We start from the raw sequence: 70,645 nt of genomic DNA, 5'->3' as shown, positions 1-70,645 counted from the left end.
TGTGATCTCTCTCTGTCAAATAAATAATAAAAAATAAAATAAATAAAATAAAAAAAAATAAAAAACACACACAGGGGCACGAGCCTGCTTCTCCCTCTCCTACTCCCCCTGCTTGTGTTCCCTCTCTTGCTCTCTTGCTGTCAATTTTTTTTTTAAAGCACACATTAATATATACATTCTTCACGCCTTTGTGCTAATCAACACATCGATGGACTTACACCCATGTCGTGGTTAAATATAATATTTGTGTTGAATTCTACCACCAATTTTTCAGCTTTCAGAGCAGCTACAGGTTTTAATAGCCTGCAAAGTGCTAAGTAAGCACTGTGCTTGTTGCATAGAAGGCACCTCAGATGTGGTCGGTATTTTCATGAGCAAGTGACTTCAACTTTCTATGCCTCAATTTCATCATCCATAAAATGGAGGTAATAAGAGTCCTTACTTCGTACAATTATTGTGAGAACCATATGAGTTAATACAGATAGGGCTTTTTGAACCATAACAACCATAAATGTGCTTTTTTAAAAAAAAATTGTTATTGGAGCACGTGGCTAGCTCAGTTGGAAGAACATGGGACTCTTGATCTCAGGGTCCTGAATTCGAGCCCCACATTGGACATAGTGATTACTTACATAAAAACTTAAAATAAAAACAAAACACACAGGGGCTTCTGGGTGGCTCAGTGGGTTAAGACTCTGCCTTCAGCTAAGGTCATGGTCTCAGGGTCCTGGGATCCAGCCCCATGTTGGGCTCCCTGTTCCACGGGGAGCCTGCTTCTCCCTCACCCACTCCCCCTGCTTGTGTTCCCTCTCTCACTCTCTGCCAAATGAATAAATAAAATCTTTTTTAAAAAATACATGGTTATTAATAATGAATTCATGCTGCTCTGCTCCCCTAGCTGTCTCAGCTCTTGGCAGGTGTGGAGAGGAACACTCCCGCTGTCCCCTCAGCACCACAGAACCCTGTCCCTTGGGCTCCCTGCTGCTTAAGGCCTGCCCAGTTCATCACTGGATCTGCAACCAGCACCTAGTATGATGACCCCCATTTCACAGTCAAGGAAACTGAGGCTGTGCAGGGTAAGGCTGTTTTCCTGAAAGCCGCAATTGGTCGGTGGCGGTGTTGCAACTAAACCCTCACTCTGCACGGACCCCCACCCCACCCCCATTCTGTGTGTGCTATGCTAAGGAGTTTGAGCCTCAGTCAACTCCCAGTCTGATTGGAATAATAATAATAGTAATGCCTACTTCCGGGAGTGACTGCAGGGATCCCCAGAGCCGGTGTATGTGAAAGAACCCTATTGTAAAGTACTCCAGTCTTAATTGTGGTGTCCTCAGAGGCCACGTTCATGTGCAAAGTGGGTTCCTCACCTTTCGTTTTCACCAGAAACACCCAGACCTCTCTACCCTAGTCCACCCACAGAAAATTTTTTTATGCCCTCCCTTTTTTTTCTTTTATGCCTTTTAAACCTAAAAATGGGCCATTGAAAGATCTGCTTTAAATATACCTGCCTAGACAAGTCTGGCCAGGTATTATTTGTTAGTTATTGTTAAATAACATGTTATCAGCAGCCATAAAGAGAATAACCATGTGGGGTGCCTGGGTGGCTCAGTGGGTTAAGGCTCTGCCTTTGGCTCAGGTCATGATCTCAGGGTCCTGGGATGGAGCCCCACATCGGGCTATGTGCTCAGCGGGGAGCCTGCTTCCTCCTCTCTCTGCCTCCCTCTCTGCCTACTTGTGATTTCTGTCTGTCAAACAAATAAATAAAATCTTTTAAGAAGAGAGAGAGAGAAAATAACCATGTGCCGAGGATAACCGCTCGGTTGAGTGTTTTACACGTATTATGTACTGATTCTTGGAGCAGCTTTATGAAGTAGAAAGGAGGTTAGCTCCATTTTACACAGGGGGAAACTGAGACCCAGAGAGGAAGAGTGAGTATTCGAAGTCATACTGTCAGGAAGTGTGCTGGGAGCTGGGATTAAATTCTAAGCTGTGGTCTTAACCGCACTTCTACCCTATAAAAGGTTTAGCATGGTTCCTAGGAGAAGGCACTGGTGAGCAGGCAGGTGAATCCTGAGGCTCCCTGAGCGCCCTTTGCTGGCTGCACAGTCCCACTGACTTACTTTTGCCTGGGGAGGTGAGTGTGCCCCTTCCCTCTGAGCCAGGAAGCTCTATCCTGAGGCTTTGCTCCTGGCCCCTTCTATCTACTCCTCCTTTCTCCCCTTCGAAATAGATAAATGCCCTGGGGGTGAGCGTGGAAGTTAGGATAGTAAGTGGGGGTACCCTTCTCCTTGTCCTGCACCTCTCTCTCTCCATCCCCTACAGCAATTCTTTCCCTGCTGCTGTCAGTGAAGGGAATGCCTTGGCGGAGGGGCATGTGGATATTTACTGAAGTATGGAACTACCTGCGAGGTGCTATGGTAAGGACTGGGGACAAAGCAGACAACAAAAACGGACTCAATCCTGAGGCTGCCCTCCTGGAGCTTACAACTGAGTAGGGAAACAGACACGAATTAATTAAATTTATCTCATGAACAATTATGAGATTACAATTACATTAAATGCTAAGAAGACAAGGATAGGGTAAGTAAGAGGAAATGTTTTAGGTCATGCGGCTGAGGAATCTTATCTGAGAAAGAGCTCTGAGGGAAAGCAGGCTACTGGGTGAAGGGAAATGTGTTTTGGGCAATGGGAATAAAGTTCTGGAACACAGAGAACTGAGAGGAGCCCCTTGTGGCTGGAGCATGCAGGGTGAAGAAGGCAGGGGCCAGATCATGAAACCTTAAGAAATGAAGTCGTTGGAGGTTTTTCAGCAGACAGGTTAGTAATGTGATCGGATAGAAATAAAGCATTTTGCATAGTGTCTAGCACAATGGTAGCTGATAGAAGGCAAAAAGCCCTCCCTTCATTTGGAATAGTCTTGTATCTATAGGCACAGATAAAGTTTCTTTATCTCTAGATAACATTTTATCCCAATTTCTAGAGACATCAAGTGAATCAATGCTTAAGTTATCTATTATCATTATTTTTTATCATTTTTTAAAAGATTTTATTTATTTGACAGAAAGAGACACAGCCAGCAAGAGAGGGAATATAAGCAGGGGGAGTGGGAGAAGAAGAATGAGCAGGGAGTGTGATGCAGGACTGGATCCCAGGACCCTGGGATCATGACCTGAGCCTAAGGCAGACACTTAATAACTGAGCCACCCAGGCGCCCCTATTATCATTAGTATTCATAGTGATAATAATCTTACTCCTAATTTGCTTCCCCTGAATTGCCTAAGGAGATAATTTTTAAGACTTATTTATTTGAGAGAGAGAGAGAGTGGGTGCGTTCACGGGTGTGGAGAGGGGCAGGGGAGAGGGAGAAGCAGACTCCCCACTGAGCGGAGAGCTGGACACAGGGCTATATCTCAGAACCCTGAGATCATGACCAGAGCTGAAATCAAGAGTCAGAGGTTTAACCAGCTGAGCCACCCAGGTGCCCTGGAGATCATTTTTAAAGGAAGAAGACGTGGTTGAGAAAACACAGCCTTGGAGCACGTGGGTGGCTCAGTCAGAAGAACATGGGACTCTTTTTTTTTTTTTAAGATTTTATTTATTTATTTGATAGAGATCACAAGCAGAAAGGGGGGAAGCGGACTTCCCGCTGAGCAGAGAGCCTGATGTGGGGCTCCATCCCAGGACCCTGAAATCACAACCTGAGCTGAAGGCAGAGGCTTAACCCACTGAGCCACCCAGGCGCCCCAGAACATGGGACTCTTGATCTCAGAGTTTTGACTTTGAATTCCACATTGGGTGTAGAGATTACATAAATAAACAAACAAATTCTATAAAAAGAGAAAAGGAAAGAACACAGCACTACCGCCCACTGCCCTCAGAGTGGCCCTTGTGAGAAGAGCCTTCACTGCAAAGTAGTCTGTGATCTCTCTTTGGCTTCTGACTTGGGCCCCGGGTCTAAACTATGGATTGCTTTCCTCATCCTGAGCCTTAAACAGACAGCATCAGCATGTCCTACTCTTGAATATCCCTCCATATCTATATATATATATTTTTTAAATTTTATTTATTTGACAGATCACAAGCAGGCAGAGAGGCAGGCAGAGAGAGAGGAGGAAGCAGGCTCCCCGCTGAGCAGAGAGCCCAGATGCGGGGCTCGATCCCAGGACCCTGGGATCATGACCTGAGTTGAAGGCAGAGGCTTTAACCCACCGAGCCACCCAGGCGCCCCTATATATATATTTTTTTTTTACGTTTTTTATCTATTTAAGTCATCTCTCCACCCCAACATGAGGCCCGAACTCTTGACCCCGAGATCAAGAGTCACACACTCTTCTGATGGTGAGCCAGCCGGTGCCCCTCCTCCCTATCTTGTGACGATTGTGCAGTGAGATATTCATCCACACTTGATGGGTTTCTACTTTTTTGGAAGTTCTTTGAATAAGGCTTGCATCAGTCGCTTGCCACCTCGGAGAACAGCCTCGCCCGTCTGAGCTTTACTTTCTCCAGATGTGATCTGGTGAGTGTGCAAAGGGATGCCACATGCCCTCATTTGTCCTCATGCACATTGGCACGGACTGGAGTCTAGAGATCTCCCTGAAGAAACATCAACTGGGACAGTGGTGGTGACAGCAACCAGCAACCAGCAACCAGCAACCAGGACGTGTTCACCTTTTAAACATTCTAGGCCCCAGCGTCCGTTCTGGTTCCATCTTCGGGGCCTCCAGGAAAACTCCTGCCCACCTCTCAAGTTCCAGGGTGCCCCCCCGAAGTTCTCATCTGTCATGTGCAGGCAGATTACCTAAAGGATCTTAGGTGACAGAGTCATAGTCCCCTACTCCAGTACCCTCCAGCCCTCTTGAAACCTTCACACAGGTTACTCTCAGTGCCCAAACCCAAAGTCCTGGAGGTAGAGTGGAGGTCACATTATGTTCATGTGTGTAACATTTAGTCCTTTGCTTGGTTGACCCACGTGGACAAAATGTCCATGTCAACATGCATGACTCTGCCATTCTTTGTAACTGCTGCGTAGAATCTTATAGTATGAATGGGCTGTAATTTATTGCACAGTTGATCTTGTTAGTAGACAATTCATTGGTTTACAGGTTTTCCCATTACAGTCCTGGTTACCAAGAACATTCCTCTACATTCCTCCTCATATGTATATACATTCCTAATTTTTACAATTAACGGTCAATTGTATGAGACAACTACATAATAATTTATTAGTTACTTGTATAATTTTCTAACATTTTATTGTGGAAAATATTCTAACATTCAGCCAAGTTGAATGAATTTAGGAGGAACCCCCCTACCTACCACCCAGATTTTGCTGTTAACATTTTTTACATCCATCCATCTGTCCATCCATCTGATCTTTTGAAGCATTTCAAAGGAAATTGCAGACATCACTACACTTCCCTCTGAACATTTCAACATGCTTATCGTGAACTAGAGTTTAATATTTGTTTGTACTTTTCGGTCTTCGAGGTAAAATTTACTACATAAAAGACACAAATCTTAAGTGTGCATTTGCTGAACATTCATAGGCACATACACCAAGTGTGCTCATGTATCCAAACTCCCATCAAGATATAGAACATTGGGGTGCCAGGACGGCTCAGTTGGTTAAAGGTCTGCCCTTGGCTCAAGTCATGATACCAGGGTCATGGGATTGAGGCCCATGTTGAGCTCCCTGCTCAACAGGGTGTCTGCTTCTCCCTCTCCCTCTGCCCACTCCCTCCTCCTGTTTGTGCTCTCTCTATCTCAAACAAGTCTTAAAAAAAAAAAAAGGTATAGAACATCATCATCACCCTGGAAAGTTCTTTTGTCCCTTCCAGGCAATCTCTGCCCCAACTACTACAGAAATAATTAGTGTTCTAATTTTTTCCACCACTGACTGCCTGTTGTAGAACTTTATGTTTTTTAATGGGGGGGGGCACACTCCCCACGTACACATTTTTTTCTGCCTTCTTTTATTTTAATGGGAGAGAAAAAAAAACTCACTTCCTCTCCAGTGCCTAAAGGGATTTTTTTTTTTTAAGATTTTATTTTTTTGACAGAGGCAGCAAGAGAGGGAACACAAGCAGGGGGAGTGGGAGAAGGAGAAGCAGGCTTCCCTCTAGGCAGGGAGCCTGATGCGGGGCTCAATCCCAGGATTGAGGACCAGGACCCCAGGACCCCGGGATCATGACCTGAGCCAAAGGCAGAAGCTCAATGACTGAGCCACCCAAGTGCCCCAAGGGATGTATTTCTTTCTGATCAGGTAAATTCTAATCCTCCTTTGAGTTCCAATAAGCAATTAACTTCTCATTCCCTGGGACACATATATTTAGGCTCTGAGCTACCTGAGTTCAGGGACCACATTTATCCCCACAGTAGGTGCTCAATAAACGTTTGTTCCCTTGAAACCCTGGCTTATTATCTATCTTTCTCTCACTTTCAGACAAACTATAAAACATTGGTAAGCCTTCCTTTATTTTTGGAAGCTTAGGTGTGACTCCTGAGGGAGGTAGGATGGTAAAGGGAAGGTCAACAGTCCGATATCATTCTTCCATCAGCCCGCTGAGTGACCCTGTGCAAATATTTTCCCCAGTCTGGGCACTGGCTTCCAGCACTATCAAATGAGGATGATGGTACAGTGTGGAACCGGGCCAAAACCCCTGGTGTCCTTTTCACTCCCTTCTCTCATGCAAGATCTATCAGCACATCTGACAGTTTTTCCTAACTCTGATCCTAAATCTGACCCTTACCACCCTTTGGTTGCTGGTGCCAGTGCAAGCTACTGTCCTTACTCCACTAGACTCTTGAACCAACTCTCCTGACAGGGCTCCCAGCTTCCAATCTTGCCCACTCCTGTCTCCTCTTCCAGAGTAGACTGGTCTTTGTTCAAAGCCCTTCCATGGTTCCCCATCTCACTCAGGGCAAAAGCCAAAGTCCTTCCAATGACCTTGACCCAATCCCACCTTCTACTGTTTCAGCTCTCACCACCGTGACCTCTGCTTGTCCTTGAACATGCCAAGCACATTCTGACCTTGGTCTCTGTGGTTCCTTTCCCCTCTACCTGGAATTCTTCCCCCCAGTCATTCTCATGGCTCCTTTCTTCACTTCCTTCCGGTCTTTGTTCAGAAGACACTTTATATTAGAGATTCCTTTCCTCACCCTCCTCCTCCAGCACTCCCCATCTTCACTTACCATCATCCAATGTGCTTTGTATTTACTCATTTATTCCTCCTGCCTGACTAGAATGTAAGCTCCATGGACAGCTCACCTATGTTTTGACTGCTGCTGTATTTTGTTCACTGTCCACCTACAATAGGGTCTAGCTCATAACAGGTGCTCAGTAAATATTTGTTGGTGAGTCAGGGAACATAGGCTTGGGACTTAGCTCTAGCGATGATCCTTTCTAAGGCTTGGATTCCTCCCTTTAAAAAAGCTCCCAATTTTTTCCTTCCTTCCTAAAAATTTAACTTTTCCTGTGAAATGGTTAAATGGTACAGGAAACACATGATATAGAGAGCTGCCTGGCTGACAGTACAGAGGCCCTGTGGGTTAGGGCACTCAGCCCTGACACCTGAGTGACCGGCCACAAGGTTCCCTGCCCTTTAGTACCTGCCTCAGAAGTTTCCTGAAGGTTACACAACAGCCAAGTGGAAAGTGCTTCACACAGTGTTTTATACAGTAATAGTAACTGTTGTTGAGGGACTGGAGAAGGATTCTACTTCCTGGATTTGCTCTGGATCTGGACTCTGCCTCTTTTGTTTTGGGATAAACAGACCTGTCCTTATCTCCTCTGGGCAGTCCCTCTCCCACCAGGCTTCAGGAAGTCCTTAGATACAGCCTGCAGATAACCCTGCCTGCAGGCTGGGCTTGGGAAAGTGGTTGCTCAGTCATGCTGACCAGGGGAGTAGTGAGAAAAGGTAGGGTAAAGAGCCGAGACCCCACGGCTTCCCCTTGATTATTATGTTGATGCCCATGGCCAGTCAGAGGTGGACGACTTAGTCTGCCTAACTTCCATTCACCTTTCAGGTCTACCCACAGCTGGCTTACCCCCACCAGACGCTTGCCCCACACTGAACCTGCTCACCACCTCCCCCTCCTTCCTAGCTTGGTACTGCCCTTCAGCGACTCTTCCAATCCAGAGTGTCTGCCCGTTAGATTGTGAGCTGCATGGGGGCAGAGCTGTAATCTGTCTTGTTCACCGCTGTGGCCTCAGCACGTAGCACAGAGTCTGGCGTCTAAAAAGCGGTTAAAGAGTATGGATGGCGGGAGGACTGAATGGACTTTTCCACCTTGTAGATAAGCGAAGTGGTGTAGAAGAGAAAGTTCCCTTGGCAGACCCTCCCAGGTTACACCCAGGTCGCATCTCAGCACCCTGTGGCGATTTGCATGGCCCTCCTAAAGCCCGGCTAGGCCCGGCATTCATTTTATAATTGTCCTGAGGAGAAAAACAAAACAGACAATAGAGATCCGAGGCCTCATTTTCTCAGGCAAAGAGATTCCTACCTTGAATTTGAAATAAGGGGTGAGATTTCCCCAAAGGTGGAGGCATTATGGCCCCCACCCTCAAAACTGGGAACGGCCCAAAGGGCCCTTTAAAAAACAAATTTCTAGAGGAGGCAGTTTAAAAGTCCTTTGGAGCTTAGACCGAGAATCTTAGAAAGGTTTAAGTCTACCCTAGGAATTCCACTTCCAGAATTTGTCAAAGAAAAATCTTGAGATTGAGGGAGATTTTTGAGCACCTAAGCAATGTATGACTCCCATACAAAAATCAGAAAATTGGGATTCTCCTAGGAGTCCAACAATAGAGGGCTGTTTACATGAATGTGCAGATACAAGGATAGAAAACTAAAAGAATTGACTCCTCTCCCCATGGCTTCCAGCAAACTCGGAGCCAATTTGAAAACTAATCAATAATCTCTCCACTGCTCCATATGTTGGTGAGTTTGCACCCTACCTGGTCCTGATTTTTTTTTTTTAATCCTCCTACTTTAAGTGGCTCATTTCTTCAGCCGGTAACAGCCTCCCAATAGGGGGTTTTTGTCCAGTTCACTGCTCTGTCCCAGCACCCAGCATGATGCTCAGTGAAGACATGTTGCATGAATGGACAAATATATCCACAGGGTTGACTTCAAATCTTGGGCAATTTGGCAACTCCTACCCAAACGAAAGGTACCAACCCGGCAATTCCATTCTAAGACCGAGTAACGCCATTCTTAAGATACCTGTATACATGAATACCTGTGTATGTGAAAAGACAAGAAGCTAAATAGTGTCGATGCATATAGAAGTCCATGGTTTGAAGCAAAAATGTTAACAGAGAAGAAGTGTAGGCCACTCTAGAATGATCCTGAGAGCACATTTGAGAAGTTCCAATCTCAGTCTGGCTCCTAACCAGTGTGCGACCTCAAATAGAACCTTTCCTCTATCTGCCCCATCCCCCCCCCCCACAAAAAAACAAGGATAAGAGTTAAGACCTCCTGGGGGGCTTACTGAGAGGATTAAGGAAGAAAAATGCATGTAAATGCCCAGTATTTCTAGAGTTAGTACTCAGATATATTAAAATAGAAATTTATTTCCCTTGTGACAGGATGGGAACAAAGATCATTTAACTTCTTTTGACCCCTTTAAAAATATGTAAGTAAACTCAAATTTACGAAAGAGTTGCAAGAAAACCCGTATACTCTACCCAGAGTCAATAATTGTTAACCTTTACCATGTTTGTGCTATTTACTGCCTCTTTTTTTTTCTTGAACTATTTTATCCCCCTTTACCTTAAATACTTTCAGCATGTAACTCTAAAGAACAAAGACATTCTCCTACATAAGCAAAGTACAATTATAAATTCAGGAAAGCGAACATTGATACATTATTGTCTAGTTTACAGTCATGTTCAAATTTCATCAACTGTCCCAATAATGGGGTACCTGGGTGGCTCAGTCAGTTGAGCGTCTGCCTTTGGCTCAAGTTGTGATCGTGGGTTCCTGGGATCAAGCCCTGCTTGGCAGGAGAGTCTGCTTCTCTCTCTCCCTCTGCCTCTCTCCATTCATGCTCACTCTCTCTGCTCTCTCGCTCTCTCAAGTAAATAAATAAAATCTTTTTTTAAAAATTGCCCCAATAATGTCCTTTTTAAAAATTGTGATTAAAGGGGCACCTGGGGGGGCGCCTGGGTGGCTCAGTGGATTAAGCCGCTGCCTTCGGCTCAGGTCATGATCTCAGGGTCCTGGGATTGAGCCCCACATCTGGCTGGCTGCTCAGCAGGGAGCCTGCTTCCTCCTCGGTCTCTCTGCCTGCCTCTCTGCCTACTTGTGATCTCTGTCTGTCAAATAAATAAATAAAATCTTTTTTAAAAATTGTGGTTAATGGGGCGCCTGGGTGGCTCAGTGGGTTAAAGCCTCTGCCTTCGGCTCAGGTCATGATCTCAGGGTCCTGGGATCGAGCCCCGCATCGGGCTCTCTGCTCAGCAGGGACTCTGCTTTCCTTCCTCTCTCTCTGGCTGCCTCTCTGCCTACCTGTGATCTCTGTCTGTCAAATAAATAAATAAAAAATTAAAAAAAAATTGTGGTTAAAAAAACCCCACATAACATAATATTTACTATCTTAGCTATTTCCAAGCATACAGTTCAGTAGTGTTAAGCATATTCATGTTGTTGTGCCAATAATATATTCTCTGGCAATTGTTTACCTCCATCCAAGACCACACACTGCACTTAGTTATCTTGTCTTAGTTTCTTTTAATCTGGAACAATTCCCCAGACTTCTTTTGTTGATGACTTTTATGACATAGGTTTTTTTTTTTTTAAGATTTTATTTTATTTATTTGACAGAGAGAGAGATCATAAGTAGGCAGAGAGGCAGGCAGAGAGAGAGGAGGAAGCAGGCTCCCGGCGGAGCAGAGAGCCCGACGCGGGGCTCAATCTCAGGACCCTGAGATCATGACCTGAGCCGAAGGCAGCGGTTAATCCACTGAGCCACCCAGGCGCCCCTATGACATAGGTATTTTGAAAAGTGTAGGCCAACTGTAATTTTGCCTTTGTCTATGTGCTTTTATAACAAAGGAGCTAGTACTGAAGGTATGATGAGGGTAATAATAAATGGAAACATGAAAATGTCCATAGTATTATCCACCCCTGCCCCGTGTTTGGTGGGAGGAGGATCTGGAATCTATTCCTCCTGTTATAATGCCCTGGGGCAACATGCCGGATCCTGGGGGGGGGGGGGTGCGGTTTGATGGAAACGTTCTACATCTCATCTCAATCTCAATATATCATCTATGTCAGTATCTCGCTTTGCAAGATGAGATCTGTACATTGAGGTATCTATTATTTCTTACAACTGTACACGAATCTACAATTATCTCAAAATTAAACTCTTAATTTTTTTAAAATGTTTTTTGGCATTTCAGAGCTTGAAGGGTCAACCTTTCTCCGGGGAAGAACCTGGCCCCTTCGTGAAATTCCCAGCGGGAATCCTCGTGCTTGAGAAAGGACTTCTTAATGAGCTCCTTTCACTTGCAGGGGTGGGGGAAGGGGGGCCTCCTTTGCCCTCCACAGGGACATTTTAAAGTGAATGAAGGGAGCAAGGTCCCTCATTAAGGCTGAAATGGGAGCTGCTGGGGGCGGGGGTTCTCTAGAAAGGAGGCCTGGCCCCAGGTCTGCATTTCCTGCGACAAAGTTATCGCATTAAGAGTAATCACCGCTCCTTCCTTCATCCTAGAATGGACTGTGAAGAAAAACATTGGGAAGACCGTTTTTTTTACCCATTGTTTTTGTTAACTGCTAAGTTCTTAATAAAATTGAAAAACTGTAGAGACTTCAATAGGCAACCATGGGGATGAGTTACGGGCATTATACTTTCACTCAGTAGAATAGTATGCAGGGTCTTAGAAAAATGCTTGCAGAGCATTGATAGCTGAAGCCAAGAATGGCGTTGCCTGAGATCTTGAGGTTTTAGAGGATTTGGGATTGTCCTCAAGGTTGAGGAGTGCTGGTTTGGAAGGAGAGCAGGGTTGTCTTAAGAGCCTCATCCGGGGAGATGAACCTGCCACCAGACCCCTCTTCAGGGTGAAATGCTAATTTCTGGTTGTTCTCTGAGAGATCAGTCTTGGTCCCTACCTAGGAAGATTGGCCATTCTGTTGCAATTTATAAGCCAAATAGTCTGAACATAACATTCCTTAACCCTTCTAGGAATTTCTCATAAAGAAATAATCAGATGTGGGGGAAAAAATGTATACAGGGATGCTTATTGCCATATTCTTTCTATAAGAATGAAAAATTGGAATAATAATAAGCATTTATTGAGCACTGACCATGAGCCAGTTGCTGTGCTAAGTGGTTTATGAGCATTGTCTCATTTCATCCTTTCAAGTGGGTTCTATTATTGTCTCCGTTTTTACAAATGAAAAAAGAAATGGAGGCACAAAAAGCTAAGTAATTTGCCCAAGACAACATTATTAGTAAGTGAGAGAGACAGATGTGCAAATGACAGCAATAACACAATGCGATAAACATTAAAACAGAAATAATATAAGCGACAATAGGTAGACGGTGCCAAGTATTATCATTATACCTGTTGTCTGTTTGAAAGCTTCAGATAAAGCCTAGCACATGGTAAGCATCTAAAAATGGTTGTTATTATACACTTCAAACTCGAATGTGTCCGAGAGTCACCGTGTTAAAAATGCAGATCCTGAATCAGCAGGTCTGGGTGGGTGGGTGGTACACGTAGTCTACATTTCTAACAAATTCCCAGATGACGTCCATGTCCTTCAAGGACCACACTCTATCAGAGATTAAATAGGCTGGGGAAGGAGGAAAGCCCTGAATATGCCAAAACAAAACAAATCACAGAAGCCCCAAGGACCTGTGACATGGAAGAAAACTAGAAGGCTAGATAGTCGCTGTGTTACTACCGTGTTGAACAGCGGCTTCTAGTCAATTTCTTTCTCGTTCCCTCTTTCTGTCACATGGACTAATTCAGTTCCACAAATATTTATTGTGTGCTTCAGCACTAGTCACTATGGGAGCAAAAATGAATGAAAATCCAGTGGTTTCCTCAAGGAATTTTTTTTTAACAGAAAAGTTGTTCTTTCTTTTTTTTTCTTTCTCTCTCTTTTCTTTTTTTAAGATTTTATTTATTTGACAGAGAGATCACAAGTAGGCAGGCAGAGAGAGAGGGGGAAACAGGCTCCTCGCTGAGCAAAGAGCCCAGTCTCAGGATCCTGGGATCATGATCTCAGCCAAAGGCAGAGGCTTAACCCACTGAGCCACCCAGGTGCCCCAAGAAAATTTTTTAAAGGAGTTTTTTTTAAGTTACAAATAATTTAAAGGGGCGGCTGGGTGGCTCAGTGGGTTAAAGCCTCTGCCTTCAGCTCAGGTCATGATCCCAGGGTTCTGAGATCGAGGCCCACATTGGGCTCTCTGCTCTGCGGGAAGCCTGCTTCCTCCTCTCTCTCTGCCTTGCCTCTCTGCCTACTTGTGATCTGTGTCTGTCAAATAAATAAAATCTTTTAAAAAAATCTTTTAAAAAAATAAAAAAATAAACACACTTAAAAGGAGTGCATCTCATTTAAGTTATAACTCAACAAAGTTAATTTAACATTTAAAGATATAAATAAAGGAACACAATGCCCCAGCAGGAATCTTTCTTAAAAGTTTGAAAAAATTTTTAAATAAAAATTCCTGGATGGTGTGTCAAGGGGCCTGAATTCAGTCACTGTCAGTAACTTGAAGGTTTATTCTCTTCCGGACACCTTGGACTTGGAGAAGTGCTCTGCATGCATTTTCAAAGCACTTTGTACTTCTTTTTTTTTTTTTTAAGATTTTATTTATTTATTTGACAGACAGAAATCACAAGTAGGCAGAGAGGCAGGCAGAGAGAGAGGAGGAAGCAGGCTCTCCGTGGAGCAGAGAGCCCGATGCGGGGTTCGATCCCAGAACCCTGGGCAAAGCAAAAACCCTGGGCAAAGCCAAAAGCAGAGGCTTTAACCCACTGAGCCACCCAGGCGCCCCAGCACTTTGTACTTCTTGACATCAGTTAATAATTTCACACACACGTGTGAATTTCACAAGTGTCTTTCACACGTCTGCTATCCTGACTAAACTTGGACTTCTCCGGGGCCAGCCACTGCATCAGTCGTCACTGTGGTGTCCAAGTGCCTGTCCTGGTATCCACTCTCCGGTAGACACTTTATATTACCTGTTGAATGAGTGCATGAATGAAATAATCACTAAAGCGAAGGCACTTGGCCTCTAGGTCGAAGACATTTTGTTCATACCCTTCCAGACGGATTTTTAGTGAAGGATGGAGAAGAAAGCCCACACCCATGTTTCCCCCCTTCCCCTCCCAAATTTCAAGGCTGAGTGCAGGGGTCAGTGCAGAAGCTCTTGGATTTGGGGGTCATGTCCTAGATTCCAGGGTGCACCTCTTAGTTTTCTCATCTGTTCATTGGGGATCAGGGTAATAGTTACCCCTGGCTGTGAGAGGTCCTTGGGAAGAGACAACATAGGGGTTCAAGTGTTTCAGGTTAAAGTGATTAACACTATCCTAGTCATCTCCCTTCATGGACCTGAGCACCACCCTCCTTGCACTATCACAGTCCCTACACTTCTTGGGGTCACTTTACTCCACTCCAGGGGTTCTCAAAGTGTGGTCCCTAGGATCTTGTTGGAAATGTAAATTCTCAGGCTCTACCCTAAACCCTTCTGGATCAGATACTCTGGGGGTGGGGCCCAGCCATCTGCATTACAGCAAGTCCTCCAGAAGATTCTTCCGCAAGCCCAAGTTTGAGTCCTTACAGCTCTGCTCTGATGTGAGCTGTCCTGGGGCGGGACACTGGGCCTGCATGGTTCACTTCTCTATCTCCTGGGTCTGGCAGAGTAGGCCTGCAACAAGTATCTGCTGAATGCATCAGAACTAAGTTAATATCTGGTAGCCACTGATGGAGGACCTCCCGTGGGTCAGGCCACGCTCTAAACGTTTTGGGAGGATTACCTCAGTTAAGCAGCTATCCCTAGGTTCATTTTACAGAGAGTGACACCGAGGTTCAGGGAGGCCAAGCTTTGTGTTGTGAGGTCCCGCAGAGGGAGATCCCCTCAGGAATCCCACGTTCGGCAGCTGGGCTCTTGGGGGCTCTCCAGCGGTCGCTGGGGCGCGTGCTTCTGCGGTGCAGCGAGTGCATCCCGCCCCGCCCCGCCCCGCCCCGCCCCGCGGTCCGCGAGGCCGTCCCGCCCCACCGGGGCCCGCGCGTGTCCGCGGCTCCGCGAGGGCGCCCCGCCCCGCCCGGGGGAGGAGCGCGCGGCGGCTTCGCCCGCCGTGGCGAAAGTGCGGCTGCGGAAGCGCGGCGAGGCAGGCGGCAGCGACAAGGAAGCTAGGAGGCGGCGGGCCCTGCGGGGCCGAGCGGACGCCATGGGCCGGCTGCACTGCACTCAGGACCCCGTGCCCGAGGCCGTGGGCGGCGACATGCAGCAACTGAATCAGCTGGGCGCGCAGGTGGGTCGGGCGGCCGGGGCGCGGGCTAGCGTGGGTCCCGAGGGCTGAGGGAGGGGAGGGGTGTGGGCCGAGGGCCGCCTCGGGGCGAGGAGAGTGGGACGGGCTAGGCAGGGGGGCGTCCGGTGTGCCGTGTGTCCAGAGGGAGATTCAGGGGCGGGCTAAGGGGGAATCCGGGATCTGAGGCGAGTTCGGGGGGCCGAGGAATCTCTAGAGGCCTACGGGCAAGCTGAGGGGGCCGGGGCGGGTGTGTGTGTGGGGGGGGGGACGCTCAGAGGTGGGACTTCCGGGAGTCCTGGGAACGAGGAGAATATGTGGGGTTTTAGCGGAGGAACCGAGGGGCGTCTTGATAAGGCTGAAGGGAATTTGGGGAAGTGAGATAATAGTGCGAGTTTGGGGAGCTGAGGAATTTGGTGGGCCAGGGAGGGACTGAGATGTTCAGTAGGAAGGCGGGTGAGGGAGACTGAGGGGGGGTCTTGGCATCCAGCGGGGGTTAGGGGAGCCTGGAGTGGGGGACAGGTAGTCCGTGGTCACATTCGGGGTTGGGTAATGGCCTGAGGCTCCGATTAGGGGGACTATCTGGCAGTCCTCAAAAGAAAAAAGCCATATTACTGTACACTGTGGAGGACCCATCCCCCGCCCCCAACACACACCCTTTGGTAGTAGTGGAGCTGGAAAAGCTGTTTTTGCTTGTTCAGGCAGCAAATGCCGGCCAGCCAACTTCCTGCTCCTCTGCCGGTTGACATGCCCTTTTCAAAGCACCAAGGCAGCCAAACTAAATAAGTTAAAATGACACTTCTCACCACCATTGTAAAGGTACATCTATTTCCCCCACTGGGTTGTAACTTCCAAGGAGGTGGGGGGTCTCTCTCCTTCATCTCAACATCCCTCACAACTTACTGTTTCTCATAAAGTAACACAAATTATAATGCCAGACATATTCTGAAACCCCTTTGTCCAACAGAAATAAATTGCAAGCCACATGTCTAATTTTACATTTTCTGGTAGTCACATTTAAAAATTAAAGAGTTGGAGGGCTGTGACCCTTGATTTCGGGATTGTGAGTTCAAATCCCACCTTGGGTGTAGAGATCTCTTACTTGAAAATAACATCTTTAAAAAGTAAAAAAAAAAAAAAAAAAATAGGGCGCCTGGGTGGCTCAGTCAGTTAAGGATCTGCCTTCCAGTCAGGTCAGGATCTCAGGGTCCTGGGATTGAGTCCTGCGTTGAGCTCCCTGGAAGGGGAGTCTGCTTCTCTCTTTCCCTCTACCACTCCCACCCCTGCTTGTGTGTGCTTTCTCTTTCTCAAATAGATAAAATTAAAAATAAATAAGTAAAAATGAAAAGTAAATAAAGGGGGGCTGGAGTGGCTCAGTCTGTTGAGCGTCTGATCTCAGGGTCCTGGGATTGAGTCCCCAAGTTGTCAGACTCCCTAGGGAGCTAGAATAGGGAGTCTGCTTCTCCCTCTGCCTCTCCCCCCATTCGTGCTCTCTCTCTAATAAATAAATTAAAATCTTTTAAAACAAAGTAAAAATGAAACAAAATGTTTTTTTTAGGGGCGCCTGGGTGGTTGAGGCGTTAAGCATCTACCTTCAGCTCATGTCATGATCTCAGGGTCCTGGGATTGAGCCCCGCATCGGACTTCCTGCACAGGAAGCCTGTTTCTCCCTCTCCCACTCCCCCTGCTTGTTTCCCTCTCTCCTTGTGTCTCTTTCTGTCAAATAAATAAATAAAATCTTTTTAAAAATGTTTTTTAATCCACTGTATCAAAATATTATTATTTCAACATGTAATCCATATAAAATATCAATGAGATATTTTAATTTTTGATACTAATTTTTTTTTTAAGATCTTATTTATTTGTTTGACAGGTCACAAGTAGGCAGAGAGGCAGGCAGGCAGAGAGGGGAAAGCAGGCTCCTTGCTGAGCAGAGAGACCGATGCAGGGTCCTAGGGCCCTGGGTTCAGGACCTGAGGGGAAGGCAGAGACTTTAACCCACTGAGCCACCCAGGTGCTTTGATACTCATTTTTCTGATTCCGGTGTGCACTTTACATCTCAAATTAGACTAGCCTTTTTCAAATATTTAATAGCTGCATGTGGCTAGTGGCCACTGTTTATCACACAGCACTTCTAAGTGCCCTTTTTTTTTTAAAGATTTTATTTACTTATTTGAAACAGATTGAGAGAACGAATGGGGGAAGGGAAAGGGAGAAGCAGGCTCACCGAAGAGCAGGGATCCCAGGACCCTAGAATCATGACCTGAGCTGAAGGCAGACACTTAACTGACTGAGCCACCCAGCCGCTCCTAAGTGCTTTTATATATATTACTAAGCCATTGAGTCCTTAGAACCACCATAGGAGGTAGGTACTGTTATTATCCGCATTTTACAGGATTAAGGGGACTGAATCACAGAGCAGTCAAAAAGAGCCGTCAATTTATTGAGCATGTACCATGTGGCAGGCACTGTTTTCAGTGCTTTATGTGTAGCACCCCTAAAAGGTAGGTGCTGTTACTATCCCCATTTTACAGGTAAGGAAAATGGTTCCAGGAAAGAAATTTACCTGTTTAAGGTCAGGCAGCCAGGAAGTTGCAAAGCCAGGAATTCAGGACCAGATGCTTGACTTTAGATTCTGGGGAATGAAACATACAGAACAGAGCTTTGTGGATGAAATCCCCAACTAGGTAGCTTAGCTTTCACGTGTTTATGTGGCAGGACTTTCTGGAAGGTTTCCATTTGGAGAATAAAAAAGATTCTGCTACTAAAAACCTTTTTTGAAGCTGCAGGGTGGTAGGATTCCTAAGTTTACCTCCAACTTGGTATTATAGAAAAAAACATAAACCACATTCTTTAAAATCAGAGCTTGCCCTCGTATTCTAACTTTATTTTTTTTTAAGATTTTATTTATTTATTTGACAGACAGATCACAGGTAGAGAGGCAGGCAGAGAGAGAGGGGGAAGCAGGCTCACTGCTGAGCAGAGAGCCAGATGCAGGGCTTGATTCCAGGACCCTGAGACCATAACCTGAGCCAAGGGCAGAGGCTTAACCCACTGAGCCACCCAGACGGCCCCCATATTCTAACTTTAAAACACACTCCAGGGTGCCTGGGTGACTCAGTAGGTTGGGTGTCTGACTCTTGATGTTAGGTCAGGTCTTGATCTCTGGGTTATGAGTTAGGGCTGTATGGGGCTCCACATTGGATGTAGAATGTTTAAAAACAAAACCAAAAAAACCCCACTCTGGATCCTTACCTTTTTTTACGTTTTGGGTGGCCGGGGTCGGGTGTGTGTGTGTGTGTGTGTGTGTGTGTGATTTGTTCATTTCTTTGTTTTTTCTTTGTGTTTCTCCATACCCAGTGTTGGGGGCGGGGAGCTCAAACTCAAAACCCTGGTATATTTAAATGCTCTTAAGACTGAGCCAGCCAGCTGCCCCTTTATCTTCGTTTTTTAACACACAAAGCTTTTTCCTGATGATCTGGTCTTTCCCCTGCCTTTTTGGATGATCAGATTTTTCCAAGTACCCACTCTATTGGCTGAATTTATTTTGAAGTTTGAGGCCTAGGCATCTGGGAGGAAAAGAATCATTGTATCAATGTGGGTATCAACATTTATTGCTCACTCAGTGGATATTTTTCGGAATGCCTACTCTATACCAGATAGCCACTGAACCCAGTGAGGTTTGCAAAGGCATGATGGGCACAGCCTTTTATGCTGGAGAAGTGTGATCTGCTAGGTCAGGTCAGGAAACAGAGATCCAGCACAGTATTAAGTGCACCTAGATGTGTTCTCTGATGCCTGTGGCCAGTCCTACATAATGAGCATCTTTGAGAATAGGAGTAAAAAAATAATAATTTTTAGAATGGTTATGAGAGAGGAAATTCAGAAAAATATGAAGAAGAAAACAAATGGTCTACGGTCTTCTCACCTAGCTGTAAATGAAAGCAACACATACAGTTAGAAAATTCAAGCAGTATTCAAAGGTCTAAATTTTTTTTAAAGATTCTATTTATTTATTTGAGATAGAGAGAGAGAGTGAGCACAAGCCTGGGGGGAGAGGAAAAGGGAAAAACAGGCTTCCCACTGAGCATGGAGGCTGAAGTGGCCCTCCATCCCAGCACTCTGGGATCATGACCTGAGCCACACAAGCGCCCCCAAAGGTATAAGATTAAAATAGAATACCTATTTCTCTTGCTTGCAGAAAGTCATTTTAATAGTTTCTTTTGTATCTTTGTAGAAAAAAACCCTGCATCTGCCTTTATATATATGGGTATCTGTTAAAATCTTCTTTTACACAAAAGGGATTGTGTGATATTCCTTGAAATGGATCTACCATAATTTATTTTACCCACCCTATATTAATAGACACTTAAGTTGCTTTCAGTTTTTTGTTTTTATAAACAATGCTGTCAGTGAATTGCTTTGTGTAAATGTGTCTGGGTTTACTTTTTGGAACATATCTGAAGGGTATACTTCCTGCAATGGAATTACTAGGTCAAGAGATAGGAGCATTTAAAAATTAGATAGGACTATCAAATTGCCGTCTGGAAAAGTCCCAGTTTAATCCTCTCATCAACAGTGCAAGCATGTCTGTTTCCTGGTACTTTCACCAGCACTGGTCTTATCAAACTTATATTTTTGAAGATCTGATAAGTTAAAAAGTGGTATTTCCTTGTTTTGCTGATTTGCATTTCTCATCTGGAATGATCTTGAACATCTTTCCATATATTTACTGCTGAGAATAGTTAAGATTTGATTTCATGGATGATGATGAGCAGGTGAGCATTCCAGAAGGAGACAGCTATGCAGATACAAAGGCAAAGAATGGGAAAGGTGTTTCGGGAAGATTTATTCAACAAATGCTTACCTGCGCACTCTGATAACTGAGGCTCTATGAGCATTCTAAGGCAGGTACATGGAGCGTTCTCTGCTAAGACAAGTCTCTGTTTCTTATCAAGATTTAAAATTCTAAGTGCCCTCAGGCAAGGTTCCGAGAGGGAGCCTCAGAAGTTAAGAATCTGGGTAGGTCACTTTCTTGTTGGGAGGGTGGTGGTGTCCTGATGGTAGGACACTGAAGGATAAAGGAGGTTCTGGAAAAGTGGAGATAGGGATGGGGCTCAGCATGTCCTGCAGACCAAATTAGGTTGACCTCACAGGGAGATTGAGCCTGAATGCGAGGCTGAGGTCTGGAAATGGAAAAGCCACTGGAAGGCTTCTCAGCCACTCCATTTTTCTTTTTTTTTTTAAGATTATATTTATTTATTTGAGAGAGACAAAATGTACACAAGCAGGGAGAAGGGCAGAGGGAGAGGCAGGCTCCCCACTGAGAAGAGAGCCTGATGCAGGACTAGATCCCAGGACCCTGAGATCATGACCGGAGCAAAGGCAGACCCTTAACGACTGAGCCATTCAGGCATCCCCGCTGCTCCATTTTAAAAGGCCCAGGATGACACAGAAAATAGTTAGCCAAAGACCTGACAGTCCACAGATTGCAGGGGGAAATAAAGGAAAACTCATAGTCTGAAGACACAGTGTGTAACTAGTCCCTGAATTTTCTTGTTTTACTTTATAGAATCAGCAGCCATGCAAGGCTAATACCCAGTATCATAAGTACTGCAGAAAGACAACCCCTGGTTCAGCCTTGGTTAAAGTTTTTCCAGGGAATATCCATTAAGTTTTGAGGGAGTAGACACTTCTGTGCCATTGGCAGGTGTGAGTATAAATCCATGCAACTTCTTTGCAGGACAGTTTGGTAACATTTTCTCGGATTTTAAAATGCATATATCATTTCACTTAAGATATATTTTTAAAAATGTATTTTAGGGCACCTGGGTGGCTCAGTTGGTTAAGCAACTGCCTTCAGCTCAGGTCATGAACCTGGAATCCTTGGGATTGAGTCCCGCATCAGGTCCCGGCTCCGAGGGGATCCTACTTCTCTCCCTCTGACCTCTCCCCTCTAATGCTCTCTCCCATTCTTGCACTCTCTCTCGAATAAATAAATAAAATCTTAAAAAAAAGTATTGTATAGACACATGTCACAAAGAAATATGTGGGAGGATATTCATTGCAGTATTATTTAGAATAACAACAAAGTAGGCACACATTCTAAGTCTATATAGTTGAATGCCGTGCAGTTGTTAAAAGAATTGGCTGGAGAGGTACCTGGTTGGCTCCGTCGGAGGAGCGTGCCACTCTTGATCTCAGGGTTGTTAGTTCGAGCGCCAAATTGGGTGTAGAAATTACTTTAAAAAAAAAAAAAAACTGGGTAGAGGGATGCCTGGATGACTCAGTTGGTGAATTGCCTACCTTTGGCTCAGGTCATGATCCCAGGGTTCTGGGATTGAGTCCTGCATCAGGCTCCTTGCTTAGCAGGGAGCCTGCTTCTCTGTCTGCCTGTCTCTCCCCCTGCTTGGGCGTGCTCTTTCTCTCCCTCTGACAAATAAATAAAATCTTTTTTTTTTTTTTAAGGATTTTATTTATTTATTTATTTATTTGGCAGACAGAGAACACAAGTAGGCAGAGAGACAGGCAGAGAGAGGGGAAGGGAAGCAGGCTCCCTGCTGAGCAGAGAGCCTGATGTGGGGCTAGATCCCAGCCGAAGGCAGAGGCTTTAACCCACTGAGTCACCCAGGGGCCCCAAATAAGTAAAATCTTAAAAAAAAAAAAAAAAGACTGGGTAGAATTGTATCTACTGACAAGATGAATCTCTAAGATAAAATTGGATGAAAAAAGGCAGGGTACAGGTTCACTATCATCATCTCATTTGTATTTAAAAGAAATTAAATTCAAATGCAATTCTGGGAAGGCCATAGGTATTAGCAGTAACCACCTGTGGGCAGTAGGACTTAGATAGGGGGGTGTCAGGGAGAGTAATTTTATTTTATTACTAAAAAAATGAAAACTGTTATTCTTAAAAGAATAAGAAAGTGTTCTAGGATAGTAGATAATAAAGTATAACTTTACTGTTTTGTCATATACATAAGACGTTTGTCGGGGAAGAAACCCAGAAAATACGGATAGACAGAAGAAAATAAATCACCCAAAATCTCACTACACAGAAATAACTGCTTTAAAAGACAAGATGGAGGGGCACCTGGGTGGCTCAGTGGGTTAAGCCTCTGCCTTCAGCTCAGGTCATGATCTCAGGGTCCTGGGATCGAGCCCTGCATTGGGCTCTCTGCTCAGTGGGGAGCCCGCTTCTCCCTCTCTCTCTGCCTGCCTCTCTCTCTGCTTGTGATCTCTCTCTGTGTCAAATGAAGAAATGAAGTCTTTTTTTTTTAAAAAAAAAAGGCAAGATAGAGAAAAAGTTTGTATAGTATGTTAACATTTGTGTGGGGTGGAAAAAGAAGAAATCGTATTGTTTGGATTGGCTTGTGTTTGAATAATAAATATGTGGAAATATAAACAAAAAGAAAAAAGCAACTACTATTAATCTTCCAGTGATCTCCCTTTCAGGTCATGTGTGTGTGTGTGTGTGTGTGTGTGTGTGTGTCTGTATACACGTGTACTTGGACCCTTGAGATGTGTATATGCATGTGTGTGCATACACTCACAGTATCTGTATATCTCCCAAGTGTTCCAGTAAAATACACAAGTTTTTCAGACAATATAGTATTACTGATATATTGACACTGGATAGTAGGTGTTGTGAATATTTGAACTTGAAGATGATCAAACAGATTATCAATACCTATATGTTCTCTCTTTTTTTTTTTTAAGATTTTATTTATTTATTTGACAGAGCAAGTGAGCGCAGGCAGACAGAGTGGCAGGCAGAGGCAGAGGGAGAAGCAGGTTCCCTGCTGAGCAAGGAGCCGGATGTGGGACTTGATCCCAGGACGCTGGGATCATGACCTGAGCTGAAGGCAGAGGCTTAACCCACTGAGCCACCCAGGCGTCCCTGTGTGTTCTCTCTTAAGGGTCTGTAGTTGGATGGGATGTGGGAACACTGACCCAGGAGTAGAATGTTACTGATGTTCTGTCATTCTCTTCACAGCAGTTCTCAGCCTTGACAGAAGTGCTTTTCCACTTCCTGACTGAGCCAAAAGAGGTAAAGTACCTTGTAATAGGGAGAGTTCTGAGTGTGGGTCTGCAGCCCTGAGATGCTAAGCAAGTGAAGGCCCGGTTTGTTCCCTTTCTTCAGGTGGAAAGGTTTCTGGCTCAGCTCTCTGAGTTTGCCACCACCAATCAGATCAGTCTTGGCCCTCTCAGAAGCATTGTGAAAAGCCTCCTTCTGATTCCAAACGGTGAGTAGCCTCTCTAGCAGCTGAGGCTGGAGATACTAAATTGAATTCTTCATTCCATAGGGTCTACAAGCTGCTCTGGCACTGAGCCAGCTCACTCAGTAGAGAACCAGATAGGGGCAGGACTCAAAGTCCAGGAAGGGAAGAAGCCGGGTACACAGAACTGCAATAAAATGTAATAGAGGTGCAGCTCAGAATGCAGTCTGCATCCCAGCTTCTGTTCTCAGACTGCCGTCTGGTCCTCTGCACTGTAAGTACAGAAATCAAGAGTAAGCATTTAGAAGCTTTTATAGCAATTTGGTCAAAATCTTTTGAATCTACTGATTTTTCAAATGGGGCCTGTATTTTTTTAAAAGATTTTATTTCTGGGGCACCTGGGTGGCTAGTCATTATACATCTGATTTTGGTTCAGGTCATGATTCCGGGGGTGGGGGGGTGTCTTGGGATAGAGCCGCATCTGGCTCCCTGCTGAGCGGGGACCCTACTTCTCCCTCTCCCACTTTCCTTGCTTGTGTTCCTTCTCTTGCTGTGTCTCTGTCAAATAAATAAATAAAATCTTAAAAAAAAAAATAAAGATTTTATTTTTAAGTAGTCTCTACACCCAATGTGGGACTCAAACTCATAACCCTGAAATCAGGAGTCGCATGTTCTACTGACTAAAAGCAGCCGGGCACCTCATGGGCACGCATGTGCACACGCGTGTGTTTAATGTGGTAAGATACACATAATGTAGGGATGCCTGGGTGGCTCAGTGGGTTAAAGCCTCTGCCTTCAGCTCAGGTCATGATCCCAGGGTCCTGGGATCGAGCCCCGAATCGGGCTGTCCACTCGACAGGGAGCCTGCTGCTTCTCTCTCTCTGCCTGCCCCTCTGCCTACTTGTGATCTCTGTCAAATAAATAAATAAAATCTTTAAAAAAAAAAGAGAAGGATACAAAATATTTTTAAAAAGATATAATGTAAAATTTACCACTTTAACCATCTGGGACTTATATTTTATATGCATTTTTCTAAATTTTCATTGTACTTGACAAAAATATCAGTCCACAGTGGATTGAAAATAAAAAAGGTCTTTCACTGCAGATGGTTTTGGAGGTAATTTGCTTAGAGCAATCAGGAAAATCTCTAGTCAGGAGGGAAGTGATCACGAAGGTTTAGCTGTAGGGATATCCATCATAGCACTGTTTTGATGATACAGAAAAATAAGAAATAAATTGCCCAGAAGCTCGAGATTAGTATAATGCATGGAGGTCTGTTTTTACAGGGGAACATCATAGTGGTCAAAATTCATGGTTCTGAGTTAGGTAGATGTGGGTCTGTCACTTAGGTACCCAGTCTCTCCCAGCCCTTAGCAACAACCCCTCAACCCCTCCTAACATTTTCCTGCCAATCTGAGCTTTTTCATGGTAAACTGAGGGGGCTCATTTTGAAGATTGAGATAATGTAAATGGTATGCACAACATAGTACCTCAGTAAAAGGTTGCTCTTTTCAAATTCTGTAATAATTTTAAAAGGTGCTAATGAGGAAAACGTAATGATACAGAAAATTGTTCACAATATACTGTTTAATAAAAATAATAGTTTCGGGGCGCCTGGGTGGCACAGTGGGTTAAAGCCTCTGCCTTCGGCTTAAGTCATGACCTCAGAGTCCTAGGATCGAGTCCCACATTGGGCTCTCTGCTTAGCAGGGAGCCTTTTCCTTCTCTCTCTCTCTCTGCCTGCCTCTCTGCTACTTGTGATCTCTGTCGAATAAATAAAATCTTAAAAAAAATAGTTTATGAAACTATGTACCACAGTCCTATTTTTGTAAAAAAAAAAAAAAAAGAATGTTAACTGTGGTTATATCTGGGTGGAGGGACTACGGGTTGTCTTGTTTGTTTTTGACTGTATATTATCTACAGAGTTGCTACATTTGGCAATTTAATCAAACGTTATTTTTATGTAAAGAGAGAGGCGACATGTGAGGCCAGTCTTAAAGAATGAATCAGTGTTGATGGGGTTGAGAGGAGGTAAATAGCACTTTGCACATTTTACAAATTAGCAGTGGACTGATCTTCCCAAGCTCTCAGCCCAGTGATGTAGTGAAAGTTGGGGGTTTATTTGTTCCTGTTGTGCTCCTTCCCATATCTTAGGATAGGTCCTTTCCTTGTCCTTTGCTCCTGAGGTTCTGCGGGTTCAAATCAGAGCATCCTGAGGTTTCCAACTCTGAAATTTCTCATCATCTGTTCATAGGATTTTTGTATTTGTTGCCTTTGTGGTGGGCTAAAGGCATGTGAAGCAAAGGCTGGATGAGAATGTACAGTCTTTCTAAACATGGGGATACATTCTCATTGCAATACATTTTCAGTTACAAATTGATTCAATACATTTTCATTGCAAACCTATTAACGGTGCAGAGTCAGAAGTGAAAAATCCTCTTCTACTCTCATGCTACCTTTTTTTTTTTTTTAAGATTTTTTTTATTTATTTGACAGAGATCACAAGCAGGCAGAGAGCAGAGAGAGAGAGAAGCAGGCTCAGAGAGCCCGACGTGGGGCTCGATCCCAGGACCCTGAGATCATGGCCTGAGCCAAAGGCAGAGGCTTAACCCCCTGAGCCACCCAAGCACTCCCTCATGCTACTCTTGTCTCCAGACACCATCGCAGTTTAATTTTGGTGTATATCTTTTTTTTTAAGATTTTATTTATTTATTTGACAGAAATACAGCAAGAGAGGGAACATAAGCTGGAGGGATTTGGCAGAGGTTGAAGCAGGCTTCCCGCTGAGCAGGGAGCCCAAAGCGGGCCTCCATTCCTGGACCCTGGGATCAGGACCTGAGCCAAAGGCAGTTGCTTAACCAACTGAGCCATCCAGTTGCCCCTGTATCCTTTTATATTTTTTTGTCCACTGGCGGACATGCACATACACACACATGTAGTCTTGTTTTTCGTGAATGGTAGGAAACCATGAAAGTGCTCTTGAGCTTGTATTTTTTCTTACGTGGTATGTCACAGAGATTTCTCCACGTTGACTTCATTCTTCTGAGGGCTGTAATGTGCCAGGCACCGGATGTCTCTTCAGCTAGTCCTCTTTCTTCCTATTGCTACGCATCTTTGTAACCTTTCACTCTCGGAAACAGTGCCGGCAGTGACTGCCCTCAGGACATTGAGCACGCCCCAGTGTGAGTGTTTCTGTAGGGTAGGACCTGGGAGTGTGGTACCAGAGTCATCTCATTCTGGCCTGTGGGGATGGGTTTGTCTGTGAGTGAACCTGTCTCCTGGGGTGCCTGGGTGGCTCAGCGGGTTAAGCCTCTTCCTTCAGCTCAGGTCATGATCTCAGGGTCCTGGAATTGAGCCCCACACCGGACTCTGCTCAGTGGGGAGCCTGCTTCCCCATCTCTCTCTGCCTGCCTCTCTGCCTACTTGTGATCTCTCTCTCTCTCTCTCTCTCTGTCAAATAAATAAATCTTAAGAAAAGAAACCTGAAAAAAAGAAAAAGAAAAGAAACCTGTCTACCCAACCCAACAGTTACGTGGAAACTGATTTTTCAGGAGATTTCTGTCTTCTGGTGTCCCTGCATCCCTGCTTTTCCATCTTTGTTAGATCTGCTCCCCACCCCCTCAATCCTGTCAAACTGCCTTCAGTCCTCCCAACCTGGGAGCTTCGGCCCATGTTGACTCAGAAAGCCTTCCTGACTTCAGTCCATGGTGACCTCCCTTCCTCTCAGCTCTGAGAGATGGTTTTTATCCACAGTTCTCATTTTGGACTGTAATTGTTCACAGCTTTCTATTGTTCATGCTGTTTTACATGTGTCTGTTTTGTGACTTTAACAGAGAGCTTTTCCTCTGAAGTCACGGGAGGATCTTCTACTTCTTTCCTGAGCCAAGGTTGCAAGTAAAGTGATGACATAAAGCAGATGCTTAGTACATGCTGCATGAGTTAAGATGAACTTAGGAGATCCTGTGACCCTCCCAGGGGATGTTGGGTGTATATTTTTCAGGCAAGATTGATTGTCATTGTTTATAGCAGGTATTTACTGTCGGTACAGAGAGCCCTGAAGAACTAGCATACCATTCAAGAGGTGGGCTTTGCAGGCTTACATGGATTTGAATGTTAGTCACATTATCTATATAGCTATTAAACCTTGGTCAGATCAGCCTCAGTTTCTTTCTTTTTTTTTTTTAAAGATTTATTTACTTATTTATTTGACAGAGAGAGATTACAAGTAGGCAGAGGCAGGCAGGGGTTGGGGGGGAACAGACTCCCTGCTGAGCAGAGAGCCCGATGCGGGGCTTGATCCCAGGACCCCGAGATCATGACCTGAGCTGAAGGCAGAGGCTTAACCCACTGAGCCACCCAGGCGCCCTCAGCCTCAGTTTCTTAGCTGAAAAACAGTAATAAGAGCAGTATGGTTGTGGCATTAGGATGAATGAGTTAATATATGCAAATTACTTAATACAGTTTGGCTAAACTTTAGCTTTATATATTGATAATTCAGTTAGTTTCAGTCCTGTGCCTTCTCAGATTATGAGAACTAAGCATCTGAGGGTGTAGCTTATAAATCACTTATTCTCTTCTTCCACCCAAAACAAGTTATTAGTTCTTCCTGCGGTATTGTGGCAGTAACATCTCCATGTCTGTTCTTCCATCCCTGGTTCCTGCCTGGCCTGGAGTACCCCCCTGCAGCACATCTGGGATCTTGTTGCACCTCACAGCTGCTGACTTTGCATGGTGAGGTCCTAATCCTCAGCGTGGCATTCAAGGCTTTCCCAGTCTCATCTGAAGTGTAAGGGCTTCCATGTCCTCATCCTCTTCCTTGTCCCTCATCCTGGGCCTGCCTTGTAGGAAGGCCTCCCTGTAGAAGTACAGCTTGTTAGTGCTGGGGGAGCCATAGCCCTCCAGATCAGTTTTCCCCAAATTAGTATTTTCTTTTCTTTTTTAAGATTTTATTTATTTTTTTGAGAGAGGGAGCAAGTAAGAGAGAGCATGAGAGGGGAGAAGATCAGAGGGAGAAGCAGACTCCCCAGAGGCTGGGAGCCTGAGGCGGGACTTGATCCTGGAATTATGACCTGAGCCGAAGGCAGTCCAATAACCAACTGAGCCACCCAGGCGCCCCCCCCCCCCCCAAATTGGTATTTTAATCCAGAAAAGGCTTCTGTGGTCAGCCGGAAGCCAGAAATACTGCCCCCCAACCCCAGCCTTGGAATCTTGGAGAGACATACACATTAACATATCTCAGTCTCTGAAAAGTCCCACAATAAAGAAACTTGCTGACCCAGTATCTGAGAAGCAGTTAACCATGGAACCTGTCCTCTCTTTCCCCTCCCCTTTCCCCTCCCCCTCTTTCTTTTTGCAGGGAGAGGGTCAGGTAAAAGTTTTGTAGTGCTGCTCTAGTTTAATCTTTGTCTTAGAGATAAAGAGAGCCCTAGAGAAGGGAAGTGACTTGTTTAGGATCTTGCAGTGGGGAAGCTAGGGCCAGTACCTCCCATGGTTGACATAAAGCCCAGTGGCTTTTGTTTTTGTTTTTTAATGTTTTTCTTTTACTATTTAGTATGTAATTCTTAAAAACACCTGACTTCACTAGTTATCAGCCCATAGCCAGATTGTTTCATCTACACCCCGCCCACTTCTCACTGCTCTCCAAACTGGATTATTTTATTTTATTTTTTTTTTTTTTTTAAAGATTTTATTTTTATTTATTTGACAGAGAGAGATCACAAGTAGGCAGAGAGGCAGGCAGAGAGAGTGAGAGGGAAGCAGGTTCCCTGCTGAGCAGAGAGCCCGATGCGGGACTCGATCCCAGGACCCTGAGATCATGACCTGAGCCGAAGGCAGTGGCTTAAACCACTGAGCCACCCAGGCGCCCCTTTTTTTTTTTTTTTTTTTTTAAAGATTTTATTTTTATTTATTTGACAGAGAGAGATCACAAGTAGGCAGAGAGGCAGGCAGAGAGAGTGAGAGGGAAGCAGGTTCCCTGCTGAGCAGAGAGCCCGATGCGGGACTCGATCCCAGGACCCTGAGATCATGACCTGAGCCGAAGGCAGTGGCTTAAACCACTGAGCCACCCAGGCGCCCCAAACTGGATTATTTTAAAGCGCATCTCGGAGGTCGCATCTCGGGAGGTCATACCATTTTATTTCTGAATACCTAGTCATTATCTCCAAAAGATAAAGGCTCCTTTTCCCCCTTATCAAGCTACAATGCCATTATCGTATCTGAAATTAAAATATGCAGTCAGTGTTCAGATGTCCCCATTGTCTCATGCATTTTGTTTGTCTGTAGTTGGTTGCTGTCAGCGGGATCCAGGGAGGGCCCCCACATTGCGTTTGGTTGCTGGATGGCCCTTGTGTGCTTACTTGTCACCATGGCTACTTAACAGCTTTGAGATCTTGAGCCAAGTTACTGAACCTCTCTGAGAATCAGTGTCCTCAGAAAACAGCTTATAATAGAAGTTCTTACATCACTGTAAGAATAAAGGAAGATATCAACGTGAACTACTTCAGGGAGTGCCAGTGCACTGCTGCTAATACTGTGATTGTCTTCTAGATGCAGATAACTCGGCTGTAGGGCTACTGTTTAAGCCTAGTTTTATTTTATTACTTAGCAAGATCTCTAGCCCTTGTGGGTAACTTTTTTTTTTTTTAAAGATTTTTTATTTATTTATTTGACAGAGAGAGATCACAAGTAGGCAGAGAGGCAGGCAGAGAGAGAGAGGGAAGCAGGCTCGCCGCTGAGCAGAGAGCCCGACGCGGGACTCGATCCCAGGACCCTGAGATCATGACCCAAGCCGAAGGCAGTGGCCTAACCCACTGAGCCACCCAGGCGCCCCTGGGTAACTGTTATTTAAGAAAAGGTGATAATGCCCCTTCTCCTCTCCCAAGGGAGTTCTTTCTGACTGGGCAAAAACAGAGTAATCAGCAATGAACGGTAGTCACAAATGGTATTTAATCAACTGTTGAGCAGAGTTCCCTAGCACTCCAACCTCACCCAGCTCTGCTGCTTTTCTCTGTGGCACTTTTCAGCCGTGCTCTGTATGGCTTCCTTACTTGTTAGATTATTGTTGTAGTCTTTCGTTTCCCAATAGAAGGTAAGCCTCACAAGGCCAGACATTGTCTGTGTGGTCCATGGATGTTTCCCAGCAGTAGTATAGTTCTGGCACTGGCAGGTTCTCAGTAAATGCTCGTGCAGTGACTGTGACTTCTGTCTTTCCATGAGCCTTTTCATGAGCCCAGAAAAGTGGGTTCAGCTGGTCAGCCATGTTCCTGACATTTTATCTTTACTACTGACGTTGCTAAAGAGCTCCGCAGGTGTATTTGAGCGTGCTCTCAAGAGCGCATCTGGTGGAGGATTTATTGGCAGTGCAGTTGGTGACTGTGGCTTTGCCACATTTTCTCCCCAAAAGCTTAATCTTTCTTATCTTTAGTTTCCTGATAAATTAAAGGTTTTATTAGTAATCCCCACTTCAGAGTACTTTGGGATCATCAAGTAAAATATTGGATTTGAGCTAGATATACACTAAGGAGCTACACATGTCGTAGTCATGAATTAATTGAATTGGCTAGGAAGTGGCTGTCTTGGAGGGCCTTTATGGCCAAGGTTTCCTGGTGTCTTGCCTTTTTCATTTTGCTATAGCTTCCTTGCTCAGTCTGATTTTGGCGATAAAAGATTTCCTCCCTTTGTTTACATGGTTTATTTTGCAGGGGACAAACAGCCTTTAGGATTGTTTTTCAGAAGTGAGCTGGGGGTGGGGAGTTGGGCTCAGGGTATTACGCTAGGGCCCTCCCTGGATGGTGGTGGATGTCTCCTTACTCTTCAATTAGTCAGCTTCTGGAAGACTAAGAAGTGGAAAATTTTAAGGCGGTTGCCCAATTGTGACTCTAGGCTGTAGCCGGAGGTTAAACATTGAGAAGCCCAGATTGCTGGCAACACTTTGTTTTCAGGAATTGGATCTCGCAAGCAGAACAAAGCAGCCCCCACAGGGGAGTGCCCTAAGAGTGGAGCCTCTTAGGGCTTCTGAGGGGAAGCTTTGTCTGCCCCTCTGGAAGTGACTTGGGAATTGTAGAAGCCAGCTGTTACTCCATCTTCGTTTACCTCCTGAAAGCTGATTTTCTTTGGCAGCTCTGTCCAGTAGAACTAACTAAATAGGTGGAAATGGTTTCCAGTCCACACTGCCCAGTACCATGGCTACCAGACCCTTGTGGCCATTGAGGACATGAAACAGTACATCTGAGGAGCAGAATTTTAAATTTTGTTTAATTTTAATTAATTAAAATTTAATGGGGTGCTAGGAGAAAATAAAATTTAAATGACCCCCCCCCATCTTTAGTGGTTCTGGATGGCAAAGCGCAGCACTAGGCTGTTGCCCTTATTGCCCAGCCTGACATTGAGTTCCCGGGCTTGGCTCCAGGACTCTGGCCTTATTCCTTGCTCACATTGGGTATCCCCAGCCCCAAGCCCATAAAGTCCTTCTTGCTTTCTAAGTTCTTTCATGCTTTCGGAGGGGTAAACACTTGTGTTGTACAAGAAACAAAGCATGCTGTCCCCTTCTCCAGTTGCTTCCTCTGTGCCTTTTTTTCCCAGCTGGACTGAGATTTTCCTGGAGCTAGCCCCATCTTTTGTCTATCCCCTTCGTCCTCTCTGTCCTATCGGTTGTTCTATTAATACTTAATGCCAATTGATTAACTGATACGTCCTTTTTAACTGATTTCTCCCATTTCCCAGGTGCGTTGAAGAAGAGTCTCACAGCGGATCAGGTCCGGGCTGATCTCATAACTCTTGGTAGGTCATTGCCAAGGTTGCTCAGGGCGACAGGCCTGGCAGCTCTTTATTTTGTTAAAGTCTCTTTCTGTTCTCTTATAGGTCTTAGTGAGGAGAAAGCCACTTACTTTTCTGAAAAGGTATCATAATTCCTCTTAATCAGAGTTAATTAAGATTGTTTGCTTTTATTTCATGAAAAGAAACAAGTGAGAAATGCCAACTAAGGAAAAGCCATCAATCAATTCTGTGTCATTTCCCCAGCTTAATGGGTTTCATGCAAATGACATACATACAGTGTTTAAACAGCGGCACTATTTAGTGCATCTCTAATGTTTTGCCTCTGATTTGACTGACTTTAGCTGTCATGCAGTTTTTGTCCCAAACTGGGACTCCATCTTGGAATGAAAGAAAAACATTTATATGGTCTTCTGCTGGTCTTTACTGCCCCCGTCTTCCAGATCTGTGCATATAGGCTGAACCCTGGTTCTGCATTCTTCCCCTTGTCTGTATAGATATGAAACATGGCTGTTTTGGGGTACAGAGTGAAGAGGGGGCGTTTTCCCCATTGTTACGATTCAGCTTTTTGCTTTTGTTTTAGTGGAAGCAGAGTGCCCCCACCCTTGCTCGATGGGCCATAGGACAGACTCTGATGATTAACCAGCTTATAGATATGGAGTGGAAATTTGGAGGTAACTAGTTAGAGCTAGTTCTGGGTCATTTGGGGGATGTAGGGTGGGGTTGCAGAGGCTTTCACATAGTTTCCATGGGGAGCACACGTCCTCAGTCCTCACAGACTGAGGGCTCACAGCTGGGGCTAGCTACTGCTTCTCTCATATTGCTGCTGGCATTTGGCAACTGTTTTTGTATCCATGGCTCTTGGTAAGTTGACTTCCTGAAGAGCACATTTTGCTGTCCTCATGTTCATCCCTGCATGGCTTCTGCTGCTGGACAGCCTGTGAGATCGAGGTGTTAGAGTAGGTCTGTTGTCAACCTGTCACTTACGAATTTTCTCTTTTGTGTCACAGTGACATCTGGGAGCAGTGAACTGGAGAAAGTGGGAAGTATTTTTTTACAAGTAAGTCTTCTGATCTGTGAAAATGGGTTGATTTTTGACTTGGTTAAGAATTATTAAATTGTCATTGGATTTTTTTAAAGACCCAATTAAGTGGTTGTTCACTGAAGTGCCGTGTACTTCAGAGCCATGTGGTCAGCCAAAAACATGGTCGTTAATGTCCCAACTCGTAGGTTAATAGGATCTTTAAATTTTTCTTAAAAGCTTGATTGTTTTGTAGTCATGAGAATTGTTGGAAGTTTTGGTGATCATGGATCCAGATTGCTTCTCTTTGATGCTCAAGTCAGAAGCTGGATGCTTTGATGTTTAGGTGAAAAGATTTCAAGAATTTCTTTGCCCTATTATCATTTTAATTTAAATTTTTATTGCCTCTTTTTTTTAATCAGTTAAAGTTGGTGGTTAAGAAAGGAAATCAAACTGAAAATTTGTACATAGGTGAGTCTGAATTCCTGTTTGAGCCTTTTCACATTTTCCATGTTCTCTTCAATCAGTGGGCTTGTAAAGCACCACAAATCATTTCTTCTGGGAAAAAAGTCACACCCAAGCTGTGGAGTAGCCATTCCACTGCCTCTCCTCTCATAAATAATAAGCCATCAGCAGGTTGGAGACCCCACAGTTGAAGAGCCTCTTTGACAAAGGGAAAGCGCAGGGAGAAGGGACAGCGAAGATTGAAGAGCAAGCCGCTCTTGCTGAAGAAGTCGTGCTGAACATCCTGAATAATGCCCTTTCATCTCTTTGTGCTGTGAAGTTATGCCATTTTTAAATTCTCCACTTTTGTAGGGAGCCGAGAACCTTTCTGTGTTCAAGGCTCTCAGTTCTTTATTGTGGTCAATTACCCATCAAGTGCTGCTTAGATGTACTAAGTCGAAAAAGAAAAAAAAAAATCTCTGGGTGGAAATTCATTTTCTTGGATGATTCTGTGGAGTTGGAAACATTTACCTGAAGCTGAATTTTCTCTCCCCAGAATTAACCTTGCCTCAGTTCTACAGCTTTCTGCACGAGATGGAGCGAGTCAGAAGCAGCATGGAGTGTTTGAGCTGATTTCTGGCCCCTTCCCTCTTCTCTTCCATGGGTGGCTGCTCTGAGACACACCTCAGTCACAGGCCTGTGGAGTGCTGATAAGGGCCCTGCTTGCTTCTTGGGAGCCCATGTGCAAAGTTTTCTGGAAAACAACAGGATTAAGTACTGAAGAGCCCTATACAATTACTCTGAATTCTTTGTTAAGGGAACCTCCAGCACCTGTCTTGCAGGACACTTTTTAGGTATTCACAAAGGCTATTATTGCATCTCAGATTCAGGGGAGGAAATAAATGGTTACCTCCCCATCAGAGTTCCAGAGTAAACAGATGGTATCATCACTCAAGGTGCATGCTGGTCACCCTTTCCTCAAAAAAGCAAGGGCTTATTTATGGCTGACACATGTGGGGAGCCCCCAGCGATCGCTCTACACAGTCTGCATTTGTGGGGTGGTGGTGCATTGCTAATCAGTTTTTAATGGGGCACCTGTGTATAAATACTTGCTTGGTCTGCTCTGAAAAGAACTGAGGCCAACCTCTGTCCTCATTTTGGGTTGTGCCCTGTTGTGTTGTAATGAGGCTATTTTAGCTTGTTTTGGTTCAAGCTGACCTTCTCTGTTGGTTAGACAATGAATAAAAAAAGCTTCTAAAGAAAAGATCTGAATCCAGTTGTCTCTATGAATGGATGAAAGAGTCATCTGCCTTGCAGAGCGCTAGTGCTCTAATCTTCAGCAGTTATCCTGGTTTTGGTGAAGGCCGTGAGTCTTCAGTGAAATTAGCTGTGGTCCAAAGGTAGAATTTGTTAAGAGCAGTTCAGGGCAGACTCAGGTTAAAAACATCAAGAAAAGCATGAACGCTTTGTGTTCCGAAGATTTTAGGGCCCCACCTAGCATGTGATTTCTCTTCCTCAGGAATTTTTTTTAAATTCTGAATAGAGGGGTGCCTGGGTGGCTCAGTGGGTTAAAGCCTCTACCTTTGGCTCAGGTCATGATCCCAGAGTCCTGGGATCGAGCCCCGCATCCGGCTCTCTGCTCAGAGTGGAGCCTGCTTCCTCCTCTCTCTCTGCCTGCTTCTCTGTGATCTCTGTCTGTTAAATAAATAAATAAAATCTTAAAAAAAAAAAATTCTGAGTAGATAATACATCCACATGGTTTAGAAGGTACATTGTGAAGTAATTCCTTCTCATCCCCATTCCCGTTACCTAATTCCTTTCCCCTAGTAACCACTGTTACAGTTTATTCTGTGTTCTTTCAGACATATTTCTTGCATTTGCAAATTCATAGGCGTAGAGTTTAACTTACTCCCCGCGCAAGTGCTAGCATAGTGCACACACAGCGTCCTGTGTCTTGCTTTTTTCTGTTTCACCTGGAAATCATTCCACATCTGAACGGAGAAAGGGGAAAACAAAAACAATAGAGCAGCATCCTCCTTTGTAACAGATGCACCACGTTTTCCAAATGGATGATTTTCTTTTAACTGGTTTCCTCCTGGTAGGTGTTTAGGTTGGTTCCATTCTTCTCCTATAAATGATGCTGCATCTGAATATTTTTGTATGTATGTCATTTTGCATGAGTAGAAGTATAAATATATGGGTGTGGAATTGCCAGGTCAAAAAAGAATATGTGCACATAGAATATAAGAAGGAATAAAGTAGAAAGATCCTTCTCTCGTTTACTCAGTTTCCTCCAACAGATAACCTCTGCTGTTTCTTAAACTTCCTTCCTGGGGTGCCTGGGTGGCTCAGTTGGTGAGGTGTCCAACTCTTAAAGATTTGTTTGTTTAAAAAAAAAAAAAGATTTGTTTGTTTGTTTGCTTAATTTGACAGAAACAAGTCAGAGAGGGAACACAAGGTGGGGGAGTGGGAGAGGGAGGAGCAGGCTTCCCACTGAGCAGGGAGTGGGATGTGGGGCTCCATCCCTGGACCCTAGGATCGTGACCTGAGTGGGAGGCAGACGCATAATGACTGAGCCACCCAGGTGCCCCAAGTGTCCAATTCCTGTTTTCAGCTCAGGTCATGTTCTCAGAGTCGTGAAATCTAACAGGCTCTGCAGTCAACAGGGAATCTGCTTGAGGATTCTCTCCCTTTCCTTCTGCCCCTCCCCCAGCTTGCACACATGTGCTTTCTCTTTCAAATCAATAAAATCTTTTTTTCTCTAAAGATTTTATTTATGTATTTGACAGACAGAGAAGGAATACAAGCGGGGGGCGAGGATAGGAGAGGGAAAGCAGGCTTCCTGCTGAGCAGGGAGCTCGACGTGGGGGCTCCATCCCAGGATACTGGGATCGTGACCTGAGCCCAAGGCATCCCAATAAATAAAATTTTTTAAAAGGCTTTTATTTTTTGCCAGAGAGAGATCACAAGTAGGTAGAGAGAGAGGGGGAAGCAGGCTCCCTGCTTAGCAGGGAGCCTGATGTGGGGCTCCATCCCAGGACCCTGAGATCATGACCTAAGTCAAAGGCAGAGGCTTTAACCCACTGAGCCACCCAGGCGCCCCCCCCACACCAATAAATCTTTAAAAAAAAAAACAACCCTAGGATGGGGTACCTGGCTGGCTTAGTCGGAAGAGCATGCAATTCTTGATCTCCAGGTCCTGAGTTCAAGCCCCACGTTGGTGTAGAGATTACTAAAAAAAAATAATAATTAATAAAATCTGCAGGAATGGCTGTCAGGCTGGAGACCCAGGAAGGAGTTGGGTCCAAAGACAGTCCACTAGAAGAATTTCTTCCTGCTGGGGGAGGTAGGGGAGTCAGTCTTTGTTAAGACGGAAGGGAATCTACTTTATTCTAATATAAAGGTCCACCAGTTTTAGGGGCGCCTAGGTGGGGAGTGGGGAGTCGGCTGCCCTCCCTCTCACTTTGTGTGTATGTCCACTCCCGCTCTCACTCAAGCCAAGATTAAATAAATAAAATCTTAAAAAAAAAAACGAAACAGGGGTGCCTGGGTGGCTCAGTGGGTTGAGCCACTGCCTTCGGCTCAGGTCATGATCTCAGGTCCTGGGATCGAGTCCCGTTTCGGGTTCTCTGCTCGGCGGGGAGCCTGCTTCCCTCTTTCTCTCTCTGCCTGCCTCTCTGTCTGCTTGTGATCTCTCTCTGTCAAATAAATAAAATTAAAAAAAAATCTTTAAAAAAAAAACAAAAAATGAAACAGGGGCGCCTAGGTGGCTCAGTGGGTTAAAACCTCTGCCTTCGGGGCGCCTGGGTGGCTCAGTGGATTAAGCCGCTGCCTTCGGCTCAGGTCATGATCTCAGGGTCTTGGGATCGAGCCCCGCATCGGGCTCTCTGCTCCACAGGGAGCCTGCTTCCTCCTCTCTCTCTGCCTGCCTTTCTGCCTACTTGTGATCTCTCTCTGTCAAATAAATAAATAAAATCTTTAAAAAAAAAAAAAAAAAAAAAAAAACCTCTGCCTTTGGCTCAGGTCATGATCCTGGGGTTCCGGGATCGAGCCCCACATTGGGCTCTCTGCTCGGCAGTGAGCCTGCTTCACCCCTCTCACTCTGCCTGCCTCTCTGCCTACTTGTCATCTCTCTGTCAAATAAATAAATAAAATCTTAAAAAAAACCAAAACAGCAACATTGGCCATCGATCAGGTAAATGTTAAGGACACGTATGCTTTTTTTTTTTTTAAGACTTTATTTATTTGACAGACAGAGATCACAAGTAGGCAGAGAGAGGAAGGGAAGTAGGCTCCCTGCTGAGCAGAGAGCCAGACACGGGGCTAGATCCCAGGACCCTGAGATCATGACCTGAGCTGAAGGCAGAGGCTTTAATCCACTGAACCACCCAGGCACCCCAAGGACGCATATACTTTAAAAAATAAAGATCTGCCTGTTTAGTTTTTTTTTTAAGATTTTATTTGTCAGAAAGCAAGTGGGGAGTAGGGGGGCAGAGGAAGAGGGAGAAGCAGGCTCCCCTCTGACCAAGGAGCCCTCTGCTGATGTTGGACTCTATCCCAGGACCCCAAGTCCCCAGGACCTCAACCTGAGCCAAAGGCAGCCACTCGGCTGACTGAACCACCCAAGTGTCCCCACCAATTTAAATGTTAATCTTATCCCCCCAAAATACCACATTCACAGAAACATGGAGAATGTTTGACCAAATATTCGGACATAGCAGGCCAGTCAAGTTAATACACAAAATTAACTATCACAGTGCCCGACTGACTTACATAGAGATTATTCCAATTTATGAAGGATTACCAGATTAATTTTACAAACACCAAAGAAGAGCAAATTGATGCTTGGACAGTGTCCAAATGTGTGAGGTTTCTGAGGGCCTCATGTGCCTGCCATGGAATTCTGAGATGAATTCACAGAATGTGAATTTTAGGAAGACACCTAAAATACAGTCTAGTTAAATCCACTCATATTTACATATAGGGAAATGGAGTCCTCAGTCCTAGAGACTGAAACTGGTCACTGGCCAGAGGTCAGTGCTACCCTGTGAGTCATGGGTATCCTGCTTTAGTTCATTCAGAAGGGATCCTGGGAGACCAGAAATGGATTCCACCTGGCAAGCCATCCAGCCCTGGTCTTAGGATAATCCATAAGAATTGTACCCACCTGGCCACTGGACAGATCCTCACCTAGGAGCTCTGTGCCTTCCCAATTCAGGCGTTCCTGCCCCACCAGGATCACAACAGTGGCTTTCTGATGGTCCCACCCCAGTTTCCAACCTCCTAGCTTCCACAATCTGAACTGTTGCTGTGTGAGCATTCTTACGGGCAAGTCTCATGTCAGCAGACAGATCCTGATACTCATGACTCTGCATGCACCAAACCCCCACAGTCTGTCCCTGCCTATACCTTCTACCCCTCCCTCTCCCTTGTGTCTTGGCATGTATCCTCTCCAGGAGTGTCCGGTCCTACCAGACTTCTGACAGCTGCCAAGCCATGAAGCTATCTGCCTCTTCTTGGGCCTACAGTGCTTGTCCATGCTTCGAGATGTAGCATCCAGGGCACTTCTGACATGTCCAGGCCATAATGAGATCTCTTGTCTCTAGTAATGTATCCACTACAGAAGCCAGGGTTATAGGCTCTGGAGTCAGAATGCTTGGTTCCAGTCCTGGCTCCTCTGCTTTCCAACTGTGTAACCTCAGGCAAGCTCCTGACTTCTCAAAACTTGAGATCGCTCCTTTGTGAAATGGGTGTAGTTCTTCCCTCACCTGGCTATTGAGCTGATCACGATGCCTGCTCAACTAATGGTGAGCTATTCATTATCAAGTAATTGTCATCATTTGTTTCCAGGATTCTCTTCCACACCAGCTGTGAGTTTCTTGATAAGACTTGTTTTTCAGCTCAGTAACCCTAACATGAGTCAACTCCACACCCCCACCTGGTCACAGGTCCTGTTGTCAGTTGAAATGAAATGGGGCTGTGTGTAGATCCTCCGTGGCAGGACTGTTAACGAACCTACCTAGCTTTAGGGAAGTTAGTTTGATCATTGCTTAGTTTCAACAGAGATCATAGATAGAGGGCAGCCGGTCAGGCTGGGCACCCATCTTCCGAGGGCCATCTTCCACCAGCCCCTGAGCTTCTTGCTGCGTGATTCCAAGAATTCTCTTGGAGCGCCTCCTGTGGGCCAGAGCTCAGCGGGTTTCTGTGGGAGTGGGAAGCTAAGCTGCATGCACAGGTAACTGACAATTTTGTGTTTTCAGCTCCTCTTTTTCTATGCAGGAGGAGAGTATACCCTCAGTCCCATTTGCTCTAGTTCAGATTTCATTATGAACTCTAGGAACCCCTCCAGTCACTTTGTTGTATTGGGATCTTGTCACAAATATTACCTATTGAATCAGGAGCATTGATCAGGGCCTGTAGACTGTTAGGGATTTTGCTGCGATGCTGGGAGATTTGAGCAGGGCCTTCCTTACTGTATTTCATTTCTGCATCGATTCGCTCTTGTTACTATCCTGCTTAGAAATCTGCTCTCTGTTAACCTAGTTTTTGGCTGCAGGTTATTCTTATTTTGTATTTTATTTGCTATTGGAGAATAGTATTCATTGAGATGGCAATGGTCAAGCCAAGAGAAGATCAACCAGAAGACCTGTATTCTTCCCTGGAGGAAAAAGAACTGTCCTGGTTGGGGTGGGGAAACACTCACTGTTTAGTTCTGACACAGAGTTTCTTTTTACCCTAGTGATATAAAAAAGAAAAAAAAAAAAAAGAAACAAGCTGATGATGACAAGGAAAATCCCCGAACAGTCCCAAGTGGTCAGCTGCTCCACAGTGGGACCAGCTGCCTCACACAGGAGCTGTTGCTAGAGTGTAGAAATGGCCTTTCCAAAAGCCAGATAACCCAACAACAAATATCTTCCTGAAGATAATATTTGTTCTTTTCTGGATTGCATTTTTTTGCATTATATTTCACAAAGGTATTTCAGAATTTCTGTGAAAATTATTATAGGTAATATCTGATGGAGCATACCTTGTATTTGGATGGCACTTTAGTGTGTTTGAGTGTGTGTGTGTGTGTGTGTGTGTGTGTGGAGAGGAGTCAGATTTATTAAGACATAACTTACATGCGGGGCGCCTGGGTGGCTCAGTGGGTTAAGCTGCTGCCTTCGGCTCAGGTCATGATCTCAGGGTCCTGGGATCCAGTCCCGCATCGGGCTCTCTGCTCAGCAGCGAGCCTGCTTCCCTCTCTCTCTCTGCCTGCCTCTCTGTCTACTTGTGATCTCTCCCTGTCAACTCTCTGTCAAATAAATAAATAAAATCTTTAAAAAATAAATAAATAAATAAATAAATAAAATCTTTAAAAAAAAAAGACATAACTTACATGCAATAAAACTCACTCTTTTGGGGGGCACCTGGGTGGCTCAGTCCCCCCACTTGTGCTCTCACTCTCACACTCTATCAAATAGATAAAATCTTCAAAAATTCACTCTTTATAAGTGTGCAGCTGAGTTTTGATAAATGTATGTAGTCATGTAACCATTACCACTGTCAGGGTATAGAGTATTTCCATCACTCCAAAAGATCCCCCATGTTCTTTATAGGCAGTCCTTTCCTCTTAACCCTAATGCAGGTGACCACTGACCTGATACCTGTCTTCATAGTTCTGCCTTTTCCAGAATGTAAATAGAATCATTCAGTGTGAGCCTTTTGTGCCCAGCTTTTTCCACTTAGCATAATGTTTTTTCAGATTCATCTATATTATTGACACATCAGGAGTTTTTTTCCTTTTTATACCTAGCTTGTATTTCGTTCTATGGGGCCTCGATCCCAGGACCCTGAGATCATGACCTGAGCCAAAGGCAGAGGCTTTAACCCCCTGAGTCTATTTTATTTTTGTACATTTACTGCTGACCAATGGAGTGGGTCGTTTCTTGCATTGATGATTTTGGAATCAAGAACACTAGTATAGTTTCCAGCATTCATTCCTTCACATCCATCATCTCCTCTGAAGTTCAGGACACCCTCAGAGTTGGGAGTTGTTTCACCAGTCTGGGAAAAAGGACACACCAAGGGTTACACTTGCATGGGGTTACAGGGCGATATTTGGAGCCTTGGTCATCTAACTCCCAACTAGACGGGGCTTTTGTTTGTTTAAGAGCTAATCCACATTCCATAAAGTCCATAAAATTGGAAAGGTTTTAACAGAACTTAAATAAGCTAGGAAGTATTTATTACAAGCTACCCCCCACTGAAACATCTCCAATAATATTTTCATTTTTTTTTAAAGATTTTATTTATGTGAGAGAGAGTGAGCAAGAGAGAGAGAGCTAGAGCTAGAGCATAAGCCAGGGGAAAGGGAGAGGGAGAAGCAGATTCCCTGCTGAGCAGGGAGCCCAGTATGGGGCTCCATCCCAGGACCTGAGATCATGACCTGAGCTGAAGTCAGACGCTTAACCAACTAAGCCACCCAGGCGCCCCAATAATATGTTATTTCTTATTCTGTGTTAAAGTAGGAAGAATCTTTAGACACTTCTTTTTTTAAAAGATTTTATTCATTTGACAGAGACACAGAGAGGGAACACAAGCAGAGGGTGTAGGAGAGGGAGAAGCAGGCCTTCCGCCAAACAGGGAGCCCAATGTGGGACTCGATCCCAGGACCCTGGGGTCATGGCCTGAGCCAAAGGCAGACGCTTATCCAGATGCCTCTGGATCACTGAGCCACCCAGGCACCCCTTTAGACACTTTTTTCCCCCCAAATTGGGCTTTTCTTGAACAGTGGGTGATCCTATGATGACTAAAAGGTAATAGTCCAAAAATAAACCAAAATTTATACTAGCAACTATTCGAGAACAGTCTAGAATTAGGCAATAGGAGATCAGCTTTTTACGTTATGGTATGGGTATAGAATGGGATAACATGCAGCTACTGAAGCTTACACTGAAGAAGACAGTCTTATGAAAGGGATCATGGTCATGATGTAGAGGCAAACAAATCAGGTTACAAGACAAATCAACGTGAACCTACTCCTGGAAAAAATGTTTACATAGAATTAAAGGTTTTTAATTTTTTCTTTCACTTATTTGTAGTTTCTAAATTTTTCAATATGCACATAAATTACTGTGCTCTATTTATAAAGATAATGTGTGAAAAGTGCACAATCAAAAGTTCAAACAGAACTGAAAATGGTGAAAATTAAAAACCAGCCTCTTCCCTGCCCCCAAGATTGCAAAGAACATCTATTATTTTTGTAAAAAATGTTTGAACCAAAACAGTTAACTTCCTCCACACCAATTACCTGAATTAATTCTGGATGCCTTGTCCCTAACAAGGCTCTGATGATTCCCCAGGGCTGGCCTGACCCATAACCTGGGAGTCTTCCATTCTTCCAGCTGGTAGTCCCACTTCTCTCCCATGGCCTCTCTGGAACCAGCTCCTTACCATTCCTTTTCATTATCAGTCCCCTAGATCCAACCCTGTACATTTTTTTTTCTTTTTAAAAAAATTTATTTTAGAGCACAAGTCGGGGAGGGGGCGGGACAAGCAGACTCTGGGCTGAGTGTGAAGCCCAGTGCAGAGCTCTATCTCATGACCCTGAGATTGTGACCTGAGCGAAAACCAAGAGTCAGCATGTAACTGAGTGAGCCACCCAGGTGCCCCCAACCCTGAACATCTTCACAGTACATTTGATTCAGAAAAGCTTTAGTGTAACACTACTATTATAAAATCAAGAAGGAAAGGCAGGAAGGAAAAAAAAAAAAAAAAAGGCAGGGAGGGAGGGTAAGACAGACAGACAGAGAACCTTTAGTCCTTTGCCTCCCAGAGCTTGCATGGCTTTTAATGCTTCCTGCTGATGGGACAGAATGAGTCTGAGCTATGGAGTCAGACTTGGGTTCAAATCTACCTTTTTCTTTCTTTCTTTCTTTCTTTTTTTTTTTTTTTTAAGATTTCGTTTATTTGACAGACAGCCAGAGAAGGAACATAAGTAGGGGGAGTGGGAGAGGGAGAAGCAGGCTCCCCGCTGAACAGGGAGCCAGATGCAGGGCTCCATCCCAGGACTCTGGGATCATGACCTGAGCCGAAGGCAGATGCTTAACGACTGAGCCACCCAGCTCCCCCCCCCCCCTTTTTAACATTTTATTTCTTTATTTGAGAGAGAGATCACAGAGGGAGGGAAAGAGGGAGAAGCAGACTTGCTGCTGAGCAGGGAGCCTGATGTGGGGCTCTATCCCAGGAGGGAGCCACCCAGGCATCAGATCTGCCTCTTGTCATAGATACACTTGTTCTGTGAGAATATGTTGGCCACCTGCTGTGCATCTGCTCAGGTGTTAAGCTGTGTGTGACCTTGAGGTTTGCTTCACCTATGTGCACCTTTGGGTTCATCTATAAAACTGAGAGTGTCTACCTTACAGGGTAATTGTTAAGGACTGAATGAGGCGGTCTCTGTAGGACCCTAAGCCCAGTGCCTGCTTCAGAGAGGTTGGTGCATTGTCAGCACTCTCACCCGTCTTTGGGTTATTAGGATTCAGAGAAAAAAGGAAGTAAAATCATCGGCACTGGGTAGCTACACCCCTCCCCTAAAAGTTCCATCCCAGGACTGAAGGACTGGCTAGACCTGTGGTCCCTAGGCCAATAGTGTGGTCCCTAGACCAATAGCATTAGCATTACGTGGGAACTTGCTAGATGTACAATCTTAGACCCCACTCTAGGGGCACCTGGGTGGCTCAGTTGGTTAAGCATCTGCCTTTGGCTCAGGTCATGATCCCAGGGTCCTGGGATCGAGTCCTACATCAGTTGGGCTCCCTGCTCCACGGGAGTCTGTTCTCCCTCTACTCCTTCCCCCACTCATTCTCCCTCTCAAATAACTAAATAGAATCTTTTTTTTATTTTTTTTAAGGTTTTTTAATTTATTTACTTGACACAGAGAGCGAGATCACAAGTAGGCAGAGAGGCAGGCAGAAAGAGAGAGGGAAGCAGGCTCCCCGCTGAGCACAGAGCCCGATGCGGGGCCTGATCCCAGGACCCTGAGATCATGACCCAGTCCGAAGGCAGAGGCTTAACCCAACTGAGCCACCCAGGCACCCCCTAAATAGAATCTTAAAAAAAGAAAAAAAGACACTGCTCTAGTCCTACTGAGTCGGGAACTCTGGGGTGGGACCCAGTGATCTGTGTTTTAACCAGCCCTTGGAGTGTGATTATGATAAATGCTCCAATTTGAGAACCACAGGATTACATACACCATCCCCTGCCTTTCAGAGACCCTGAATACATCTCTAATAAACACAGAAGATGACCAGCCTAGTAGGGCCCTGCCAACAGTCTACCTCTGATAGAGAGGTCTCTGGATCATGGGTTGTGGAGCCTTGAAATTTAGGGACATCCCTTAAAACAGCTTGTTTGGCTTCTTCCAGGAATATCTTATGACTCAGTCACCCTTAAATTTAGTGAAGAGTTTCATCTATTGGATTAGGGGCTTCTTCTATTTTTTTTCATCCTGCTGTATGAAACAGGGCGGATTTGAGACTTGTGGTGTGCTTTGTCTGGATGTCAGAGGGAGGGAGAGGCAGACTCTTCCCTTTATACCTTTCTGTGTGTAGTTCAATCAATGGTTCTTTTAGCTGCTTGCTGTGTATAGGGCAGCCCCAGTTTCAAAATTCTGCCCCCTTGTCCCTTTGGGAGCCCTTAAAGCTTGTGAGATCTTTTCCATGTGTTTTTGGTTTAGAAGTAATGGCCCCTGTAACTGTGTACAAGGCATGGTGCAGGGATGGCAGGGGCACAGTGAATGAGGAGACCTGGTCTCTCATCTTCGAGGAACTTGAAATCAAGTTCAAGAAACCCAGGCAACACACAGGAAATCGTAAATCCACGTGGACAGGCTACGCATGGTGGACAAGGGGGAGCGCTAGCCCCAGAGGAGGGGCGGTGGGTGGTTGGGGAGGCCTCATTGCAGGCTGGGCCAGAGTCAGGAGCCCAAGGAGGAGGAGTCCCAGGGCCACACTTACCCTTCTCCTGGCCTGTGTGTTGAGGGAGATCAAGAAGCTGCCTCTGGCTTCTTTGGAGAGAGAGAGACCATTTACCTACTGTTGACTAAATAAAGGCTTACAGAGGCTTATGGGATAAGGCGGCTTTCACATCAAAGGGCTCTTACAAAACAGCTTGGTGATGAGTTAAGTACAAATGAATCAGAAACAGATGGACTCAATTTCCTAGAAAATACCCCTGGGCTTCAACAAGAAGAGCAAAAGTGCTCAGCCAAAGGCATTGTGGGTTTTTGCTGATCCTAAAATACGCTCAACGATTTTGCTGGAAACAGAGCCAAGATGTTGGGAGGCTGACCGGCTCCAAGTCATTGGAAAGTCTAGGCTGGGATCCTGCCAGCCCATCAGGTGATTCCCGGCAGCCCCCACCAGCTCTCACCACTCTTCCAGTGGTCTGGGTCCTACTCTGGGTTTGGGAGGGCTGGACACAGCTCCAGTGGGACCTTCCTCCTTCCTGCCTTCGTTCCAACTATAAAATGTAGGAGTTCATTTAGATCTCTAAAGGCCTTTTCTACACGGGTGTTCCATGAGTAATAATAATAATTGCCCACATTTACTGGGTGGCTCTTTATGCCAGGCACTGCCTTAAGTGCCTTATATATGTTGACTTCTTTTACAGCTTTTAAGCAACCCTGACTTAGAGCTCTAATGATCTCCATTGGTTCAGAGAGGTTAAATAGCTTGCCCAATGGCCCACGGCTGGTACAGGGTCCAGATTTTAACCAAGTGGTAAAGTAATTGGTAATTCCTAGCCTGTCAATTTACAGATTTCCATTCTTGTGGCAACCTTCTAGTTTTGGGTTGGTACAGAATAGTCTCTTCTCTGACTGACTGCCTGTTCTCTAAGAACCTGGCCAAAGTAGCCTGAAACCCCATCTTGCCCCTGCTTACCCTCTGCTCTCCCAGGGCCCTGTGTGCCTGGGTGGGTTACTGAGAATGTCTAGCTTTGCTTTTATGGACAGTGACCCCAGCGCTGTGTCACAGATGCTCGCCCACCTGAGGAAGCATGTGGGGCACGCCCTAGAAGCCCCGAAGGGGCAGGTCTGACTCAGACTGGGGAGAGGCACCATCAGGAGCCAGGCAGGCTGGCAAGGTGGGGTGATGGTACTGCGGAGGGCAACAGTGTAGGGAGGTGAGGAGGGGCCTGACCCTTGTGGACAACTAGCCACAGTTTAAGATGACAGAGACCCAGGGTTAATGTTGGGCAGGAAAGAGATCCTACCAGGCCTGCCTTAGAACTTGGTTCTGAAGGGAGTCACAGCCAGGTGTTAGGCAGGAGAGTGACAGCAGCGTCTGTGCCCTGCCCTCTGGTCTGGCCCTTATCCCAGCTGTCTCCTAGCTCATGTGGGCGTGAAGGCCTCAGGGCAGGGGATGTGTCCAGCACAACCCCGGGGGGAAATGTTCAGTGTTACCAAAAGTGCTGGGCATAGCAGTTGGGTGACATTGACCCTGGACACCCATCTCCCATGAGATGATCCAGGTCCTCTGACTTGGGTCAGCTGGAATAATCTAGAAAACAAGCATCTAGGCAGTGGTTCTTAACCCTGGATGCACCACAGAATCCCCCGAGGAATGTTTGAAAACACGCATGGCAGGTCCCCAGCCCTGAAGTCAGATCTCTGGCAGCAGACGGGCTGGTGGCAGTGTTTTCAGAAGGCCCTCAGGTGGTTCCAGGGCACCGCCAGGGTTTGAAACACTGAGCGCCTCCCTCATGCTTCAGAATCCCCTTGGGTGTTTGCCTCGCCCCAGCCCAGACTTGTGAAATTGGCATGGGATGGGATGGGGAGGGATTGGGGCATCTGCATGTTTTTCTTAAGAGATTTTATTTATTTATTTATTTATTTGACAGAGAGAGAGAGAGAGAGAGATGGCAAGAGGGAGCACAAGCAGGGAGAGAGAGGGAGAAGCAGGCTTCGTGCTAAGCAGGGAGCCCAATGTAGGGCTTGATCCCAGGACCCTGGGATCAAGACCCGAGACAAAAGCAGACACTTAATGACTGAGCCACCCAGGTGCCCTTGCGTTTTTTTAAAAAAGATTTTATTTTTTTGAGAGAGAGAGATCAGGAGCAAAGGGGAAGGTCAGAGGGAAAAGCAGACTCCCTCCTGAGCATGGAGCTGGATGCAAGACTCCATCTGAGGATCCCTGGATCATGACCTGAGCGGAAGGCAGATGCTTAACCAACTGAGCCACCAGGCCACCCCCACCCCCCGGTATCTGCATTTTTTTTAAGTTTTTTTTTTTTAAGATTTTATTTACTTATTTTTTATTTGACAGAAAGAGATCACAAGTAGGCAGAAAGACAGACAGGGGGAAGCAGGCTCCCCGCTGAGCAGAGCCTGATGTGGGGCTCCATCCCAGGACCCTGAGATCCTGACCTGAGCCAAAGGCAGAGGCTTAACACACTGAGCCACCCAGGCGCCCCGCATTTTTTTTTTTTTTAAGATTTAATTTGTTTGACAGAGACATAGCCAGAGAGGGAACACAAGCAGGAGGAAGTGGGAGAGGGAGAAGCAGGTTCCCCACTGAGAAGGGAGCCGGATGAGGGGCTTGATCCCAGCACCCTGGGATCATGATCCAAGCCAAAGGCAGATGCCCAATGACTGAGCCACCTAGGCGCCCCGGCATCTGCATTTTTAACAGGCTCCCTGGGTGATTCTCCTGTATGTATAATGTTCAGAACCCTTGATCCTATCATTTGAATGTATTTGCTTTGGTTTCTAACGTAGGTCTGAGTCCTGGTGGATTAGAGGTTGATCAGAAGGATGATGCAGGGGCACCTGGGTGGCTCAGCGGGTTAAGCCTCTGCCTTCGGCTCAGGTCATGATCCCAGGGTCCTGGGATCGAGCCCCACATCGGGCTCTCTGCTCTGCAGGGAGCCTGCTTCCTCCTCTCTCTCTGTCTGCCTCTCTGCCTAGTTGTGATCTCGCTCTGTCAAATAAATAAAATATTAAAAAAAAAAAAAGGATGATGCAGACACAACTCAAAAACCTTCTCATGAAGCTGTGGGTGTTTGATGACTCTGCCACTCTTGGGGCCACAGGGACTAGAATAACGGCAGTTCGCAGAGTTGTCTTACAGAACACTCTAACATACCATCGTTCACAGGTCCTGCTGTCCAGTGCTTGCCTGAGCGGGTGGGGCAGAGCAGCCCTGGACCTGGGCTCCAAACTCCTGGCTCCTCCCCCACCCTCCAGTGCTCTTTTGAGCCTCTCTCCTGAATGTTAAATAATAACAATGGGGATGAGGGGTGCCTGGCTGGCTCAGTTGGAAGAGTGTGTGGCTCTTTTTTTTTTTTTTAAGATTTTATATATATGTGTGTGTGTGTGTGTGTGTGTGTGTGTGTATATTTGACAGAGAGAGACAGCAAGAGAAGGAACACAAGCAGAGGGAGTAGGAGAGGGAGAAGCAGTCTCCCCTGAGAGCAGGGAGCCTGATGCAGGGCTCGATCTCAGAACCTGAGCCAAAGCAGACACTTAACGACTAAGCCCCCCCAAGCACCCCGGAGTGTTTGATCTTTGGGTTGTGAGTTGAAGCCCCATGTTGGGTATAGAGAGTACTTAAATAAACTAAAACAAAAACAAAACAAAACAAAAAAACAAAAAAAAAAAAGAAGTTTAAAAAAAATAACAGTGTGTGAAATGGACATATTCATTTGACTGGTCAACTTGGTGACATGGTCAGATGGATAGAGGGACTTGAGGGACTTGAGTGTCAGCCTGAAGGATTCTGACCATATACAGTAAATCATTTAGTTGTTCATACAACATTATTTTCTAAGGGTCTGCTTTGCATCAGGCATAGGGACACCATGGTGAGCAAAACCAACCCTATAGGCTGACTCTGCATGTGGAGACAGACAGTAAATAGGTAAAGAAAATGTAATCATAAAATGGGTTAGGAACTATGTTCATGCAAGGATAGGAATAATGTGTGTGTGCATGTTGTGGGGGGTGCTTCTTATGGTGGCCAGGGAAGGTCCCTTTGAGGAGGTGACAAGGAACCTAGTCCTGGAGGATGTTAGGAAGCCTGGCAAGTAACTTACGGTAGATAGAAGGGGTGGCCTGTGCAAAGGCCCTGAGGCATGGTTAGTGTGTTTGAAAAATGAGGAGGCCAGGGTGGCTGGAGAAGGAGAGCAAGAGGGAGTGCAATGAGAGCAGAAGTTAGCAGGGCCCAGGCACACGGGGCTGTGATAAGGAATTCAGTTCTTCAGAAAAGCAACCTGCATTTTATGTCCCAAGTAAGGGTACATTGGGGTTTGAGTGATGGGAAGTAAGAAGAACAACATGAATATCATCTCCTTTTGAGAGACATGGGCCTAACGTCTGAACGCATGTGTGACCTGGGGCAAGTCCCCACCGTGGACCTCAGTTTTCCTTTGTGGGAGGATTGGCTCATCTGCGCCTGTCGAGGTATCCTGGCAGCCTCTAGCTATCCATACATAAACTGAAGATAAAGAAGTGTCCACCACTGGCATGGCTGTGACAGTGAAAATCTTTTGGGAGCCATGTCACTGATGTTCGTTCACAATTGAGTGAAGTTGTTGCTGTTCTTGACTCTGCTGTTGTCCCCAGGGCAAGCAACCGGTAAATGCCGATTTACCAAGGCTGAGCTGGCCTTATTTCATGTTGGTCTCATTTGTCTTTAACCCAGGAGGAAAGTGTAAAGTGGGTGGGAGGGAGGCAGGAGGGAGGAGGCTGGAGGCAATGTCGTTGTGTAGCTGGCTCCAGGACAGGGGTTGGGGTGAGGCCAGGAGCTGGGCGCTGGGAAGGTGTCATTTTTTATGAATGATTTCCTGACAGGTAGCGAGGCTGACTCAGCGGGCAGCCTCCCGCAGGCTGGTGTGTGGGGCCTGCTTTTCCGGAGCCCAATACTAATCTGCCTGGGGCAGCTGGCTCCTGGGAAGGAAGAGCCCTCCCGCTCGGTGGGGAAGGCAACTGTGCATCTTTGGCGGTTTTTCTACCCCAGAGCTTTTCTTAGCCTGTCCACTGTGGGCCGTGGGGGAAGCAGCAGAACCCACCAGGCCTCTCTCCTCCTCCTTTCTTTTTCTTTTCCTTCCCCTGCTCCTCCCATCGTGCTCCTCCTCAGAGGCCTGCCGTCAGCAGCTTTCAGCTCCAGCGCCCGCCTCGCTCCCTGCGGCTCTCAGCAGCCTTGTGTCTGTGGGCGGTGGGGCAGGGGTGGAGGGGGTTGGGGGGTGGGGAGAGGAGGGCTGCTCCCCGAGAGCCCCTCTGCCCAGCAGGCCTCTACAGCCTGGAGGTTCTTGGGAGCACAGGAGAGAGGGGGCTGAGCTCTCAGGAAGTCAAAGAGACAGAGTGAGGAGGGATTCTGCCTTCACATCCACGCGCCAGCCCTTGGGAGCTTTCTCCCGAGAGAATTCCCTGACAGGCTCTGTCATCTCCCTGAGGTCAGAGAAACCATTCCAGAGAGATGCCCTGTGCTCATGGCCAGCGTGGGAGGATTTTCAAGCCTGCCTCAGAGCCTGGGCAGAAGATGTGTGTCTCTGAGCTTGGGAAAATGAGGGAGAGGGGGAAGGGAATCTGTGCTGACCACCTACTAGGCACCAGGAAGGACTGCCCGGGGCCCAGGTAGAACATTCCATCCTGTAGACATTAAGAAGCAGTTGTTATTCCCCGCCAACCCCCCCATTTTGCAGATGAGGAAACAGGCTCAGAGAGGGGAATTCATTTGCCGAAAGACACACAGTAATTGAGTGGGGAATGAGGCTTTAAACCTGTCTGCCTAGCCCTAAAGCCATTCCTTACACCTCACTCCCTCTGGGAGGGAAGGCCTGTGAAGGTGAATTTGGAGGAAGAGCCCCTCCTACTGGTTGCCACAGAGGATGGGATGGGGGGAATCCAGGATTTGCATCTAACTTACTGTGTGATCTTGGGCAAACTACGCCTTCTTTCTGTGCCTCGTTACCCCATCTGTACCAGAAAGGGTTAAACTAGGTGTTGTTGAGATCCCTGCTAGTGCCAGCGTTTTCCTTTTTTTTTTTTTTTTAAGATTTTATTTATTTATTTGACAGACAAAGATCACAAGTAGGCAGAGAGACAGGCAGAGAGAGAGGAGGAGGAAGCAGGCTCCCTGACAAGCAGAGAGCCCGATGCGGGGCTCGATCCCAGGACCCTGAGATCATGACCTGAGCTGAAGGCAGAGGCTTTAACCCACTGAGCCACCCAGGTGCCCCCAGCGTTTTCCTTTTGAAATCACACCGCCCAGGCCCAGAGCTTTGCAGAGGGCCAGATGCTAGCTACTAGAGTCCCTTCCCGTGGGTCTTCCGCTCTTCCTTCAAGGCTTGTTCTGCTCAGGAAGGGAAAGGCACTGCTGGGAAGTGGAAGCTGAGTTCTAACCACCCCGTTTGCCTGAAATGTCTGCATGACCTTGGGCAAGTCACTAAGCCCCAGCCTCAGAGAACAGGGTCTATGACCCACATCCAGCCTCCGTCCTAAAGGCTCTGGGGAGCTAAGATGGAAAATGCTCTGGGACACTCTGGAAGGAGGAGCCCCTGGTTCCTCCCTCTCAGGTGTTGATTAGATTGAGCCTGCTGTAATTATCAACATTTGGAAGCAATTTGCAGCCGGCTTCAGGCAGTGGGAGTGGAGGGGAGGGGGCAGCCTCTGGAGGGCCTAGAAAATCTAGTTGCTGAGGAGCATCTGGGTCAAGGTCTTCTCCTCCCAGGCTTGTCTGCAGGCTGAGTCAGGCCTGCCCCCTCCTCCAGGTCTTGGTGGCACATCCCTGAAAAGAGGCGCCGCCTTGCTAGCTGAGAGGGGCTGGCAGTAGCAAGGGCGGCTAGTGATGCTGGAAACCAAATGGAACAAGCTCTCAAGTTTAAACACCTCAGTTTCCTGGAAGCCCAGGCCAGTGGGGCTGTACTTGGAGGGAACATCTCTGGAACCAGCATGCCGGCTTCCTCCTTCCTCCTTCCAGGCCCTCAATGCCTGGAGCCCCATGGGCAAGTTGCTCCTTTCTATGTGCCTCTATTTTCCCATCTCTAAAATGGAAGCAATTCCAGGGCCTTTGGCTGGCTCAGTCTGTAGAGTATATGACTCTTGATCTCAGGGTCATGAATTCAAGCCCCACCTTAGGCATAAAGCTTACTTTAAAAAATAATAATAATAAATAAATGGGAGCAATTCCTACTCTGGGGCTGTTGGAGGCATACATGAAGCCAGGTGTGTGTGCTTGGCACCCACAGTGAGCCAGCCAGTGATGACGCTCACTGCGGAGGGTGGCTGTTCGTGTTGGCGCCACACCCCTTGCATTACACCTTGATGGGACTTCAGCTGGTCGGCCGCACTGCACTCACTGCTGTAAGCGTCTGTCTCCCAGCTAGACCCTGAGTTCCTGCAATCATAGTGCCAGGCACCCCACAGCTGACACCCATTATTGTTGGATGGATGCTTTGACAGTCTCTGCAGGGGGAGGTGGGGAGGCAGGGCTCTTTACCCTGCTTCTGAGCCTCAGAGTTGGGCTATTGGCTTCCCCTCACTTTCCTGAGCTCCTCTTGGGAGTGTGAGGCTGATGTGCGCTCATTTCCAAAACCCCCCCGCCCCCCCACCCCCACCCCGGCACCGGCACCTGGAGGGAGACCCGCCCAGAGGGCCTGGGGAAGGAGCCCGGCTGCAGATGGAGCACTTCCTCTTCATTCACACCTGCCACATCCTGAGCTGGTGGTTTCTGTCCCTCTGTGGGAGCTGATAAACTGGGGCTGTGGGGTGCCCAGAGCCACTCCCCATCACACCCCTCCCCAGCGTCCTAGAAGGCCCCAAACCTATGAGGTGCTTGGTATGTGGTTGCTGGATCCGTGGTCATGGGTGAGGTTTTCTTGCTCAGGCACCAACTGATAAGGTAGAAAGGAGAATATGTAAGTAACGTCCTTCAAACTGGAAACCCCGGGGTGGACACAGGACCCACATCAGGTGACTCAGACCTGTTTGAACAGAGGGTTGGGTGGGTTGGGTATCTAACTAGCTTCAGGTCCATGTGCAACTCACCTAGTTCTGTGCCTTGGTTTCTCTATCTGCCTGGCAATCCCGCACAGTCCAGCTTCTGCTTCTCCTCTTGCTTCCGGTCCTGCCAGCCTCTCCATCACTTCGTCAGCTGCCCTGGTGTCCTGTGGCCACTCAGGCTACCTCCTCCTCCTTAGGCAGGCCTCAGCTCTAGTGTTCCTTTCCCCCAGAAGGCCTCCACATCTCCTCATTCCCCGTGGCTCTTTGTGTCACTTGACATCAGGTGCAACAATACACTTAAACGTGTTCCCCCTTTCGCTGTCTCTCTCCCCAGCCCAGGATTTGGTGCTGGATACAGTTTGATGAATGAATGAATGAGCAGGTGTGCTAGATCCCCTGGGGCCTTGCTCACTACACCAAGTACTACACCTGGAAGGGGTAAAGGCTGGAAGGATTTTTTTTTTTTTTTTTTTTTTTTGGTCAAAAGACCTTCCTGTCAGGCCTCTATGAGGGGTGAGGAGAGAGGGAGGCAGAAGACCAGAATAGAGGCTGTCACTGCCTCTTTCCCCTCTGCCTCCCTCTCCTCTAGGTCTCACCCCTTCCAAAATGGAGTGTTTTCAGCTCTGAGCCCAATTCCTCATGAACTGTCATTATAAACAGCCTAGAGGCCAGGAATAAGAACGATTCTTCATTCTTTTTTCCTTATTTTTTTTTTTTAAGATTTTATTTATTTATTTGACAGACAGAGATTACAAGTAGGCAGAGAAGCAGGCAGAGAGAGAGGAGGAAGCAGGCTCCCTGCTAAGCAGAGATGCGGGGGGTCGATCCCAGGACCCTGGGATCATGACCTGAGCCGAAGGCAGTGGCTTTAACCCACTGAGCCATCCAGGCGCCCCTCTTTTTTCCTTCTTAAAAGGAATGTAGCATGGGGGAAATGCTGCTGAGTAGAGGGCAGGGAAGAATGGAGCATGCCTGAGCTAAGAGGGGCATGAGGTTCTCAAGACTGGGGGCCAGGGCCCAGAGAGAGACACCGCCAGAGCCCAAGAATCTTGATGCGCAGTGCAGCCGAAAAAGCGAATGTAGTGGATGTCCTCTTTCCAAGCAGTCCGGCCCAAACTGGAGGGGAAGGCACTGAAGGAAGCACATGGAGCCTTTGCAGGGGGGAGAGGGAGGGGTGGGAGGAAAACCCAGAGCCTCTCTAGAAACTCAGAAGGAGTATCTTGTGGGAGATTGGGTCCTGTGAGGAGGCATCCCTACTCCTGTCACTGGTGGGGATACGGCTGATTCCCGGCGCGAGCAGCTGGCGCCACTGTCAGCTGGCTCATCTCTGAGCCCAGGGCACCAGGGCTCTGCGGGGGGGCGGGGGGGGGTGGGGGTGGGGGGGGTTCTGCTGCAGAGGGTGCAGGGGTGGGAAGGAACCTGTTATCTCGGTGCTTCTGAGGGAAGTGAGGAATCCTTGCCTCGCACTCCCTGGGGTAGAGACATAATGATGTATGCCGTTAGGGGCTGGATGATGGGAACTGTAGCCCGCCGGGAGGGCCCCCCAACCTGAGGCAGACAGAAAATGCACAGATGCTCTCCCCACCAGGGAGAAGGATGGAAGGCATGTTCACACAGGACTGGACAGAAAGATTGCATTTACAGACATGGAAATGGGCGAAAAAGCAGGACACGGGGGAGGCAGTAGAAAAGGTTCGAGGGTTGAGGATGCACCTGGAGTCTGAGGTCAATGCTTTATTTAGGCTACTCTGGGCCCCAGGTTCTCTCTCTCCTCTCGGCCATCGCACAGGGCCATGGTTTCGCCACCTGTTCGTAGAAATCAGATTTATAGCATCCGTTTGCCACAATATCCCATGAAAGACCTTGTGCAAGTCAAGTTCCAAATTCTTATGGAGTGAATTCTGACCAAGGAGTTTTTTTTTTTTCTTTTCTTTTTTAAAGATTTTATTTATTTATTTGTTTGACAGAGATCACAAGTAGAGAGGCAGGCAGAGAGATAGAGAGAGGGAAACAGGCTCCCTGCTGAGCAGAGAGCCCAATGCGGGACTCGATCCCAGGACTCCGAGATCATGACCTGAGCCGAAGGCAGTGGCTTAACCCACTGAGCCACCCAGGCGCCCGACCAAGGAGTTTTTTGTTTTGTTTCCTTTTGAAGTAAGCTCTATGCCCAGTGTGGGGCTTGAACTCACAGCCCTGAGATCAAGAGTCATGTGCTCTACCAACTGAGATAGCCAGGCATCCCCTGACCAAGGAGTTTTGAGAGACTGAGACTTGGACAGAATTCATCCCAGCAGAACAATGTACTATACGGGTAGAAGAGGAAGAATTTCTTTCTGTTTGTTTCTTTGGGGTAAGGGGCATTGTTTGTGAGGAAGGACAGAGAGGACGTGTAGATATTGTCATGTAGATACTATCAGTAACAAAAGCTTCGGGGCTAAGATGAAGCAAGGCTGGCCTGTCTTTTGAGAAGGTCTGGGAATTGTCATGGGTGTTTATCACTGAAGTCCGGGCACTGTGGGCTAATCCGACGGAGCCCCTGACCCAAAGGTGCCTCCTGGTGGTTGGTTCTAAAAATACTCCATGTGTTCTGGCTTGCTCTTTCTTATTACAACGAACTAAACAAATAAAACTGAGTTTTTTTTTCCTGAGTCCCAAACAAATAAACTCACATACAACGTATTTTCTATGGGATAAATTCCTAGAAGCACTAGCACAGGATTGGTGGACACAAGCATTTTAGATGTGGGCAAGTTACATCTAAGCCTTTTTCCAAAAAAAGTTTGCACTCCCTTTTTGGTTTATTTAAACTTAAATGAGACTGGGTAGATCACTTGCCTGAAGTGTCCTGTTCCTAAAATGAAAAGACTGGATTAAAAAAAAAGAAATGTAAAGGAATCAGCCTTATTGGACAGCATGGCTCCTGCTGGACACTGAAGAGGTGGGTATCTTAGACCCATCTACGCTGAGCCGAGCTGGCAAAGGCTGGCAGGCAGTGACCCGCCCAAGGTCACACAGCTAGTGCTTCTCGGCTGCCTTTGCTTCCCAGCCTGTCTGATCTCCAAACCCTTTGCTGCCTCCACTCCCTCCCTCCCCCAATACTTCATTCATTCCACCAACAAACAGCCCTAAGTGACTAAGGTGACCAGGCTCTCTGCTTCCTGTTGGGGGTGCCACAGTGAGCAAAAGCAGATGCACCCCTGCAAATATGAAAAATTTCACAAAGAAATGTATTCCCGCAAATGGAGCCAAATGGCCAGGACAAGAGACACAGATGCGAGCAGAGTGAGGAGGGGAGCCTGCAGATGGCCCAACACGCCTCTGTCTTTATCTTAGAAGCACAAGGTGACCCTGAGGGGTTTTAAACAGGGGTGGGTAACTGAGGGAAAGAGGGAGCGGAAAGATCACAGTGTGTTTTTGAAGTGGCTGTCTGAGTCTCCCTGGCCTTCCCATGTCCCCTGGAGCCCCACCTGGGCCTCTGGGCCCATGGGACATGTTGTGGCCGGGGCTCCCCCGGTGTGGGGGCACATGGCTGTTGAGACCATCTCCGGCAGCTAGGTCTGAAGCCCAGGCCACTTCCGCCCTTTGCTTTCCCTGTGGTTGGCTGGTGGGGCTGAGGCATCTCGGGCCAGTGTTGAGGGGAGCAGGAGGGGCAGCTGGACTGTCCCAGGATGGGCTGCGGGCCTCCCACCTCCCACAGTTTGCCTGTGGCTCTGAGGGCCCACTTCAGCCTCTTCCTGCCCTTTGTCCTAGCCATGGGTCCAATCAGGAGGACCTCTTTCCAGGGCTCCTTCCCACCCCCGCCCCACTTCCCTTCCCCACTTCCTTTCCCCACCTTCCTCCTAGGCTGTGAGGTGGGACTCTTTGCTACAGAGGGGTGTTGGGGCGGCCAGTTTCTTTTCCAGACACTCCCTTTCAGCCCCTTATCCCTGCTGCCTTTCACTCTTCCCCTTCTCTGGTCCTTTCGTGGTCTCCCAGGCCTGACACCAACTTCACCTCTCAATGTCAGTCAGAATCCATTTCCCACCGACAGGATTTATGGGTTCTGGGTAGATGAGAAGTACAGAGAGCAGGATGCACCCTGCCCTCTGGAGCTCACAGCCCAGGGAGCAGACAGCAGAGCCAGGCCTGCGTGAGCAGGAGAAGCAGCTTTCTGCACCTGTGTGTGCAGAGTGCCGTAGACCTGGGAGAAAAGGGGAAGGGAAGGGTAGTGGTCAGAGTTCCTGGCTTCCTCTCCGGGGTTTCCAAATAGAAGGCCTAGTGTGATGAGAAATTGTTGACAGGTCAGTTTGAGGAGAAAGAGAGAAGAGAGCAAGATACACACACATACATTATGGTTATTTAAAAGCTATTTAATTTGAAGGACTATTCTTTATTCTGAGACGATGACCTTCCTGTTCTTTGGGGTTTTAGTGTCCTTTCTGGGAGGTACTTTGTTGTTTATTTGTTTTTTTACTGTGGTAAAAAGCATGCAACATGAGCCCTGCCCTCTTAACACATTTTTTTTTTTTTTTAAGATTTTATTTATTCATTTGACAGAGAGAGATCACAAGTAGGCAGAGAGGCAGGCAGAGAGAGAGGAAGGGAAGCAGGCTCCCTGCGGAGCAGAGAGCCCGATGCGGGGCTCGATCCCAGGACCCTGAGATCATGACCCGAGCCGAAGGCAGCGGCCTAATCCACTGAGCCACCCAGGCGCCCCTTAACACATTTTTAAGTGTGTGGTACAGTATTGCTAACTACGTGCACGACGCTGTACAGCAGATTTCTAATACTTACTCATCTCGTGTAACTGAAACTCTTACCCATTGACCAACAGCTCCCATTCCTCTTGCCCCCCGTCCCTGAGAATCTCCTGTAAGTGGGATGGTGCAGTATGGGTCCTTCTTTGACTGGCTAAATTCACTCAGCGTCATGTCCTCAAGATTCACCTGTGTGGTAGCATGTGTTAGGATTTCCTTCTTTTTTGATGGCCGAATTATGTTCCCTTGTATGGGTAGACCCCATTTTCATTATCCGTTCATGCGTCGATGGACATGTAGGCTGTTTCCATCTCTTGGCTGTTGTGAATAATGCGGCAATGAACACGGGAGGGGAGATACCTCTCTGAGATCCTGATTACAGTTCTTTTGAATACATGCCAAAAGTAGAATTGCCGGATCATATGGTAGTTCTAGTTTTAATTTTTTTCTTTTCTTTCTTTCTTCCCCCCCCACCCCCAGAGAGGGAGATGGCTTGTGGGGGGAGGCAGAAGAAGAGAGAGAGAGAGAACCAGTATAGAGCCTGACGTGGGACTCAGTCTCACAACCCTGAGATCATGAGCTGATCTGGAATCAAGAGTCAGATATTGAATGCCCTGAGCCACCCAGGCGCCCCTCTTTTTAATTTTATTGAAGAACCCCCATACTGTATTCGCTAGCAGCTGCACCACCAACAGTGCACAAGGGTTTTTTTTCTCCACGTCCTCCAATGTTTGTCTCTTGTCTTCTTGATTATAGCCATCCAACACGTGTGAGGTGATAGCTCATTGTGGTTTGACAGCCATTTTCCTGATGATTAGAGACGTCGAACATCTTTTCATGTCCCATTTTTATGTCTTCTTTGGAGAAATGTCTATTCAGATCCTTTGCCCATTTATTATTATTTTTTAAGATTATTTACTTATTTATTTGACAGAGAAAGAGAGAGATCACAAGTAGGCAGAGAGGCAGGCAGAGAGAGAGGGGGAAGCAGGCTCCCTGCTGAGCAGAGAGCCCAATGTGGGGCTGGATCCCAGGACCCTGAGATCATGACCTGAGCCGAAGGCAGAGGCTCAACCCACTGAGCCACCCAGGAGCCCCATCCTTCGCCTATTTTTAAAAAAGATTTTATTTACTTATTTGGGAGAGAGCGCATGCTTGCACAAGTAGAGGGAGGAGCAGAGGGAGAGGGACAAACAGAGTCTGTGCTGAGCCTGAAGCCTGACGTGGGACTTGATCTCATGACCCTGAGATCATGACCTGAGCTGAAATCAAGAGTCAGACCCTTGGGGCGCCATGGGGTCCTGGGGTAGAGCCCCACATCAGGCTCTCTGCTCAGCAGGGAGCCTGCTTCCCCCTCTCTTTGTCTGTCTACCTGCTTATAATCTCTCTCTATTTCTGTCAAATAAATAAATAAAATATATTTTTTAAAGATTTTATTTATTTATTTGACAGAGAGAGATCACAAGTAGGCAGAGAGGCAGGCAGAGGGGGAGGGGGAAGCAGACTCCCTGCTGAGCAGGGAGCCCCATGCGGGGCTCAATTCCAGGACCCTGAGATCATGACCTGAGCCGAAGACAGAGGCTTTAACCCACTGAGCCACCCAGGCACCCCTGCCCATTTTTTTAATAAAAGATTTTATTTATTTATTTGATAAATAAATCAAAGCAAGAGAGCACAAGCAGGGGGAGTGGCAGAGGGAGAGAGAGAAACAGGCTCTTCACTGAGCAGGGAGCCTGAAGCAGGGCTCGATTGCAGGACCCTGGGATCATGACCTGAGCTGAAGGCAGACACTTAACCAACTGAGCCACCTAGGAGCCCCTGCATCTGCCCATTTTTTAATCAGGTTTTTTGTTTGTTTGTTTTGCTATTGAGTTGTTAGGAGTTCCTTTTGTATTTTAGATATTGATGGTTTGCAAATATTTTCTCATTCTGTAAGTCATCTTTTATTTTGTTGATTCTTTCTTTTAAAAAAAAAAAAATGTTTTAAAAGTAGGCTTTATATCCAGCATGGGGTTTGAACTCATGACCCTGAGATCAAGAGTCACATACTCTATCAACTGAACCAGCCAGGTGCCCCTCAGTTGATTGTTTCTTTTGTCTGGCAGAAACTTCTTAGTTCGATTCAGTCCCACTTGTCTATTTTTGCTTTTGTTGTCTGTACTTTTGGTGTCATATCCAGGAAATCATTGCCAACACCAGTGTTACGAAGCTTTTTTCTTACGTGTTCTTCTAGGAGTTTGTAGTTTCAGGGGCTACATTTAAGTCTTCAATCCATGTTGAGTTGGGTTTATCTTTATTTTTATTTTAGAGAGAGAGAGCAGGCAGAGGGAGGGGAGGAAGGAGAAGGGGAGAGAGAATCGTAAGCAGGCTCCATGCTCAGTGGGGAGCCTGATGCAGGGCTCCGCCGCAGGACCCTGAGATCAGGACCTGAGCTGAAATCAAGGGTCGGACACGAAGCAGACTGAACCACTCAGGTGCCCCATGTTGAGTTGATTTTTGTGTGTAGTAACATAAGGGCCCAGTTTCATTCTTTTGCATGTGAATATCTGGTTTTCCCAGCACCATTTGTTATTTGGTTTTAGGGCCTTCCTTGGCAGAAAAACAAATGTTCAATCCTTTGCAGGTTCCCAGTGTTTCTTTAGAAATGTCACTGGTCTGTGAAGTCTTGTGAACCAGACTTTCATAATTTGTTATAATGTCCAATTATAGTTTACAACTTAGGATGTGTGATCCAGTGTGCATATAGCTCTTATGAGATGAATGGGTCAGTCTAGAATATTCCAGAAAACCTGGGCTGTAGGGCCAATGTCCTTGGAGGCCACATTCCAGTCTGACTGACAGTTGTTTCCTTTTCCCCACCTTGAACTTGGGACTTTACAGAGTAGGTGCTCAGTTAACATTTGTTCGTTTCTGTGCACAGCCAGGGGTGCTGAGATCAGAGAAGTAAAGCCCTCTGCTCACATCAGAGAGCAAGGCAGTCAGGGCAGGGAGGGGCTCCCCCAGTTCTCAGGTCAGCACTGTTTTGACTCTGCTGTAGTTGACCTGTGGCTCTGCCTGTATTGAATAACGTTTTCTTCCCCTGTGGGCCAGAGTGGTTGAGAAAGAGCTTTTTCTGAATGGGAAAGGCTCAATTTTGTAGAGATGAGGCTTGTACCATCTCAGTGTCCCCCAACCCCTCCGCCCACCCAAGCTGCCAACATGGCATCCGCCACGTGGAGAGGACATGGCAAGTGTCTGAAGGAAGGGATCACCAGTGATTTCAATTGTGGGTCAGCCTGAAGAACCAGAGAGTAGAACATTTAGATTCTGCTTCCTGCTCTGCCTTAGGTTAGATGTGATGTCAAGCAGGTCCCTTCCTGTCCCTATGACTTAGTTGTCTCATCTGTTAACAACAAGAATAATAACAGGATGACATGTAATGAGTGCTTCCTATGTGTCGGCAACTGCTCAAAGCTCTGTTGTAGGGTGTAGACCCATTATCCCCTCCTGGTCACCCCCGGGGATGGAGATATTCACACAGCCAGTGTGTGATGAGGTAACAGAAGCCCAGAGGGGTCAAGTATCTAAACCAAGGTCACACAGCTAATTGGAGGGCAGCAGGGATTCGAACCCAAGCTGGCCAGCCCCAGAGACTGCCTAATTACTGTATGATACTGAGCATCTAGGAGTTTTATCTTTTCTTGAGTGATTCTATGAGATGCAGAAAGTGGCAGCCATTTGGAGTCTGGGCAGCCGGCAGAAGGTTTCTGGTTGAGCTTCTTCAGGCTTATGTTAAGCAGCAACCATGTATATCTCTTCCTGGAAGGGAGGCAACTGTTGAGACAAGGTTACTGGGGAAGAATTTTGGCAGAGAGAAAAAAAAGCAGATGGCAAGACCTGTCTCCCTGTCTCGCGGCCTCTCTGTGGCCTCTTCTGCGCTCCCTAAAGCTCCCTGTGGCTGCCCGCACCAAGGCACAGGCCACCTGTGGCCCTGACCTGTGCATCTTTTTGGGCCTCTGTCTCATCCGCTCTGGAGCCTTCTACATGGCCAGAGTCAGCCTCTAAAGACAGCAACGGATCACATGGCACCCCTGCTTTAAGCCCTCCCATGGCTTCTCAGAGCTCTCAGAATTAAACCCAGCGTGACCCCTGTCCACCTCTCTGACTTCATCTCCCACTTCCCCTCTACCCAGCACCCTGTAGCCCCGCTGTGCTGTCCCCACCAGTGGCCACTGGCCACATGGCGCTGCTGAGCTCTTGAAATGTGTCCATTCCAAATTGAGATGTTGCTTGTCCATATAAAATACGCACTGGCAGGGCGCCTGGGGGGCTCAGTCAGTTGAGCACTTGACTTCAGCTCAGGTCATGATCTCAGGGTCCTGGGATCGAGTCCCACTATCAAGCTCTATGTCGCATCCAGCTCTGCAATCTGAGCCCCTCCCTCTCTCTGCCCCTCCTCCTGCTTGTGCTCTCTCTCTCAAATAAGTAAATAAAATCTTTTAAAAAATGAAATAAAATACACACTGGCTCTCAAAGCAGTAGTCCAAATAATTTTATATGGATTATATGTAGAAATGATAATTTTTTTTATAATTTGGGGTAACTAAAATACATTATTAACATTAATTTCACTTTAAAAAAAAAAGAGCTTATTTATTTATTTGACACAGAGAGAGGGATCGCAAGTAGGCAGAGGGGCAGGCACAGAGAGAGGATGAAGCAGAGAGCCCCATGCGGGCTCGATCCCAGGACCCTGAGACCATGACTTGAGATAAAGACAGAGACTTAACCCTCTGAGCCACCCAGGTGCCCCTCACTTCTATCTTTTCACTTTTTTTATTGTGACTACTTGAAAGTTGTCAATTCCAGGCCTGGCTTGCGTGGTATTCCTGCTGCCCAACCCCCCACCCCGCCCCCGCTGGCCTCCAGCCCTTCCCAGCCTCAGGCAGGCAGGGCCCATGTAGCTCTCCACGGCCCCCTGCAGCTGCATTCTTCCTCCTGTTTGCTGTCTTTCTTCCCCAGGTCCCCCAGGGCTCTTGGTCTGGCACCTGACTCTGGACTAGCCAGGAAGAGCCTGCGGTGGGTCACATGCCTGGGGGGAGGGATGGATGGGAGCTGCCCCCAGACCCGTGTTCCTCAGCCTGGAGCTGTGGGAGGGGGCGAGCTGGAGCATGTAGCTGGAGCAGGCGATCGGCATCCTCAGTGGCTCTGAGCAGAGCACACATGGGCTGTAATAGAGGGGTTTGGGGCTTTGGGTTTTGTATGGGGTTTTGGGAACCTGCTGTGTCAGTAGGACCAGGGGCATGGAGCCTCCCCAGGCTTCATCACAAGAACTCAGTTGGCACAGCGCGCCTGGGTGGCTCGGATGGTTGAGCGGCTGCGTCTGGCTCAGGTCATGATCTCTGGGTTCTGGGATGGGGCCCCACATGGGGCTCCTGGCTCAGCGGGGAGCCTACTTCTCCCTCTGCTCATGCTCTCTCTCTTACTCTCTCAAATGAATTAAAAAAAAAAAAAAAAACTTAAAAAAAAGAACTCATTTGGCAGCCTGGGTCAGTGGCCATGCGCCAGGCCCTCAGGAAGTGCCGGAGCAGCCGACGGACGTGGATTTGGGCTTTGCTGGGGCACCCCAGAGTCCCTCACAGCCTGGCTGCTAACCACACGATGACCTTCGGAGGTCACGCAGCTCCCCTCTAAGTGGGGACTGGCTCCCTGCCCAGAGCCTGTGAGGACCAGAGGGAGAGCCCTCTGTCCGGCGTCCGCAGGGTACAGCCCAGGGCCATGTAGGTATTCAGGTCATCCGAAGGTCCTCGTGACCAGCTCCCCCCTCGTGCTGTCAGCCACCTTTGCAAGACACTGGCCACAGTGGGGATGGAAACAATGCATGGATTCAGCTGCTGAGCCAGGGCCCCTTGCTCTGGGAGGATCTCTAAGCCATCACCTCACGCTGTTTTCACCCTGAGGACCCCGACTTGAGCAGCATCTGGAAGAGGAAGAGATACCACCGTTTCTGTGAAAAGGGCCTGTGGGTTTTAATTGACCGCAAGCTCAGAGTGAGCCAACGGGTGACCTGATTGCTAAAATAGCCCAGGAGAAGGGCGGAAGCTTCCAGAACAGGGAGGGGGAGGCTAGGATCTCAGCTGGAAGGAAGTGAGGGCACCATTCTTGGAACCTGCCCAAATCCACAGCCCCAGTGAGCAGGGAGGCCCCTCTCTGGAAACTCTGCTTTAGTCCAGCTCCTTTGGGTGAGAATGGGGGGAGGTGGGAGGGGGCACCACAGGGGGTAGTTCCTAGAGCACAGTCACCCGGGAGGGTGAATGCAGACCAGCACCCCTGGGCTTCACCCCACAGGTTAGAAGAAACCCCAAGCCTAGAGGTCAGAAGCCCAGGGAGACCCATTGTGTCTGGTGCTCCAGTCCCACGTGGGGAAGCCGAGAGCTCGCCTAAGGCCACGGTGGGAGGGTGACACAGGTCGGCGCTCCTCCAGCCTTCCTGCTGCACTCAGCAGCTCCGAAAGAAATGCAAAGAACAAAGATGATTTCTCTCATGCAGCAGATAATGAATGTTCTGATTCTCAGCCCCTGAGAGCATCAAATCCCAGTGTCCCTGGCCAGGAAATTTACAGCCTGCCATTGACCCTTCTGAAGGGCCCCAGCAGGGCAGTGTCCCCTTGCTGGTTCCTCCACAGGCAGAGATGGCTGGTGAATCCCATGACCTCTGTGCCGGCTGTCTTCAGTTCCGGTGGCCTGGCCAGGGTCCCTCAGCTCTGGTCAGTGAGGACAGAGCCCAGAGGCTACCCAGCTCTGTGTGGAAGGTGGGCGGAGGTGGAGGGAATGAGCCTGGGCAAGGGCAACCCCTCCCCTGCCTTTCTTTTTTATGTCTAATGATAAAAGCAATTCATACTCACGGTAAAATTTGGAAACTACAAAAAGGTGCAAAGGAGAAAATGAAAGTCACCTGTCATCTCACTGCCCAGAGATAACTGTCATTGCTATTTTGTTGTATTTCTCTCCAGTAATGTTCTTCTATGTGGATCATACATAATGTATATAAGTGTATATTTTAATTGTAATATTCTCTAGAGCCGGCTCCCCCCTCCCCCGACATTACATGGTGAATATTTTCTCACAGTGTTAACATTTCCTTTAAAGTTATTTAATGGCTTTATAATATTGTCTTAATAATTTATTTAGCTATTCTCCTATTTTTTTTTTCATTCTCTTACCTAGTTTGACTCTTTCTTTCTTTCTTTCTTTCTTTTTTAACCAAGGGGATTTGGCAGTTTTTAAAATTTTACTTAGTGACTCCTGGTTGGCTCAGTTGGTTGAGTGTCTGACTCTTAGTTTCTACTCAGGCCATGATCTCAGGGTCGTGAGATCGAGCCCCGTACTGGGCTCCACGCTAGGTGTGGAACCTGCTTAAGATTCTCTCTCTCCCTCTGCTCCCCCTTCCCCACGCCCCACACGTGCACACTCTCTCATGCTTTCACTCTCTGTCTCAGAAAACACCCCAAACATTTAAAATTCCACTTAAAAATATAAATCCAGCTTTTTGGCTGCTGAGATGGAGCAGTTCCGAGGTTCCCTCTCTGCCATTCACACTGAGAGGGCCCATCAGTTTCACAGCTCAGGTGACAGCAAAAGTCTAGCATTTGGAAACACAAACACAAAAACAAAACCAAGTTGGGGGTTGCTTAGGAAAGGAGCTTCCGTCTGTGGGCTGTAAACGTGCCTCTCCTTATGCGTGTGAGTCTGGCATGTGAGCTGGTGGAGAGGACCAACCATCCCTGGTTCCCATTTTGCCTGTGCATGAGCTGGGGTGATCTTGGGCCATCCTTCCACTGCCCCATTTCTCCCTTTCCCAGGCTGTGAAATGGACCTAATGCTGGAGGGATTGGACCCAATCGCCTAAATGCTGCCTTTGAGCTGGGACTGTCAGTAGGGAGCAGAGGGACAAAGGTGTGGGGAGGCCTGGGTCGCCTTGGGCAAGTGCCCTCCACTCGGTGAGAGTTGTTGTGTCCCCACCCCCGGGAGTTGGTGGCTACACCCTGAATGGGTGGCCCCTGTTGGCTTTCCAGTTGTCCAGACCCCTCCGAACAGCTCTGGCCTGCCCAGGGCCTTGATTTAGTTCCTAGGGAAGGCACTAGTTGGGTTTCCCTGCCCTTTCTGGATCCCTGTTCAGCAGCCCAGAACCAGGCCTAAGTAGGACTCTGAAGAACCCCTGGAGAAATGTCCCATTGTGTTCAGGGCTGAAGGGGGATGCAGGCAGGGTTCCTGTAGGTCTGGGGCTGGAAACTCCTAGAATCTAGGCTCCAGGAGGGCAGGAGCCTTGTGCTTCTCATTACGTGCTGCCCTCAGCTCCCAGCCCTGGGCCTGGCCCACAGTACGCCCTTAGCAAATACTTGTACACCCAGGCAAGTGGTGGCCTATTCCTGCCTCAGTTTCCCTTTTTGTTCTGCTACGTCAAGAGCTCTGTGAGAGCACGATTGGGCCTGGTTTGCCTAGTCCTCAGTGTCCAGCAAGACACTGGCATGTGGAGAGGGTCCATGAATGCATAAGCAGAGCATAAATGATTAATGAATAAGTTATACCCGAAGACAGAGCTCAGGAGGCAGGCCCTCCCTTCTTCCCACCTCCTCTCCGTAGTAGGTCCTTACCCTCCCTCTGAAGGGTCCCAGATGATCCCTTCCTCTATCCTTCCTTGGTTGAAGTTGGCCTCCAGGAATCTCTGAGATGTCTTGGCTGTGTGACTTTGGGCAAGTCACTGCACCTCTCTGAGCCCCATTGCCTCCTCTGTAAAATGAGGCAGATATGATGTATTGAGAGGGCTTTGTGAGGATCGTGCCAGATTGCATAGCCTAACTGATGCCTGACAGGTGGTGGGTACCCAAGAAGCAGATTACGTTGCCAATGGTGCGGCCCTGTATCCATGATGAACTCCCCACATGGCGACCACGTGACTATTGGAGGGGCCTGGGCTAACCTTGGACTGGGGCTACCTGAGGAGGCCGCGGTGTGTTACAGATCCCCTGAGACCCCGGCAGCTGTCCCTGGCATTTTGCCCTTGGCTCCGTCATTCAGTGTCCTTTTCTCTGCTGGGAAGGCACACGCTGTAGCTGGCGGGCGGGGGGCGCCGGGGTGGGGGGTGCTCTGCTGGGAGGCAGACCTGCTGCTCTCCTGACGCCCCTGGGATGGGAAGGGAAGCTGACCGTGCTGCCAGGAGAGCTTTCCCACCTGGCTGCCCTGGCCCATGCAGGGCAGGCCCCCAGGGTCCTCTTGGCCTGCCACTCAGCTCTCTAGATCTCCAGTCTCCAGGCTTTAAAAGGGGGAGAAGACTTACAGGTTTGATGAGAGGAGCAAGTGAAACAGCGCACTTTCGCTGCTGCTGTGCACGCTCCCAAGGTTGCAGTACAGTAACTACTAACTTGACTAGGAGCCAGTCCGTGTCCTTGGGCGGGGGCGTGGGGGGGGGGAATGGCGGGTGGTGGAGTGCATGCCCGGGGCCTCTTGCAGCTGGGAGGGGCCACCAGCTCTTGCTGCTGAGGGTCTCTGGCTCTGCATCTGGCCCTGCCACATAGTCGCTGTGGGACACAGACAGGTGACTTCCCTGTCTCCGCCTCAGAGTCCTCCTCCACAGAATGAGGGCAGCCACCCTCCTGGATTCCTGGGAGAACCCCTGCGGCTACGCATGCCAAGTCTAGCCTCAGCTGCTGTGACGGCCCCAGGCACCTGGGCTTCCCAGCACCTGGGCGCAGTCACCTGGGCTCCCTGGACCTCAGCTGGCTCATCTGTGCTATGAAGATGATCACACCCATGGCTTCAGATCATTGGGATGGTTTCATAAGCCAACCACGGAACCCAGCTAGCACAAGTGGTCAGCATACAGAAAACACTCATTAGCTCGTTATCATGAGGTTCTGTGCTGCTAGTAGCAAAGCCAGCCAAATGAGACCCTGCTCCTTGCCCGGGGCTTCTCCCTCTGGCCTGCCATAAGAGGCTGTTGTGGATGGGAGCAGTGACCTGCCTCAGGTCACTGCCTCAGGTTTGCCAGGCCAGAACTGCAATCCCAGTGTCTGGAGCACAGAGTGGTGGTGGTGGTGGGGTGAGGGGGATGGCTGAGTCTCAGGAAAGCTGTGGTGGAGGCTGGGCCTTGGGGATTTGGCTAAGCCCTGGGGAGGCCTAGCAGAGGATGAATCTTGGGCTTGTCCTGAACGTGCCTCTGTGTCATCTCCCCGTGCCCCAGGTCCACCATCCTGCCCACACAATGGCAGAGCTCCAAGGGGTTGCCCCAAAACAGACACATAGCTTTATTGTGTTTTTCTGGCTCTGAAAGTATGTCTTGTTCACTGCAGAAAAAAAATTGCAAAAATTCAGAAATACGTAAATTAAGAGCACCCCAAATCCCAAACTTCCAGAGGTTTTTGTGCATATATACATATGGATATCGATTGTTTTCACAAGAATTGAATCTTATGATGCTTGTTTTAAAACTTGAAACGAGTATACTTGATTTTTAACTATTTTGTTACAAAATATGACATGGAAAGTCCGTATAAAATAATCGTTCAGTTGGAAAAACTGCCCAGTGAAGAACTCTGCCAGCCACCCTAGCCCGCGGTGTGCCCCCTTCCCCGACCTCCCCACAAAAAGTTACTGTGCTCCTGACTTTTTTCTTTTTTAAATAATCTCTTCTCCCAACATGGGGCTTGAACTCATGACCCTGAGATCAAGAGTCACATACTCTACTGACTGAGCCAGCCAGGTGCCCTCCTCCTTTTTTTTCTTTTTTTAAAGTAAGCTCTATGCCCAACATGGGGTTTGAGCTCACGACCCAGAGATCAAGACTCACAGTCCACCAACTGAGTCCAGCCAGACACCCCACTGTTATCATGACTTTAAAGGTCATCACTTATCACCCAGTGTGATTCCCTAGATACTATAATTTTGTCTAAAAAAACCTCTGTCTTTTAAGTCCCTTTTAATCTATAGATATTTTAAAAAATTTCATTGATTTTTTAAAAAAGATTATTTATTTGACAGAGAAAGAGAGAGAGCACAAGCAGGGGGAGCAGCAGTTTGAGGGAGAGGGAGAAGCAGGCTCCCTGCTGAGCAAGGACCCTGGGATCATGACCTGAGCCGAAGGCAGACGTTCAACCTACTAAGCCACCCAGGTGCCCCTATAGATTTATTTTTTTAAACTTTTTTTTTTTTTAAACTTGGAAGTATATCATAGACCTTGTCCATGTTAGTAAATGTGTTTCTTGTTTTTAATCTTTTTTTTAATGATTCCATGGTTCCATGCCAAGGTTGAACGTCATTGACTGGTTCCCCTACTGATGGACACTTGGGAGTTACTCTCGCACTTTTGCTGTTATGAACAATACTGTGATGGAAATCTTTATACATAAGTTTTTATGCACTTGAGTAATTCCTAGAAGTAATTTCTAGAATTAGAGTCATGGGTCCAAAGAATAGTGTTTTTTATTTTATTTTTTAAAATTTTTATTATTTTTTAAAAGATTTTATTTATTTATTTGGCCGAGATCACAAGTAGGCAGAGAGGCAGGAGGAATCAGGCTCCCCACTGAGCAGAGAGCCCCATGCAGGGCTCAATCCTTCTTGCTGAAGGCAGAGACTTAACCCACTGAGCCACCCAGGTGCTCCTATTTATTTACTCTTAAAAATCTTATTTATTTGAGAGAAAGAACATGAGGAAGGGAATAATGAGGAGTAGTAGAGGGAGAGGAGAAGCAGACTTCCCACTGAGCAGGGAGCCAGACAAGGGAGGGGGTGGTCCTTATCCCAGGAACCCTGAGATCAGGCCCTGAACCATAGGCAGACACTTAACCAATTGAGCCACCCAGGCACCCCATTTTTAAAAAACAATTTTATTGGGCACCTGGGTGGCTCAGTGGGTTAAGCCGCTGCCTTCGGCTCAGGTCATGATCTCAGGGTCCTGGGATCGAGTCCCACATCGGGCTCTCTGCTCAATGGAGAGCCTGCTTCCCTTCCTCTC

At 47.1% G+C, this 70,645-nt stretch overlaps 1 protein-coding gene across 5 annotated transcripts; it reads left to right on the top strand.

The window, feature by feature from the left end:
- The first annotated feature begins 15,266 nt into the window (after nt 1-15,266).
- COMMD7 (COMM domain containing 7) lies at nt 15,267-35,201 on the top strand. Of its 5 annotated transcripts, none has more exons than XM_045981383.1 (10): nt 15,267-15,487; nt 23,481-23,531; nt 23,625-23,727; nt 28,294-28,431; nt 32,422-32,478; nt 32,560-32,597; nt 33,056-33,146; nt 33,483-33,532; nt 33,916-33,964; nt 34,494-35,201. In XM_045981383.1, the coding sequence occupies exons 1-10, from the start codon at nt 15,404-15,406 to the stop codon at nt 34,568-34,570; spliced, it is 738 nt and encodes a 245-aa protein (XP_045837339.1). In that variant the 5' UTR covers nt 15,267-15,403; the 3' UTR covers nt 34,571-35,201. The 5 variants fall into 5 exon arrangements, with proteins under 5 accessions (XP_045837339.1, XP_045837338.1, XP_045837340.1 ...); XM_045981382.1 differs by having other exon boundaries at nt 15,274-15,487; nt 23,478-23,531; XM_045981384.1 differs by having other exon boundaries at nt 15,277-15,487; nt 23,478-23,531; nt 28,387-28,431.
- Nucleotides 35,202-70,645: the final 35,444 nt, after the last annotated feature.

This window comes from Meles meles, chromosome 16 (genome assembly GCF_922984935.1).
Source record: "Meles meles chromosome 16, mMelMel3.1 paternal haplotype, whole genome shotgun sequence".
Lineage (NCBI taxonomy): Eukaryota > Metazoa > Chordata > Mammalia > Carnivora > Mustelidae > Meles > Meles meles.
Note: the sequence above shows the minus strand (reverse complement) of the source record. Positions and strands in the feature narration are given on the sequence as shown.

Bases quoted from the DNA above. Each gene is read 5' to 3' on its own strand.
- COMMD7 (XM_045981382.1), top strand. From the start codon at position 15,404: ATGGGCCGGCTGCACTGCACTCAGGACCCCGTGCCCGAGGCCGTGGGC. The intron at 28,432-32,421 runs GTGAGGTCCTAA...CCCATTTCCCAG, and splicing joins ACAGCTGCTGACTTTGCATG to GTGCGTTGAAGAAGAGTCTC. The intron at 33,965-34,493 runs GTGAGTCTGAAT...TTCTCTCCCCAG, and splicing joins AACTGAAAATTTGTACATAG to AATTAACCTTGCCTCAGTTC.